General features: G+C 49.7%; 2 protein-coding genes across 9 annotated transcripts; one reads left to right on the top strand and one right to left on the bottom strand.

Annotated features, from left to right (window-relative positions):
• The first annotated feature begins 6,121 nt into the window (after positions 1–6,121).
• On the top strand, positions 6,122–8,368 carry TMEM271 (transmembrane protein 271). Its single transcript, XM_087434674.1, has one exon. The coding sequence runs from the start codon at positions 6,300–6,302 to the stop codon at positions 7,428–7,430; it is 1,131 nt and encodes a 376-aa protein (XP_087290800.1). The 5' UTR covers positions 6,122–6,299; the 3' UTR covers positions 7,431–8,368.
• Positions 8,369–25,159: 16,791 nt separating this feature from the next.
• PIGG (phosphatidylinositol glycan anchor biosynthesis class G (EMM blood group)) lies at positions 25,160–65,349 on the bottom strand. Of its 8 annotated transcripts, none has more exons than XM_087434745.1 (13): positions 65,113–65,349; positions 64,026–64,231; positions 57,172–57,381; positions 55,631–55,819; positions 54,574–54,715; positions 45,777–45,989; positions 40,964–41,070; positions 40,221–40,502; positions 38,331–38,788; positions 35,507–35,698; positions 31,897–32,206; positions 27,752–27,915; positions 25,160–25,568 (listed from the first exon to the last, which is right to left on the bottom strand). In XM_087434745.1, exons 1-13 carry the CDS (start codon positions 65,264–65,266, stop codon positions 25,355–25,357), a joined length of 2,841 nt encoding a protein of 946 aa, XP_087290871.1. In that variant the 5' UTR covers positions 65,267–65,349; the 3' UTR covers positions 25,160–25,354. The 8 variants fall into 8 exon arrangements, with proteins under 8 accessions (XP_087290871.1, XP_004432253.2, XP_087290872.1 ...); XM_004432196.3 differs by having other exon boundaries at positions 40,853–41,070; positions 65,113–65,348; XM_087434746.1 differs by lacking the exons at positions 64,026–64,231; positions 65,113–65,349 and adding an exon at positions 57,921–58,005 and having other exon boundaries at positions 40,853–41,070.
• Positions 65,350–70,820: the final 5,471 nt, after the last annotated feature.

The following is a 70,820-nucleotide window of genomic DNA, read 5'->3' as shown; positions in this document are numbered from 1 at the left end:
GAAATAATGTTTAGCCAAATATCTAGGCACCCCACGGTCCAGTCAAGTTGACACATAAAATTAACCATTGCAGTTATTTAGAGGTCAGCTTACACCCTACAAGGCCAGCTCTGATCACCAGGCCCCTCCCAGTGGGACCAGGCCCAGGAAAAGGCAGTGCCTCCCCCTCTGAGACCAAATACAGTCTCCCCAGTTCTCAGCTGCACCAGACACCTGAAAGCCAAAGCCTGCCCCCGAAGACGGCGCTGGGGCTGAGCAGTGCCCAATCTTAGATGCGCATTCTCATGCCTTTTGCTTCTGTCCAACGAGCTTATGCTCAGCTGTCCACGTGGAATCTGTGTGCATGCCCAGTGCATCCGTGCACATGCATGGGAAAGTTCACAACGGCTTTATTCATAATATCCCAAACTAGAAACAAGCAAATGCTTGTCATGAGTAAAATGGATAAAGAAACTGTAGCATATTCATACAACGGCTGAGTGTCCAGCAACAGAAGTGAATGAACTACGGACACAACAACAGGGATGAATTTCACAGACACAAAGTTGAATGAAGGAAGCCAGGCACAGAATAACCACACCCTATGATTCTATTTATATAAAGTTCAAAAACAGGCAAAGCAAAACTAAAACGTTTAGGGGTGCATGTCTGTGTGATGGAAAGACAAATAAACCCAAGGAGGTGATTTAAAGTGAGGTCAGCAGAACCTTTGTCGGGAGAGAGCAGGTGCTGCGTACTCAGTGCTGCCATATTCTGCTTCTTGATTGGTGGCAAGTATACACATGCTCGTTTATAAGCCATTAAGCTGTTACACGTGTATTTTATGGATTTTTCTGAGGATCTATTATATTTCACAAGACAGAAGATTTTAGAATACTAATTAAAGTGCATTCTTGTGTCTGCAAGAGCTTACTGGCTCTGGTTTCATGAGACTGAGTTTTTCAGATTTGTCATCACCATGCAGAGTTGGCACAGAGATGCCCACACCACATCTGTAAATGAAGATCAATAGCGATCGTTCCTGGGAAAAAAGGGGTGAGAATTAAAAATAAAAGAAAATTTTGAGTATTTAGCCACTTAAAAGGATAAAAATACTGAAAAGTTAAATGATAAATTAGAAAAAATAATTAGAATCAGCCAAATTAAGTGGAGTCAATACTCTAGGAGACTGGATTTTAAATGCTAATAAATATTAAAATGTAAAGGCAATAAGGAAAATATTCTTCCCTTGATACATGATTACTGTTGTAATCAGAAAAAACACATGATGGTTTAAAAACGTCATCATCTCTGGGCTCTGGCTCCCTGTCTTTAGAACAAGGCAGTGACGTGTTCCACGTGGAGGTGCCACAAGGGTCCCTGTGAAGGTGCTTGGCACGTGGTGGGCTCTGTGATTTTTAAAATAACTCCTCTTTCGCTGACAACCTGTACAAAGGTGTATGGTGGTGCTTCTTTCCAGAGTGGGCCCCCTGCCTGACCCCTGAGCCCCACCAAATCACCCGACTATGGACCACAGCTGCTCTGTGGCCCCTCTGACCACGCTGAGGAAAGGCAGGAAGAATGTTGCAGGTGGTCAGGAGGGAAGGGGCTTCACAGGGGACCCGGGCAGGAGCTGGGAGGAAGGATTCTGCCAGAAAGCAATGGAATCTGCTTTCAAAACGTGCACGGGTCGTTTCAATTTACACCCCTGGTTATAGGTGTCAGAAACCAGCTCAGTGCAGAGGTCCTCACTGCGAGAGAGAGGGGCAGTTACAGGGTCCCTGGGAGCCCGACAGACACCCTAAAAGGCAGCTTCGTATGACAGGGACCACAGACTGCTGCTCCCTCCCCCTGCAGACACAGAGGCATTTACTGGGGAAGACAGCTGACCACCTGCTGAGCGCCAGTCAGTGACGGGGAGGGGGAGGGGGCAAGCCTGAGAGCGAAGAGCACAGGAGCACCACGATGGGGGCAGGCCCCTCTACCTGCGCTCAAACCACCCCCATGCCCCCACCTCCCTGACCCCATCTTCATGCAGCAGTGTTCCTGCTAAAACTCAAGCCACAGCAGCCTGCTGCCTGCCAGGCTCTCCCACCCTCAGGATGAGGTCCACACCAGCACAGCACAAGGCACTTCAGGACAGGGCACCTGCTGGTCACTCTCTGCCCCAGCCTTTCTCCAGTTCCACGCTCTCTCCTCAGGGCCCTGCCCTCCCTCCTTCCGGCTCCCTCCCCAAGAGCCTTCCCTCACCCCAACTTGGGGGCTCTCCTGCCTCTGCCCTGGCCTGTGTCACCTGGCCAGGTTCCCCTGTGAGCAGAACCGGACTGACATTTAGACTCTGTCACAGGACAGAGCCACCCAAGTTTGGCTGCTGGCCACTCATTCATTCATTTGCTCCTTCATTCATTCCACATAGCCAGGGCAGGGCCCAGTCCTGGGGAGGGGGGCAAGTCAGACCTGGACCTGGATTGCACTGAGCTCCCAGTCTGGTGGGTAAGAAAAAATAACCTCTGAGTGATTAAAATCTAGACTAACTAGACAAAATACCACATCACTTACTGATCCAGATATTTAGACTACTGAGGATCCTGCCTGCTACGGGGGACCCTCGGCCAGGGGCAGGGGAGCAGGGAATTGGGATGACAGGGAGGTGGGGGTGCAGGGAAGTGAGGGGTCAGGGATGTGGGGTGCAGGGAAGTGGGGGAGCAGGGAGGTTGGGGTACAGGGAGGTGGGGGCAGGGGGGGGGGGGTGCATGGGGGTAGGGCTGCAGGGAGAGGAGGGGGCAGGGAGGTGGGGGTGCAGGGGGTGGGGCTGCAGGAAGATGAGGGTGCAGAGAGGTGAGGGTGCAGGGAGGTGGGGGTTCAGGGAGGTGAGAGGGCAGTGAGGTGGGGTGTAGGGAGGTGGGGATGCAGGGAGGTGAGAGGGCAGGGAGTTGAGTGGGCCGGGAGGTGGGGGTGCAGCGAGGTGAGGTGGCAGGGAGGAGAGAGGGCTGGGAGGTGGGGGTGCAGGGAGGTGAAAGGGCAGGGAGGTGAGTGGGCCGGGAGGTGGGGGTGCAGCGAGGTGAGGTGGCAGGGAGGAGAGAAGGCTGGGAGGTGGGGGTGCAGGAAGGTGAGGGGGCCGAGAGGTGGGGATGTAGGGAGGTGGGGGGCAGGGAGGTGAGGGGGCAGGGAGGTGGAGATGCAGGGAGGTGGGGATGCAGGGGGCGAGGGGGCAGGGAGGTGGGGGTGCAGGGAGGTGAGGGGTCAGGGAGGTGAGTGGGCGGGAGGTGGGGGTGCAGGGCAGTGAGGGTGCTGGGAGGTAGGGGTGCAGGGAGGTGGGGGCAGGGAGGTGAGTGGGCCAGGATGTGGGGCTGCAGGGAGATGAGGGGGCAGGGAGGTTGGGGGCAGGGATGTGGTGGTGCAGGGAGGTGGGGGTGCAGGGCGGTGAGGGGGCAGGGAGGTGGGGGTGCAGGGCGATGAGGGGGCCGGGAGGTGGGGATGCACAGAGGTGAGGGTGCTGGGAGATGGGGGTGCCGGGAGGTAGGGTGGCAGGGAGGTGAGGGGGCAGGGAGGTGGAGGTGCAGGGAGGTGAGTGGGCCGGGAGGTGGGGGCACAGAGGTGGGGTGCAGGGAGGTGGGGGTGCAGGGAGGTGGGGGGCAGGGAGGTGAGGAGCAGGGAGGTAGGGGGCAGGGAGGCAGTGCACAGAGTCTGGGTTTGAATCCTGGCTCTGCAAGTCTCTGAGAATCATGGAAAGCCTCCATGGATAATCGGGCCTCCTGCCTCAGGGTTTATTGCATGGACTCAATGAGAAAGCCATGCAAAGCACTCATTAGTGTCTGGAGAACAGCAGGCAGCCAGCAAAAGTTAGTTACTGTTAAGTGAGGTGAAGCTAAGATCTAAGAAATAAGAAAGCAGAAGTAGGGTGAGGATGTGGCAAGGGGGACCTACAACATAAAGAGGGAACAGCATATGCAAAGGCCATGTGGCAGGAAGAGGCAGGGTGAGTTTAAGGAACAGGGAAGTGTTCAGGAGGATGAAAGTGTCTGGTGAAGGGTCGGGGGAGGGGCGCTGGAGCTAGAGTAGGCCAGATCTCGAAGTACTACACCCCTGACCTGCCTGGTGTGGGCCTTTGATGGCAGAAGCTGCCACACAGCCCCTCCCAGCAAGGCCCCGCCCACGTGGACTCAGGCCCTTCCCAGGGCGGGCGAGGGTGACCCCCGGCAGTTCACTTCCTCCCCCAAAGCCTAATCAATCTGGCTTCGGCGTTGGGAATGAAGAGGCTGTTCCATCCTTCTCCACAGAGGTGGCTGCAAACCTCGTCTCCCTGGAAACCGAAATAGTCATTGGAGGGCAGCTCATGACAACTCCGCTCACGCGCGTGGGTGCCACGATTATTATACAAGCTGATTTACACACTGTCCTTTCAAAACCTATACAGCATAAACGTGAAAGAAGGCTCACTATTCCTACTTTTCTGGCAAGTCATCATGCATGAGGAGGACGGAACGAGGAGGTTCAGCTGATGTTCTAAAATCTGCGCTCCCTGCTAAAAATACAGCGAAACCTGCCCCTTCTCCGCGCAGCCGTTGCGGTTCAAGTGAATCCCACGCAAACGTCCAGAGAGCCGCAGGAAGCGCCTTAGCATATATTCACTGGGCAGATGGTTTCCGTGAAATGTGGGCGAGGGCCCCCTGCGCGCTGGCTGCCTGGCGAATGTGGGTGCGGCTTTCTCCAGAGCAAGGGGCCTCCGGGGGCTTGTGCCCCTGCCCACCGGACGCCAACAGACACTCCGTGCATGAAGGGACATGAAGCTGTGAGCTCTGGCTCCTGTGTCCACGTGCTAGAACTTGCTAAGGGGGTGGCAGGGACTGGGGTGCGTTCTCAAATCTCCCCTGCACCACCCCCATCCCCTCCTCCCCCAGCGCGGTCCCTAGTGCAGCCGCGCCTGCCTGCCTCTCCTGGATCCGGCGCAAAGTTATTTAACGCTGCAATTAGCCAGCAGGGTGAGTCATCGGCTCCCGGGCCTGACTGCTGCGGCGGCAGAGACCCTGTGGAAGGAACTACGCGGGCAGGCCCAGCCGCTCGGCCTGATGGGACCTCACAGGGCCTTCCAGAGACGCCCCCCTCCCCAGGTCTCCTATCAAGAAGAGGACGAGGGCCCAGAGAGGCCTGGGGGAAGGCCATCTCCCCCGCCCTATCCATCCCCATTCCTTCCTCTCACCCACCTTGAGTTATCACGGTCGGGAATAGGGCGATTTGCTGCCGCCCTCCCCCCCACCATTGCACTCAGGCCGTGAACCGCCTTCTGATGAATTAACTCACATGCACCTGCGTATGGGGAAATTCCTGCATGATCCCGGAGAAGGGCTTTTTAGACTAAAGCCCAAACCAGACTCATCCAGCTTGGCAGCACCAATACTCACCGGCCACCCCCCGCCCCCACCCCGCACACGAGCCGGCGCTTCTCAGGCTGCGCTGGAGGCCCCAGCACCCGAGCTCCTCCTCCTCCCCGCCCGGCCCCCTCCCACCGCATCCAGACTCCCGCCCCACTCCCCGAGCAACCTGGTTCCCCTCCCCCGGCTCCCCAACCCCAACCCCGCACCCAAACCTCCTCCCTCCCCTCTCCTGCAGACTCGCCTCTCCCCCTTCTCCCGCTCCCAGGATCTCCCCCATACCCCCTCCCCCCACTCGGACTCCCCTCTTCCCCCTCTCCCTGCACCCCGAGCTAACTTCCTCAGGCTTCCTGGCCGCTGGCAGGCCGGTGGGCATGGAGTGCGGCCCTGGCCCTGTCGCCAGGGAGGCGCAGACGTAGGGGCAAAGAAGTGGAGGTGCTGGGGGTGGGGCTGGGGGGGGTCCCAGGAAGAGTCCTGGGGTGGGGGGTTGCTTTCCCAAAGCGGCCAGGGGCTCAGTCAAGGGGAGGAAGGCGGAGAGACGCGGTGGGGGCGGGGGCCACCTCTCCTTGGGGAGGCGGCGGAGGGGCGTCCTAGGGCCTGCGGGTGCTGGGGGGGGCGAGGGAGGGCGGCGCCTGGGCCAGGCGCGCAGGGCCGCGGGCGGGGTGGGGGGGGCCGAGCGTCCTGGGAGGGGCGCCGCGGGCTGGGGAGGGGGCGCGCGCGCCTTGCGGTTCTCGGCGCCGCAGCGGTTCCCGGCGCGGGGCCGCGGCGGCAGCGGGAGACGGAGGATGTGGGCTCCGGCGGCGGCGGCGGCGCAGGCCCGGGAGGACGCGGGAGGATGAGGAGGAGGCCGGCGGTCCGGCCGCGCGGCGCCGGGAGGAGGCGCAGGCGGCGGGGGCGGCGGCGGGCGGCGGCGGGCGCGCGGGGTGCGGGCCGGCTCGGGCGCGGAGGATGAAGTGGAGCGTCCGCGGGGCCTGCGCCGCGCTCTCCTCCTGCCTCCTGCTCGCCTGTGCGCTCAGCGCCGCCGCCGTCGGCCTCAAGTGCTTCTCGCTGGGCTCGGAGCTGCGCGGGGAGCCGTTCCGGCTGGGGGCGGCCGCCGGCGCCTTCTACTCGGGGCTGCTGCTGGCCGCCGGCCTCTCGCTGCTCGGCGCCGCCCTGCTCTGTTGCGGGCCCCGGGAAGCGCCGCTCGCGGGGCCGGGGCCGGGCCCGGGGCTCGGGGTCCCCGCGGCCCCGGCAGGGGCTCCAGAGGCCGCGCCGGGCGAGCCGGGGGCCGCAGCCGGGCCCTCAGGGCCGGTGAACAGCCAGAACCTGCTCCTGCTCGGCGTCCTCGTCTTCATGCTCGGGGTCCTCAGCGCATTTGCGGGCGCCGTGATCGACGGCGACACCGTGTCCCTAGTGGAACGCAAGTACTCCCACTACTGCCTGCCCCCGCGCGCGCCGGCCGCGGCCCCCGGCCCGGCCCCCGGCCCCGCGGCCGCCGCTCCGGGCCCGGCCCCCGGCGCGCCGCGCGCGCGCAGCACCCTGGACAGCGCCACGTCCGCCAAGTGCCGCCAGCTGAAGGACTACCAGCGTGGCCTGGTGCTTTCCACCGTCTTCAACTCGCTCGAGTGCCTCCTGGGCCTGCTCAGCCTCCTCCTGGTCAAGAACTACAAGTCGTCGCAGGCCCGGCGCGGCCGGCGCGGCCGGCGGAGGGGAGGCCGGGCCCTGGCGCGGCCTCGCAGCGGCCCCGGGCTCCGCGCGCAGCCGCTAGCCTCCCGGGCACGGCGCGGCCGGCGGGGCCGGCGGGGGCGGCGGCTGCAGCAGCGGCCGAGCGAGGCTTCCATCCTGTCCCCCGAGGAATCGGACTTCGCCGCCCCGGGGGACTGCGCGGGCTTCTCGGCGCACCACGCCGTTTCCTACATCAACGTGGGCGGCTTCCACGCGTTCGACGAGGCGGGTGTGGAGGTGTGCTGCGGGGGGCACCCGTCGGTGGAGCTGCCGGGGTACGCCCCCTCGGACCCCGACCTCAACGCCTCCTACCCCTACTGCTGCCGGCCGCCCTGCGAGGCCGTGCGCCCCTGGGAGCCAAGCCGGGCCTGCTGAGGCCGCGGGGCGACCCCGGACGGACCGCGCCCGCGCGCGTCTCGCACCCAACCACCGCGGCGAGGAAGGACCCGGGCTGGCGGGGCGCAGAGCCAGGCCTCGCCGAGGCGTCGCATCTTCAGGGGCGGTCTGGCCCGCCGCCTCTGAGGGCTCCCCGCCAGAGACTGGTCCTCCAGTATTATCATTTCTGTGTCTGGGAGGTTTCTCTTCTTTTCTGTGTCTGTTCGTATCCGGATTCCATTTTAAAGTTTACAATAAATGTTTTGGGGTCGGCTCGCCCCCACCGCACTTCTCTTTGGCAAGTCCGTTCCCTGGGGTCTCGCTCCGAGGTCCCCCGTGAGAGCTCACCACGCGAGGGTGGTTTCGCGGGAGGAAGAGTCCTCGCGGAGGAAGGACAGAAAGACAAAGCAGCTAGTACTTCAGGAAGGAAAGAAGAGAAAAGCACCCACAGCAACACTTTGTACACGGATGTGCCTGCTTTTGTTGATACTTTCTTACTGTAAAGCTCTCCATAAACAGTGAAAATGTTTGGTAAATTTATTGCAATTTAAAATTGGTGAGTTCCTTTATTAAATTAATTGCTATGTTATTGGAGATACTCATCAAACTGGAGTTGGAGGGTGTCTGCACACATCAGTTTGGGGGAAATGGTTTGGTTTGGTCAGGCAGATGCTGAGTTTGAACAGTTGTATCCTGCTCGTTGGCTGACTTCATCCAGCCTCCTTCTGAAGCTAACCTTCTTGTGTACCAGGTTCCATACGTTTCTGTTCTTGGAAACTGGCCATGGGGTCTCTACTGCAACGCTCAGCTTATTTCCTGTTAATATATATGAACAATCCAATCCTATTTTGGAAAGTCATAGTTTTTCTGGCAAATTATTTTCCTGTTTAATTCATTAATCTGGTAATTTTGAATATTGTATCATTTCATTTAAAATATACCCCTTAAATAGCTTTAATTGATGTGAAGGTCATACTTTTAAATCATTAGGATATACATGTGAGTGCATATTTACACACACAATAGGAAATGCACTCCAAATGATGGTGAAGATGATGGTACAGTGTGTTTCCACCTGGTCAGTGGGCTGGCTGGGAGCCAGCAGGCTCAGGGTCTCAGGAAAAGGTGATCCAGTGCCTGTGTGCTGGAATTGTGGCACCAGGAAGGTATGCCACTGATTGTGAACATGCTTGGAGCAGAGCCCCACCCTGACCCAAATGGCGTGTGCCTCCTGCAAAAGGAGATGTGGGCACACCCCGTGCTCTGCCAGAGGTGAGCACAGCACAAACACTTTAGGTGAGAAAAGCTCAAGAAATATGTGTAATATCTTTACGATGTATGGGGATTCACTTCTAATCGTGGAATAGCAGCCAGATTTGGGGCTGGAGATAGTTTCCAGGTGCAGGCTCTGGAGTGACGTCTCTCCTCAGCTCCGAGGTGCCCTGCCCAAAGCCAGAGTCCCCCATGCCCCCGAGACTGAGGCCCCATCCCAGCTGAGACTTGGCCGGGCTGCCCACCTGCAGTAGAGGCTGCTAGAGAGAGAAGGCCCCATTTCCACACAGAGAAGTGGGGACCTGTCACCATTCAGCGGCTGACCTATGGAGCTGGCAAACCCATTGCACTGATGCCTGGACAACTACTAGGAAACCTGGAGATCTGATCAAAGAGGCCACGGGCCCATGTTCCCTCCTTGGCATGTTGATGCCACCTGAGGAGACAGAATCATTCAGGGCCACTTTACTAGCGTCTCATCCACTGGCCTCCTGAGATACTGGTCTCTGGCCTCTGAATTCAGCCAGGCTGAAGGCATGGCCCAACTAGTCCCACTGCTGGGCTTTACAGCCTGGCCCCTCTCCTGCCCCTGCACTACCAGCCCACTGGCCATCAGCATAAAGCAGAAAATGTGATAAGTGGCAGCAAAATGACTTTTAAAATACTTTCCCATCTACCTAAATCAAATCAATAAGGCATTGTCCTGAGCAGAGCTGCTCCCCACTCCTGGAGCAGAGACCTCAGAGGCAGCTGCGAGGCTGATTTCCCAGCCCTACAGCGGAGGTGGCCAGGCCAGTGTGTGCCCAATGGGTGGGCACACAGTGCACTCCTGCAGAAGGCTGCTGGGCAGGGACTGCCTGAACGGAACAAATCCACGGGCAGCGCGGACTTAAGACGTCAGAGCTACCATAGCCTCCTTATTTTATGAGGGTTACACAGTTTATACAGCTTAAAATGTTAGATGCCTTATGTGTCTTTCAAATGTCAATTTGCGATCAAAATCAGTGACCTGTCTAGTTTCAGACTTTTCTTGGGATAGAACAGAAGGCAGAACCGGGAGGGGCAGGGAGCATCTGGGGGTGCGCAGACAGCTGCTCTTCACCAGCGAACTTCTATGTGACCGACAAACTAGATGAGATTTTTTTAAGATGCGAGTGTTTCCAACTCCATGAATATTATTAACTTCACTTTACAAAGGCTGATATCATGATGTGGGATACCAGGGTTTTATCTTTTGAAGTTTACTAGAGGAAATAAAATCACAAATATCCCTAAACTCTAACTGTTCCAAAGATCGGTACTCAGGGAAGTGAGTGGAGAGTCACGAAGCTGCAACTCTTTCCGATTAGCTCTGACTCTCGGGGCCTCTCCAAGGCCCTCAAGGTCCCCCGACTCTCGGCAGCACTTTTATTCACGCTCATTCTACTGTTTGAAAGTTTAAGTTAGTTGTTTAGAATTGGCTTTTTATGCTCCTTGGAAAATAATGCCAGTTCTTGGACCTTTCTTAAAATGGGTTTATTCTGCTTCTCAGAATAACTAACTCTTGGCCTGGTAGAGGCCAGACTGAGAGTTTATGACGATGATGAAATACCAAAATTAAACTAAACACATTTTAGCGTTTTTACATGGCTTAATGCTGAGTTTGTAAGTTATTGTTTTAAACATAAAAGTTGTTTACTTTTAAGGGAATAATTTAAGATAACACAGGATATAGTCACCATACCAGCCATGTTTTCTGATGATGGATGAACAGGTGCTCCCAGGGTCTCAGATGTGTAGGTTTACACACCTTCCTTAATCAGAGGGGGTGTTCTGCCCTTTGCAACACAATCTGAACCACCCAACTGAATTTTTGACTGAAATTCAATTAAATAATCATTTAATTTAAAAAATCAGTCAGATGGTGTTTGTGTGAAGATCAAACTGCTGGTGATTGAAGTTTTTACTCCTGGCTGGTGTCATGACACAGTGCAGGCGAAGGCACACAGGCACATACACACACGAGTGTACACGTGAGCGCACATGCATGCACACACAAGATGCACTGGTGCGCACACACATGCGAGCACATGCACACATTTGCGCATACATGCATGTAGGTGAGCACATGTACGCAGCACACACTCACATACACATGCGTGCACGCACAGACATATGCACACACACGTTACACACGTGCATGCAAACACACATACAAACACACACGGCCTCCTGGGTGGTGTCTGAGGGCCAGGCCAGCAGCCCTGCTTGGGGCACCCAGGACCCCAGGTGGAAGCTGTTGGGGTGGGGTGACCTGGATGTGGACTGGTGTGTCCCCTTGCTGCAGCGGTGTAGGATCTGCTCATGGGCAGCACGCCTCAGAGAGCACCTACTGGGGGCTGAGCTGCAGGTAGGCTCTCACTGCCACATCCAGGTGGGCAGGCTGGTGCGCAGCCCCTCTCCCGGGTGCCAGAACAGCATGGCCTCATCAGAGTTGTGTTGGGGTCAGGGTGAGTTTCCAGGCTTCCAGGTGGGTCTGTGTTGCACAGACACTGCAGAGGCCTGGCTGGTGCTGATTTCTTGAGTCATCTTCGGGTCTAGCTCCCCCTCTGAACAACAGCTGCACACATACATATTGTCCGTGGTGGCCTGAAAGTTGTTATTGCCCCAAAGCACTGTTTTCTCACCAAGATATCAAAGAAAATGAATAAATGACAGAGACCTTAAGAAAAATGAATTCTGGCATATAAATAAGTATAAAGTTTATATACCTATCTCTTTTTTTTAAAGATTTTATTTATTTTATTTTTTTCCCCCCAAAGCCCCAGTGGATAGTTGTATGTCGTAGCTGCACATCCTTCTAGTTGCTGTATGCGGGACTCGGCCTCAGGATGAACGGAAAAGTGGTGCCTCAATGCGCACCCGGGATCCGAACCCGGGCCACCAGCATCGCAGCGCACGCACTTAACCACCAAGCCACAGGGCCGGCCCTATACCTATCTCTTTTTATATGAGACTCAGGCAGCAGCCTAATGTCAACTCGTTTACTTTCCAGGTGATCTCATATCTTTGCTTTATTTGATACTTTTCAGCATAGTAATCGACAGGAACAAAACACCAACAAAATGGAAAAAGAAAATTTAACTTAGGAAAATAGTACGCATATATCGTAATGTCCCCAATTTGAATTCTCCCAAGCACTCTCGGGGTGGCAGGAGAAAGCCTGCCTGGTGGTTCCTGTCACAGATCTGTGTTTATAACAGTTTTCTTAAAATCTTCCTGTTTAGAGGGGAATCTGCTCACACATGTGAGTTTCATCCAGAGAAGCCCCGATCTCTGTTTTGCCTTTTTATCTGCCATTGATCCTCAACAGAATGTCAATAAAAATCTTGTCACTTTAGGATCAACGATATCTGCGTTAAAGCACAATACACTCCACAAAACAACCCTTTATTCCCCGTCTCTGTGTGGCTCTCGTCCCAGTCCTGCAGCCCGTGTGGCAGAGTGTGGCCAGATCTACTTGGGATGTGCCCAGGGCAGGGGGGCAGAGCAGGTAAGTGGTGGAGGAGGCTGCTCTGGCCCTGTGCTGCCCCTGCCCTGCTCTGCCCACAGCTCCTGGAGGGGTGCCCCAGCTCACTTGCCTTTCTCCCTGTCATCCAGGCCCCAAATTTGCCCTTACGCACTGGCAGTGGTCCTTACACTATTCCTAAACCACTAGCCTCTTCCCTTTCTTCATCTCCACTCCTGAGGCAACATTTTCCTAAAACATGGGTCAGATATGTTATCCTCTTAGAAACTTTCAAGAACTGCCCTTTTCCTGAAGGAAAGTAAAATGTTGAGGACCTGGACCAGCCTGACCCTTCCGCCTTCTCTGTGGGCCACCAGGGGCTGAGGACAAACTGATGAGGGGCTGCCATCTGGTGGGGCCCTGTGAATAAACAGGTGTGATGACTGAGGCTGGCGCTCCCTGGACAAACATCGGGGACCGTGGGGTGTGCAGTGGTATTGACTGGACGAGGGAGGGAAATGGACGTCAGGAGCAACACAATGGGGGGTGGGCCTGAACATTTTAGGAGTTTGTATTAGCTTCCTGCAGCTGCTGTCATGAAGCACGACAAACCGGGTGGCTTAAAACAGCAAATGTTTATTCTCTCACAGTTCTGGAGGCCCAGAGTCCGAGATCCAGGTGTCGTCCGGGTTGGTTCCTTCTGGAAGCTCTGAGGAAGAATCCATTCCGCGCCTTTCTCCCAGCTTCTGGGGGCTGCCAGCAATCCTTGGCGTTTCTTGGCTTGTAGACTCATCATTCCATTTCTGCCTTCACATGGCCTTCTTCTCCGTCTCTGTGTCCTTCTCTGTCTCTTACAAGGACATTCTCATTGGATTTAGATCCCACTGTAATCCAGTATGATCTGCAAAGACCCTATTTCCCACTAAGGCCATGTTCTGGGTGGACAAGAATTTTTGGGGGACAATATTGAACCCAGTACAGAACTCAACCAAGGTTCGTGGTTTGCTCATTCTTTTCTGCAGGAAGCATTCATTCCTTCCTGCGTGGGGCTGTCTCCTGAGGACCTGGGGACGGGTGCTCCATCCCTGGGCCAGGGCCGGGTGGGAATGAAGCCATTGGAGCCCTCGTCAGACCACGAGTGTTCATGGACCTGAACAGATCTGAATAGATGAATATTCTAAAAGAGCTTAAACATTAAAATTAATTGTCCAAGGGAAGAACTTTCTGAAAATAAGTTGCATTTGTCTTATTGGCAAACATTTTCAGATAAAGCCACACTAACTGAATTATTTTGCAAACCCAGGCTGGCACAAGTCACGCTCCTCTCCACGGGGGGTTGAGGCAGGAGTGGCCTCAGTGCGGGGGTCAGGGGGGTGCTCCAGGTCCAGCCAGGAGACTCAACACACAGGCGGACAAAGGCCGCGGGACCGTGAGCTCACGGCCCCAAGCTGCTCTGAAAGGGACCTTCTCCCTCTGACACGGATTCCTCCTGGCGTCTGCCTCGGGCCTTGAGTCCTCGGTTCACATAGCTCCTTGTGCGAATGTGCCCATCCCCCACCCGACCCCATCCCTTTGTCCCGGCCCAGCTGGGGCGCCTCTGCTGGGAGCCTCCCTCACATTCACCGGCAGGACACTGGCCCCTTCACTGCAGCGCTTTGCACACCTGTCCCAGGGGGCCTGGCCGTGAGAGTCCCTCTTGCCTTTCAAGTGTAACTCAGGTTATTTTTTCTTTACATTCATGACTTCAGTTCTCCCACGTTGAAGCCCACATCCGTGAGCTCTGCCTGCCTCTCTCCCGCCGCCCTGGGCTCCTGCCCAGGCACTCCCACCCTCCTTCACCTCTTGTCCATCCCCATCCATTCCTCAAGACTGGGGAAAGAAGGCTCCTGGAGCTGCCAGAGGCCATGCCCTCGCCTGCCCAACTGCACACCAGCCCTGGGATCTGCAGGGAACCTGAGCGCACCCCAGTGTCTTTGTCAGCGTGGGCATCACCTAACCGATGGCTGATTTGTCTTGAGGCCTCAAGAAGGGCCAGGCCTTGTGTGCCAAGCACTTCAGGTTCACTGCCTCCTTCAATCCTGAAAGCGATCCCTTTATAGGCAGGAAAACTGAGGCTTGGGGAATGCGCTTCTGTGGCAAAGATGGAGCAGGTATGAGCTCAGTCTCTCCTGGTGCCTGAGACCCTGTCTTGTTCCAGCCGCAAAGCAGGACCAAGCTGCTGTTCCTAAGTGGCATTTGTGGGAGTTCTGCAAGCCCAGGTACAGGGTGGGCAGGTGACAGTCTCCATCTCCCTCCAGACTGCCAGGAGCTTACAGCCCCTCAGGGTCCCTCAGGACCCCAAACTTGACACCTCCCTCTTCTTGGCTGAGTGGCTCCATCCCTGCCCCATCACCCACCCTGAGTCCTGTCCTGCATGCCCTGCACACACCTGTCACCAAGCCCTTCAGCTCAGCACTCTGCTAATCCATCTCATTCGCTGTTTCACTCAACAACTATCAACGGGCCAGAGCTGGGAGCTCCAGAGTGTGCCCCACGCTCTGCCCCTGCCAGGTGCCCTGACTCGAATGCCTGTGCTTGCTCTTGGCAGAATCGTGGGATAAAGAGATTTTACATTCTTTTTTTCATACTAAGTCCAGAAATCTGGTTGTATTTTACACGTAGAGCTCCAGCCACATTCCCAATTCTCAATAGCTTCGTGTGGCGAGTGGCTGCCAACGGCCTGACTCAAAGCCTCCTCTTTCCCTGCACACGTCTGTATTTAGATTAGGAAAACGCTGAACACGAAGTGCTGCATGTGGTCCTACACACAGGAATCCCCCATGGAGACTCAGTGTGCATTGCTATCAAAACTAAAACACAGGGGCCAGTCCCGGTGGCCCAGTGGTTAAGTTCTGTGTGCTCTGCTTCGTGGGCTGGGTTCGGTTCCTGGGTGCGAACCTACACCATTCATCTGTCAGTGGCCATGTTGTGATGGTGGCTCACATACAAAATAGAGGAAGATTGGCAGCAGACGTTAGCTCAGGGTGAATCTTTCTCAGCAAAAACAAAACAAAAAAAACTAAAACACAAAAATTTAAAATTTTGACAGTTTAAATACTCCCTGTACTTGGTCCACATTTCTCTTTTATTTTTAGTTAAACCAAGTGTTACAGGAGCAGCCAGAGATCCCCTTGTTCTTCCGGCCACCACTCACCTTGCTATGGGTCACTCCCAGGGATGTTTTTATGCTTCTGCCACAAAAGCATGTGTCTGTGCACGTTATATTGTTTTGCACATTTTTAAACTTTACATAATGGTGTCACACTGTATAACCTTTATGTGATATGCTTTCTTGCATTCAACATGACGTTTCCCCCGGGGCCTCTGGCTCACGTATTCTGACTGAGGTATTGTATTCTGTTGCGTAGATAAACCACGGCTGATTCAGCATTCCCGTACGGAGGTCCTCCTAGATTATGTCCTTTTTCACTTACAATCGGGGCTGCAATGAAAATCCTTACCCATCTTCTTGTTCACGGGTAAGACTTTCTCTAGACACCCCCACCAGGTGTGATTGTGGGGCACGTGCATTTCAGTTCCGCTGGGAGCTCAGGACGCTCTGCACCATGATGGTACACACAAGTTACCGGACCAGCAGCGAACTTCCCCACCCTGCTCAGCACCCCTCACTTTGTCCTTGTGTTGGCTGCTGTGAAATGGTGTCTCCTTGTTTTCGCTTGCATTCCCACAGTTACTAGGGAGGTATCTGTATCTGTTCAGTGTCTTCTGCATTCTTATCCTCTAGTTTACTCAGTGATTTCTAGGAGTTTGTGACACACACTCTGGATAACCTCCTCTGGAGTTTGCAAATATCGTTCTCAGAGTGCAGCTGTCTTTTCCTTTGTTTGTGGTGTCACTTGTCAAAAAGTAAATCACATCTATTAATCTTTTCCTTTATGATTTGTCTTCCTTTTTGTTGCTTAAGAAATCCTCCCTATCCCGATGTTTTGAAGATATTTTTCCTTTTCTCGTATAAGTTTTACAGTTTTGCTTTTATATTTAGGTCTTTAATCCATCTGGGAATTTATCTTTGTTTATAATGTGAGGTAGAGATCTCATTTTATCTCTTAGTATTAGATATGTATGTATTTATGTCTGTACATATCTCTATCAATTTACCTATCTGTCCATCCATCTATCTATCATCTACCCATCTATCTCCTTTATCATTTTATCCTTTGTTGTGTGGATAGCTAATTTTTCTAGCACCTTTTCTCTTTTATCATGTTAAGACAATTATTTCAGTGCCTTTATTAAATCTATTATTTTAAGCTGTTTTTAACATCATCTCACATACACCAGTATTCCATATTTACACAATTTTTCTTCTGTGTTCTTAATTTTTTTCTATTGATCTACATGTCCCACATCTTTCTTCATCAAAATGTTGCTCCTGGCACGTTCCATGTGCTTTTTAGACTGTCACATGCTGTTCAGAATCTTGCCAGGATGCAGACTGGAATTGCAATGCATTTGCACATTAATTTGGGTAGAATACCATCTTGACAATTTTGAGTCCTTTCATCTTTGAATAGGTCTTCTCTCTACTTATTTAGGTCTTCTGTTATGTTTTTTCAATAGAGTTTAATGCTTTTCTCTGTAGATGCCTTGCATGACTGTTGTTAGATTTTTCTTGAGATGCATTTTCGTTTTCGTGGTTATTGTAAATGTTGTCCTTGTAAAAACGACATTTTTTATGTGTTTGTTGCTGGTTTAAAGCCTATGACTGAGCTGGTACACTGATTTTGTACCTGGCAACATTGTAAAAATTTCTTTTCAGTTCTAATAATTTGTCTAATTTCCAATATCATCTGTAACTAATGACAATTTTGCTTCTTGCTTTCCGAACCCTCTGAATATTTTCTAGTCTGAGTGTTCTTGCTCAGATCCAACAAAGACTTGAGTAGAGTGGGAATGACAGGACTCCTCTTCTCGTTTCTGACTTAAGTCATTAATACAGGGGTTGCCCAGGATCTTGCCAGATACCTTTTAACACATTAAGGACGTTTCCTTGAATCTTTAATTTGCTAAGAGGGTTCATTTTTCCTTAGGCATAAATGGGTATTGAATTCTATTCAGGTCTTTTTTTCATCAATCATTATAATCATTTGTTTTCTTTCTGGATTAATCTGTTATTATGGTAAATTACACTAATATATATTTTGATTTTTTAACTTTTATTTATTTTTCCCCCCAAAGCCCCAATAGACAGTTGTATGTCATAGTTGCACGTTCTTCCAGTTGCTGTATGTGGGACTCGGCCTCAGCATGGCCGGAGAAGCGGTGCATCAGTGCAAGCCTGGGATCCGAACCTGGGCCGCCAGCAGCGGAGCGCGCGCACTTAACCGCCAAGCCACGGGGCCGGCCCTATATTTTGATTTTAAATCAAGCTAATAATGCATCTAGTTTAAAAGTCGGTGGTACCATTGTTTTGTCCTCCTACTCTGTATTTCTGCCCCATAAGCAACTACTTTCTTTGGTAATATGCCTTTGTATTTATGGAAAAAATAACTACACTGCTGTTCTGGTTATTTCCATTTTGTGTATGATTACTGATTTCTTACTACTGCATTTTGGGATTAGTTTTCTTACACCCTCAACTCGACACACAATCTTCTCACCCTCCCAGGAGAGTTTTTGGGTCAAATCATGTTCTACTTTATTAAGATCCTACACATTGTCCACAGGTGAGGATTATAGCGTTTCATGACTCTTTCTTGTTTCCCTTGAAATTCAAACTGATGTTTCCCACGAAATTGTGAGGGCCAAGTCATCCCCAACTTTTGACAGAAGTGAAAACATTCTCTCTGTGTGTTTAAACGTGCCGAGTAATCCAGGATTTCTTCTTGTACAGACCTCCCTTCCTGAGCCCCCTGCCCCTCCTGACACGGGCTCTGAGGGTCTCTGTACAGTCGACATCGCAGAGCTCTGTCTGCTCCTCGCAGGTCCCTGCGTGTAGCTGCATGCAGCTATGTCCCAGTATCTCAGGGGGTGGCAAGTGGGGCTGAATTCCTGCTGAGCAACACTGTCCATTATGGATGCTTGTAGCAGGTTTATTCATAATTGCCAAAACTTGGAAGCAACCAAGATGTCCTTCAGTAGGTGAATGGATAAACTGTGGTACCTCCAGACAATGGAATATTATTCAGCACTAAAAAGAAATGAGCTATCCAGCCATGAAAAGACATGGAAGAATCTTAAACTCATATTACTAAGGGAAAGAAGCCAATCTGAAAAGGCTACATACTGTATGATTCTAACTACATAACATTTTGGAAAAGGCAAAACTATGGAGACAGTAAAAAGATCAGTGGTTGCCAGGGGTTCAGGGGAGGGAGGAATGAATCTGTGGAGCACAAATTTTTAGGGCAGTGAAATTATTCTATATGATACTGTAATGGTGAATACATGTCATTACACATTTCTCAGAACCAGTAAATTACACAAGAGTGAACCCTAATGTAAACTATGGACTTTAGCTAATAATAATGTGTCAATATTGGCTCGTCAATTGTAACAAGTGCACCACACTAATGCAAGATGTTAATAATAGAGGAAACTATGTGTGTGTGGGGGAGTGTAATATGAGAGCTCTCTGTACTTGCCATTGAATTTTTCTGTACACCTAAAACTATTCTAAAAGATTAAGTATGTCAACTAAAATAAAGAAAATGGTGAAGATAAAATGGAATACTGTTAACTCAAAGAAGGCAGGAAAGGAGAAACAGAAGAATGACAAAAAATGAAAGAAATAGAAAAATGTCAGCTGTAAATCTAACACTATCAATAATTACAGTAAATGTAAATGGACTAAATATTCCAATTAAAAGGTAGAGATTGTCAGACTGGATAAAAAAAGCAGGACCCAAGCTGTGAGTTTACAAGAGCCACACTTTAAATACAGACACAGTAAGTTGAAATTAAAAGGATGGGAAAAGATATATGTAAACTCTAGTCATAAGAAAGTTAGAGTGGCAGTATTAATATCAGACAAAATAGACTTTAAGACAGGAGCATTACCAGAGATAAAAAGGGATATTTTATAATGATATAAAATAAATATATCAGGAAGATATAACAAATATCAACGTATATGTGTCTAATAGAGTTTTAAAATACATGAGGCAAAAACTAAGATCTGAGAGAAACACATAAACCCACAATCACAGATGGAAATTTTAGTAATCCTCTCTCAGTAATTGATAGACTAAGTAGACAAAGAAATCAGTAAGGACACAGAAAGCCTGGTTGACAACTGCTTTGACCTAATTGACATTTATAGAACGTCACACCAAACAACTGTTGAATCTACATTCCTTTTCTGTTGCACATGGAGTGTTCATCAAGACAGACCAAACACTAGGCCATAAAAGTAGAGCAAGAAATATTTCAAACTGAATGATAATAAATATGTAGCATATGAAAATTTGTAAATGCAGTGAAAACAAAGCTTACAGGGAAATGTATAGCTTGAAATGCTTATATTGGAACGAAAAAAAGACTGAAAATGATTCTAAGTTTCTAATTTAAGAAGCTAGAAAGAAAGAAAGAGCAACTGTTGTTCACAACCATACAAACTATTGGGTGGCCGGGAAGCCATGGTTTCAGCATCCTGCCTCCTAACATGGCCACATGTTACTCACATGCCGGCATCTCACTGTGTGTGGCTACATGTTAGGAAACTGGCCGGGTGCCTGTGTATAACATGTGACGCATTCTCATAATTTTCTATTTAAAATAATGGAAAATAGATCTCCAGTTAGTGTTTCAGCATGAAACAATGGATTTTCAGAATCGATTATTGATGTTAAGTGGGAGAGGTCCTATAACTAGAAAAAACAATTTTAGAAAGTGATAAAAAACCTTAAATATTTGTAAATTAAATATTAAATATTTGTACATTAAGAAACACTCTCCCATCAAAAAGATAAAAAATAACAAGTGTTGGTGAGGATGTGGAGAAAGGGAATGTAAATTGGTGCAGCCACTAGGGAAAACAGTATGGAGGTTCCTCAAGAAACTAAAAATAGAGCTACCACATGATCTGAAGGAAATAATAACACTAATTTGAAAAGACATCTGCACCCCTATGTTCACTGTAGCATTATTTATAATAGCCAAGACAAGGAAGCAACCTAAGTGTTCATCGATGGATGAATGGATAAAGAAAACATGGTATATATATACATACACACACATACACAATGGAATATTATTCAGCCATAAAAAGAAGGAAATCTTGCCATTTGCGACCACATGGATGGACTGTGAGGGCATTATGCTAACTGAAATAAGTCAGACAGAGAAAGACACATACCATATGCTCTCACTGATATGTGGAATCTAAAAACACAAAAACAAAAACAAAGCAAAAAATAAAAAAATGAGCTCATAGATACAGAGAATAGATTGGTGGTTACCAGAGGTGAGTGATGGGGGGGGGGACACGAAATGAGTGAAGGGATCAAAAGGTACAAACTTCCAGCTATAAGATAAATAAGTCCTGGGGATGTCATGTACAGCCTGGTAACTAGAGTTAATAATATTGTATTGTATATTTAAAAGTTGCTAAAAGAGTAGATAGTAAAAGTTCTCAGCACCAGAAAAAACACTGACGCTATGTGAGGTGACGGATGTTAACAAATTTATTGTGGTGATCATTTCATAATATATACAAATATTGAATCATGATGTTGTACACCTGAAAATAATATATGTCAATCATATTTCAATTAAAAAAAGAGAGAAAAAACTCCGCTTTCCTAGAAAACCTTTGGAATGGATGGAAAACCAGTAACTATGTAGAAGCCAATGAAAACGAAAGGAAAAAATCCAGAAAGACAAGGAGAAAAACAGAAGAAAAGAAGAAAGGAAAGAAGGAAGAAAAAGAAAGAAAAAAAGGAAAGAACGAAGCAATAGAAGCAAGTGATGAGTAAGGGGAGAAAGTGAGTTTGGTTCAGACGACCCACGACCACAGACAACAGCAGAGACAGACGTCCACGCGTCCCGAGGGAGGCACCACGCACGAGAATCCTACTCCAGACGACACCACACAGACGCAAAGACTAGGAAGTCCACGTCCCCGAATCTTTTTTTTTTTTTTTTAAAGAAAATTCAATGTTCAGTGTTTTATTTTTTCCAAAATGAAATATATGGGATAATTATTGTTCCTTCCACCAGCATGGAAACAAAATAGGCTATTTAAGATGAGGAAATTCTCAGGGCATGTTGCCATTTTCAGTTCAGTCCCAGAGAGGTTTTTAAAAATATTCTCAGTTCCAACCCCTCACCCTTCCAGTCAACCCTGGGCAACCTAAAAAAATCGTAACACATTTTTTCTCCAAGACAAGTCGCCTCATGCAGGTAATATCAATACCAGCAGCAAGAGGTACCACAGGTGTGCACCTGCCACCACTTACAAGTCCCTCTTACAAGTTTCCCACACAGGTGGCAGAAACAGTGGTGAAGCGTGGTTTTAACTTTGGTGATACTGATCAGTTATTCCATGAACCTTTTTTGAAAAAAAGTAATAGATAATAAAATCCACCCTGCAAATAGAAGAAAGAAAATAACGAACAAGCAGTGGGGAAAGGACTGGGGGTGAGCATGAGTCATTTATCAGAGTCAAAACCGATCAGTTATGTAAATTACAGAACAAGTATGTCTGTTACAGATCGCGATGATAATTCTACAGGAATGTTTGGTAAGTGGGGGAAGGAAGGAAGAATGTGTGATAATCTTATGTTTTATAGCAGGAGTCCATAGATATGGACTAAAATAGGAAAGAGTAGTTAATTTTTAAAAAACCACCTTACTCCTTCTCAGCATTTTTATAATCTTTTTTCTTAATTTTATAGGAATATTTATGATCTAATACTTCTTGTAACGAAAAACATCTTTCCCAAGTTCAGCACTTTATTTGGTTTCACTTTAATTTCTTTTTCTACTGTTAAATTCAGAAAAATTACATGAAATCCTTTGGATTAAAAATAGCAGTGTATAGTAGATCCTCACATATGCATCCTCCCTCCCCCTTCAGAGATGTCATGAATTGTGTTTAGCAAATGTTAATAATTGTTGCTTCTGGGTGGTGAGATTTAAAAACATTTTCTCTTTTCAAAATTTGGTCTTTTTCTTTATTGTTTGAAGTATTTACAATTTAAAAAATTACTGGGGCCGGCCTGGTGGCATAGTGGTTAAGTTCTCACACTCTGCTTTGGCAGCCCAGGGTTCGCAGATGCGGATCCCGGGCGTGGACCGATGCACCGCTTATCAAGCCATAGTGTGGCAGCATCCCATATAAATAGAGGAAGATGGGCAAGGATGTTAGCCCAGGACCAATCTTCCTCACAAAAAAAAAGAAAAATTACAAACGACATCAAGTCATTACTCCTTAAAAAGGAGGGGGCAGACTCTAGGGCGGTGCGGAGGAGGGGAAGGGGAGAGTGACAGGAGAAATAAGAAGGCTCTAGGTCAAGAAGGCAGCGCAGCAAGGCACGGCTGAATAAGCAGCACTGCACACTGCTGGGCACAGCCCTCTGAGGCAGAGGGAGCTGGTGCAGCTGCAGACGGGGGCTGGGGGTGGGGGGTGTGTCTGTGGAGGTGAGGGCAGGGTGGAGGGCCATCATGGGCCATGACCAGGAGCTTGGGTTTTATTCTAAGTGAATGAGATAAGCCCTGGAAGGGTTTTGAGCAGGGCGCTGTTGACTGGTTTTCAGTTTCCAAGATCCCTGTGGCTGTTCTATGCGGAACCTGGGCAAGAGATGCTGGTGACCTAGGCAAGGCGATGGAGTGTGTTGATGGATTGTCTTCTGGCTGAGAGAGGTAGTGTGAGGGGCGTTGGGGGGGAGTGCTGCCATTTCCAAGATGGGGACAGGAGGCAAGGTCTGGAGGCTCCTCTTTTCACACTTGGTCTGAGGTGCCCCTGAGTCTTCCCACATACTGTCATATCCCCAGATGGCTCCTCCTCCCACTGGGCCCACTGGGAGGCTCCAGGCGGGCCCAGGCACCCCACTAAGCTATGTGCTGGCAGGGGCGGGCAGCACTCCTCTGTGCCCTGCTGTGTGGTTGCTCTGCCCTCCGCCCGCCACTGAGCCCAGACCAGCCACTAACCCTGGACCAGCCACTGAGCCTGGACTGGCTCCTGACCCCTGGACCAGCCACTGAGCCTGGACCAGCTCTCTAGCACTTAAGTCTTCATCCCATGTCCTTCGCCACGAGGATGGTTTTACAGCAGAGCCTGATACTGTCTGACCAGACTGTCCACAACATTCACTGGCCATGTGGCCTCAGGCAGGATTTTTCTGTTTTTCATCTGCAATTAGTTCTGATAACAATAGTACAAGACTGGTGGGACAGTCAGATGCAAAGGGCCTTGCAGATGGGGTCTTCCCTGCCTCACCTCGGCTGCTCTCTCTGGAACACTGCAATCTGCCCCTCCAGCATCTTGATCAATCCCCCATTCTCTGGCTCTGTGGTGCTCCTGCATCGACACGGGGGGACAGCTATATTTTCCGGCTCTGTTTTTGGAAAACTTGCATGTGCCACTGTGAGCTTCCACTATTTAAAGACTTTTCTGATGAGACTGTTGGAGATATAACAAGTGATTTTTGGCATTGAATAATGAACTGTGTCAACATCTGGAAGATCTATGTAACCCAGAGAATCGTTATTTTCCAAATGATAATGTAGATATTACAGAATCACACCAGGGTCCATTCAGGTGCAAGACAGATCAATGGATTTTAATGAAGCCGAGCACAAAAGTTCATTGATATGGTTTCAGCTTCCACATTGCAACTAATCTTTTCTTTTTAAAAATAACTTCTATTTTGAAATAGTTTAAATTGCACAAGAAGTTGCAGAGAGTTCCATGGACCGTTCACCCAGCTCCCCCAATCATGATCTCGTGCACGGTCCCAGGACTTGTTGGCCAGGCCCACAGCGTTGGTACAGTTTGTTAGCTCAGGGGCAGACCTCAACGGGGTTTCACTGTTGTACATGCACTCGTTTCTTTTTTCTGCAACTAACCTTTAAGAAACTATCATTTGTCGAGTTTTAGTGCAGTATCAAAAAAGAACACCCACAACGATCAGAAAAAGGATACTAAAATACTTCTTCCTTTCCAACTGCATATCTGTGTGACTACTTCCACCAAACACACGTCACCAGACTGAATGCAGTCCAACTGTCTTCAACTAAACCAGACATTAAAGATCTATAAAAATGTAAAGCAATGCCACTGTCCTCGCTGAATATTTTTGTTTTAGAAAATATAGTTATTTTTCTTAAAAATATGTTATGTTAGGGGCGGGCCCCATGGCGTAGTGGTTAAATGCGCGCGCTCCGCTGCTGGTGGCCCGGGGTTCGCCGGTTCAGATCCCGGGCGCACACTGACACACCGCTTGTCAGGCCATGCTGTGGCGGCATCCCACATAAAGTGGAGAAAGATCGGCACGGATGTTAGCTCAGGGCCAGTCTTCCTCAGCAAAAAGAGGAGGATTGGCATGGATGTTAGCTCAGGGCTGATCTTCCTCACCAAAAAAAAAAAAAAAGTTATATTAACATGCAGTGGGTTTATATCTTTATTTTCAAATGAATAAATTTTTTTGAAATGTTTTAGTTTTGCTTTCAAATGCCATAAATGCTGACAGATGTAACCCACATAAACCAAAGCTCCTTGGGGCCCCCAGGGGTTTCTAGGATCCTAAAGGGGTTGAGCTCGTGAGGTAAACCTTGGCAGCAGACGAGCCTCCTCCCTCGAGCTCCTGGGCTCTCTGAGTTCACATACACAACAAACCTGGAGCCTTTTTATTCACCAATTTAAATGCACATATTTGGGTCATATCGTAACTTATCTAGAGGAAATTAAAAGTTCAGAAGTTTCTGGAGTGATTGCCAACAGAATAATACAATGCATATTCAAACTAAGTATTTTAAAGTGATCTTTTATTAAACTACTTACTATTTAATCTAAATTCAAGTACAGTAGTCAAAGAAATTGAAGCTATTCATCAACCTGGTAGAATTCACATCTTTTTTTGTAGAATGATCTTGCATTTAAATCTTTGAAGTAAACAGTAGACTTTAAAAATACATTATTTTTCCAGTGTCTTAATAGCATAGCTTAAGACTTTGTGTTGGTCTGATCCATGGCTGTGAAGAACACGCAGACAGCAGCTGTGATGAGCAGATGCATTCCCTCATAGAGAAGTTTTGGAGAAAACACACTCCATATAAATAAATGATACCGCAGGGATGTCACCAAAATGATATATGCGGAGACTGGAAAAGAACGAATCAGTGCGTAGCAGAAGCAAGCGTGACTCAGTGCTGAACCGCTGTTAATAAAAAAGGAAATCTGTATGAGCATGGCCACTGAGGTGTCAGGTAAGGCACGAACACACACGTAGTCAATACTTGCACTCTGAAAATGGCTAAGGTAATTCTTGCTCCTGGGAGCCCCCTGCCCCCAGAAATCAGGATCTGGTCAGTCTGGTGGTAGGAGTCTCCATTTCTAATGGGCACTGAGGTGCCCAAGGAGACAACAGCGGGCGCCTCCAGTCATTCTCCAGCGCCACCACAATCACAAAATGTTGAAAAATGCACCCCAAATTTTGCAGTAATTTATTTTAAAATTATACGTGTGTACTACTAAACACATGTATATGTTATAAAATATAAACAAAGAAAAGAAAACCACACAGGATGAGACACACGTGCTGAACTCTTCTTCAGGCTGCTGTCCAGTGGAGCATCGGGTTTGTCTGGTCTGGGGATGCTGGCCCAAGAGTGTTTGCTGAGCAAATGAATAGTGAGGAAGAGCATTCTTGAAAAGCAAACAACCCTTCCAAGTCATGAATGTCCTCCCTCTGTCTTCAAACTACCCACACAATCGATATGTAAATCTAACCTGCTCTTTAAGGCAACTTCCTGAGATTGGGATTAATCCAAATCAGCTCCATCGCCCACACATCTTTCACTCAGCCACCCTGCAAATCCTCGGAGATCAGGCTTGCCAGGTTCTGGTTAAGCCAAATTCCAGTTCTGACGCCCCCCTCAAACACTGTGATGAGTCTTGAGGTGGCCTCTCTGCGGTCAGTCCACATCACCCGTCACCGCTGCCTGCTCTTTCTGGAGCATGGGCTCTGTCACACTCACAGCTCTCTTCACTGACTGTGTGCTCATGTCAGCACTGCTGTGTATGAGGACATGGCGCTGGGATTATTGGAGTTCCTGGTGGGAAGCAGCGCACCTGCTGGAGTGGACGACTTGTGTGCTCAGGAGAGTCTTGGGGGTGCCAGGCTCACGCTGGGAAGGGTCTGGATGTGAAAGGTGAGCGGCGAGGAGCTCTGTGTAGGGGCAGCAAAGGCAGAGCTTCGTGTGTGCATGTGCATGCCAGAGGCAGAGCAGTGCGTGTGTGCATGTGCAGAGGTGCGTGCACATGTGCAAGGGTGCGCACACACGTGTGAGTGGGTGCGTGCCTGTGTACATGCACATGTGTGTATGGGTTTGCGTGTGCGTGGGTATGTGTGCGTGCACGTACACACGTGTGCCTGTGTGCATTCGTGTGTGTGTACCTGCACGCATGTGCTCTACAAAGGGACTCCCTTAGGCCCATCAACCAGGTCCTATCACCCGGTGCCACTCTAAGATGCCCCCCGACGTGCTCACTGTCCAGTGAAGGGTGCTGACAGCCATTCAGGAGCCAAAGGACACCTGGCCCCTCATGCTCACAGCTCTTGCCCCCATCGTGGCCTCACTTTGCCCTAAGTGGCCCCCACCTTGGGCCTTGGGGCCTGTCCTTCTAGCTGGGTTCTCCAACTGCCCTATCACCCTTGGCGGGCAATGCGCTCTGCTTCCTTTTCGCACGTGCTCTTCCCCCTGCTCCCTCGACTGGCCCTCCTCTGGGATGCTGTTCCGACCCCGATGCCAGCAGACTCAGGTGCTCAGCCACTCTGGGATCAGGTCTGCGATGGCACTCAGCGTGTAACCAGTTCATTTTGGGGGTAGGGAGGGCACCCCAACCTTGTTCTCCAACTCGAATGCCGGCCTCCATGGGGGACAGGACAGGGCACGGTCACACAGTGCACCCTCAAGCAGCCCCTCAGGACTATCCAGGCTCCTGTCCAGCACAGATCCTGGAGGCGAGAGCCAGCATCTCGTCTTCATGTCTCAAAGGGAAGACTCCCCACTCCCCACTCCCCACTCCCCAACCAGGCTACCAGCAAGCAGAGAAACCAAGAAGGGATTTTTCCTTCTTGTGCTTCTGGAAACCACATCCTGTTATGAGCTGGAAGAGGTCAGTGGAGACTGGGCTGCCCCTGTAGGTCCCCAGCCATCCCCACACAGACCCGCACTCGCACCCACCTCTGGCCCACGTGTTGTGGATGTTCATTCTTATTCCAGGAAAAGAAAACAGATGAAGAAGAACTTTGGCCCCTGGCGTTCGGACACCCTGTGTCTGGAACGGGGCGTTACTCGCCATCAGATACTGTGCTGCGAGACAAAGGAGGAGCCTCACCTGCTGGCTTCTGAGCTCAGGAAGCTCACTAAGTGGCTGGCCCAGAGCACGGGCTCTGCATACGTCGCAAATGCCGTCAGGAACATGGCTGGGATCTCCACGTAGGCGTCCAGGCCCACAAAGCCCGCCGAGATGTCCACCGTGGCGATATTGTTGGAGTTCCCCTGGGACACAGGGAGAAACAGCACTGACACGGCCAGACTCACAACACAGTCACTAGCAACCATGAAAAGCCACCGATGGTCATGGCCACGGCGACATGCACACATAGGAGTCCCAGCCACCCGTCCACTCCTTCCAATCCTCGGGCTGACCTTGGACAAGCCGCCCCACCACCTGCCCACCTCACTCCTGGGCAGGGAGGAGCAAGCGAAATGTCTTCTACTTTTGAGAAACTGTAGTCAGGCACTGCACAATGATGTCTCGGTCAACAGCAGACAACATGTATGACCGCAGTCCCATAAAATGAGCACCGCATAGCCTAGGTGTGGCCATACCATCTAGGTTTGTGTAAGGACACTGTATGATATTCACACAACGAAGAAATCCCCTAACAATGCCTTCTCAGAACGTGTCCCCGTCATTAAGTGATGCATGACTGTGTACAAATGTAAGCCCACTGATGAACTACAGCAATTTCCACTTTCCCCAGATCTAGCTACTTAAGACGGACACACCAACCTCCCTCCTCAGGGACCCTGTCCAAGGGATGCATGTGGCCCTGGGAGGCAAAGCGGCCGAGGCAGCATGTGTTGGAGGTGGAAGGCAGTGCTGCTGCACACCTTGTTGGGGGACAATGCTGCTGTTAGGCGGCAGATGGCAGGCTGGCCCTGGGAGGGGAGGGCTGCTCGGTGTCCAGTTTACACGTCAGACCCGAGATTCTGGTCATTATCTGCGCAGCCCAACTCGCTGTGGGCCCACTCTGCTCCCCTGTCCACACTGCTGCCTGTTGCCCCCACTCCCCGTGGGCCCGCTCTGCTCCCTTGTCCACACTGCTGCCTGTTGCCCCAACTTGCTGTTGGGCCACTCTGCTCCCATCCTTGCACTACTGCTTGTCGCCGTGAGACTTGCTGTGGGGCCTGCTGAGCAAGGACAGGATCTGTGCTGAGTTCGCTCGCTGGCAGACTCCCCGCACACACAACGGGGCCCGCTGCAGGAACACCAGTGTCTGTCAGACATGTGTGCTCTGGCTGCCCTCAGATGTGCCAGCATCATGAGCTATCACCGAAGCTTGTCCCTCACTTCCCCATGGAATGTGGTCACATGCTGCAGAGGAGCAAACTGAAAGTCAGAGGCTGTCTCCTTGCTCGGGCTCTCTAACTGTGGCTCTGTCAGTCTTCCTGACACTGAGGCCTTGGCGCTGGGCCAGGCTGCCTGACCAGCACCTGCCTTCTCCATCTCGGCTCAGAGGGAGCCTGCGGAATCCTCCCTGACAGTGCCAGCAGGGTCTGCCATACCATCAGTCCACAAACACCAGGACACATCCGTGGATTGTGGCCCTGCCAGGATTGCTCCCACACGGAGCCGTGGCTGTGTCCGTGCCCCTGGGCAGGAGTGCTCTGTGCTCATCAGACATGCTCACCATCTAGCATGGTGCCTGGGGAACCTGGAGAAGGGAGGGGGGCATGGTGATTTTCCTTGGGGACTCCATTCCCATTGCCCACAGAGCCACTTATGGTCAGAGACTGAGTGACCATCATTAACAGACCTCCAGATGGGAGGTAACCCCCAGGAACAGGCCTGCCCACAACTTCCGGATAAAGAGAGGGAACTGAGACACAGGCTATGTGGAAATTTCTGAAATGCTCAACAAACCTTAAAATCTTTCTGTAGCAACACGTAAGTTATACCAATGGGCAAACGTTACAGAATCCTGACAGGATTGAATTGTACCAATTCAAACGAAGCAGCAAATCACGCCGAAAGGAACACAGCATCCGCAGCTATCTGCAAGTTCGCCTCAAGCCGTTTTGCTTTTATGAAAGACCTACATTAGTACCTGTTTTGGCTAACTGAAAGAAACGCCAATGAGTTTTCATTTTTAGAAGAAAACGTGAAAAGCAAAATAGCGTTCAGTGTTTGTTTTGCGGGAGCCGTTACAGAGGCTGCTGCATTCCAAGCAGCTCCAGTGATGACACCAGGCTCCTTCCCCAGAACTACTCTCCTCACCTCAGCCTCAAGCCGCCATAGCCTTGCACTGTGTTTGAGCATCTGTGCTTTATGACTATTTATTTTGGTAGGTTATTTTTCGGGTCTGGGAATGCTGAAAACTTTTTTCCATATAAATTAATAGTAATTGCTTCTTCGCTTCACGCCGTTTCGGCCTACAAAAGGTTTCATAGGAATGCTCTACCCTCGGAGAGTGGGGGAACCTGCACTTCAGACCTGTCCCTTGTCCCCTCTCACTGGGCCTCTCTCCGGCAGTGTGTTTACAGCTGCTTCCCTCGTTTTCTTCCCGTTTCCATGGGCACTCTGGAATTCTTGGGCAAACTCTGCATTTCCCCACATCCACAATGCTTGTGACCTTCTAAGTGTCTTCTGACAGGATGAAAAAGCTGTGGCCTTTGAAATACGGATGCTCGACACCATGGAGATATACGAAGAAGTGAAATATCACGAGGCCACCAGAGGTCAGCCTGTGCCGGGCTGCGCCAACTGGCACATCTCCAGGCCTCAGTGTCCTGGTCATCAGGGTGGGTCCTCAATCATCCAGCACCTTCCTATGACCGGTGGCAACTGCTCGTCTGGCTCAGACTCCAGGGAGGTGCAGTCCACTCTGCAGGTCCAGCTACGACTTCTCTACCGGGGCCTGACCAACATGGGCCAGCACTGAGAACTTACTGCGCACAGGCCACCGCCTGTTTCTCATGCTGGTTAACTTAATCCTCACAACAACCGAGGAGGAGGCAAACTATTACCCCACTTGACAGATGAGGAGACAGGCGCAGTAGGTGCCCTCCAGAGGCCACCTAGCTCAGGAGTGCTGGACACCAGTGTCGGGGCTGCAGCCGCCTGTAGTTCTGCTGGGGACCGCCACTCTAGAAGCCACTTGAGTACAGGGCTGAGAAAAGTGCAGAGTCCTTGAGGGGAAAGCCATGGCTGGAGTGAAGGTAAGTAGGCTCCGAGAACCAGGGGCTAAGGGCTGGTCCTAGTCAGGTCACATCCCTGTAGGACTCACGAATTTCTAGAATTTCACCCCCACCCACTTCTGGGCTTCGCACAGAAAAGCTGTGCGACTGTGGGCTGCTCTGTGAGTGAGGCTGGGAGTACCAGGAAACCAGGAAAGAAGGAGGGGATGGGGAGGAAGCCCCAGGATACACAGAACGAGACAAGTCTCTGGGCTTTGGATGGAGGAGGAGGGGGGAGCCGGTGCACATGGAGAAAACACAGATCCTCACTGTAAAGATGGGAAAACATGACCGAGACGTTCTGTAGCTTGTGCAAATCACTCAGCCAGGGAGTGCTGGAGCAGGGAGGGGAACTCTGGTGAGCTGTGCCCCATCCTTGTGGGTACCAACAGCAGTGACCAGGTCAAGGGTGGGGCCACTTGACCCAGGGCAGTGATGCGGGAGGGCTGGGATGGAACTGGTACCTCCAAGGCCAGGAGCTGGACCCTCTCTCCACCTGTCCGGGTGCTGTTCCAAGCACGCAGGTGCATACTAAAGTCTATCCTAGAGGCAGCTTGCACTTGCCTCTGATGGGCCCTTCAACACTGGAGAGAAGACGTGACAACCACTGGGCCCCAGGGGACGAATAACCAGGTGGGGACACCCCATAGTGCCCAGTGCTGACAGCCAGGGGAAAGGGCACAAGACAGCAGTTACCATTCTTGTCAGATGAAGCAACGGAAACGTGATGTGCTTCCTGACAGCCTGCGGTAGACAGATCCAGCACAGCCACCTCTCACTGTCTCAGGCATTCATGGATCCACAGCGAAGAGGTCTGTCTTAAATAACTACTTGTATTTTATCTTATAAAATACACACGAGATTTAAGCATAATTCACCATGCCATACTAAGATTTCTTTCACTGAACAAACATTATAGCTTTCCAAATTATGGTAAAATTTTCTCCAAGAAAAACGAAAAGATAAATGACATAAAAAGTTAATAGTCTTCTACCCACGATAACAACAAAAACCTACCTGAAAATAGAAGAACGCTTGACCGAACCAATAATGCATTACAGTGATCTCGGCTGCGTCATGCCTCAGGGGTTTCCAGACGAACTTAGCCATTAGAGTCTGAATCAAGAGGCTCAGCACTAAGACGGGAAGATTATGTGGTCTCGAGAGCAACGCTGCCAGAAGAACTAGTCCACTATATATCTCCCACAAACCCACAGTCTTGACTGTGAAGTCTGCAGCAATGACTTGAGATTTAAGCAAGTCTTTGGTGCCCGTGAACAGAATGCCAAGGACAAAGACATAAACAAAACGAGCTTCAATAATACCCCTAAAAAAAAGCAAAATAGGTTAGATTCGTTAGCACCAGCTAGAGAAATGCAAACACACATTTTCCCATGAAAAGCATGTGTCTGCTTGGCTGACTAAACAAGCCACAGCACCCGCCTGCCTGGGGAACTCCATGGAAGTGGGGGTATCTGCCTCTGCGCATCAGCCCCCAGGACGCCCTACCCAGAGGTCTGTTCTCTCTGTGTGCACTTGTCTGATTGCGCCGGCTCATGGGAAATCTTGCCCATTCGGCCCAAGGATCACCTGGGTGCAAGACCAGAGCCATCACTTGTGGCATGCCAGAAAAACTGTCCCCCTCCTTTGCACACCTAATTTGAAAAACCACCGCAGGAGGTTAAGGCCCGGCCATGTCGGGGACTTCTGTAAGTCTATAAATGCTGAGATACAATTGAGCATGTTCACAACCATGCAGATTCAAGCAAGTGCTTGTATCTGATGTGCATACACATCCACAATGGTGCATCCAGACTCTGGGGTCTGGAGAAAGGCAGGGGCAGGTCAGCCTGGGTTCTGCCACTTACTAGCTCTGTTGTTGGGGGCAAGTTAATTAAGACCTCTGATGCTCAGCTTTGTTAGTTGTAAAATGAAGAGAAATGGTAGCTAGACCTCACAAGGCTGTCCCGGGAATGAAACAAGAGAACACACGTAAAGTGTCTGGCACACAGTAAACATTAAGTACTATTGTGAATGAAGTATTTTAGCACTTCACTTACAGTCATCTGTAAAGTATACAATTTATGACACTATACCAAAGAATTTCATCTTATAAAACACATATATTCCTAAAACATATTTCAAATAAATTTCATAAGTCAAATATTTTATATATACTAGAAAAACTGATCTTTAAAGTAATGCTAAGTAAATAAAATTTTAAAGGAAATAATCACTCTAATAATGTATCTCTTTTCAAAAACTGAATTTTTCTATTTCAGATTTTCTTAGGAAGGTTTATGCATTAAAAAAAAAATTCCTTGTTTTTAGTTTGATCAGTTTAATTCAAACAGTCAGAGCACTGTCTACCATGTGCCTGGCAGTGTGGAGACAACCAAGACTGGCGTGACGCCTGCCATGGGGCCATGCGTCGGCCGAGAAGCTGGGGTCAAGTGCTATCCCACAGCCAAGGTGTGTGCTAAGCTGAGCACTAACGATGGACCCACAAGGGTTAAAGAAGGAGAAATCAGCAAAGGCTGATTCAGAGAATCAGAAAAGTTCCAAGGAAGAAGGGGGCTGAACTGAGCACGCCAGGGTAGGCTGGAGGGTGAACATGAGGGAGACTGCCACCGGGGGCCTTCAGTGGGTCCATCTCCTAGCCCTAATGAGTCAGGGCCGTTTCTGCACATCTAGGACCACTGCAACCTGGCCTTCCACTCCAGCCAAACCTGGGCTTCAGAGTGCAGAATAAAGTCAGGAGTTATATGTAACGGAAGATTTTAGAATATCGATGGATAGCAGCACCAGGGGGGACTGAAAGGAGAGAAGCAGCGATTAGGGTGATCTAGAATTAGGATGGCTCTAGAATTGGGGTAGATGCTGGAACCAGGACAGATCTAGAATCAGGATGGCTTTAGAATCAGAATGGACTCGGAACCAGGATGGATCTAGAATCAGGATTGCTCCAGAATCAGAATGGACTTGGAACCAGGATGGATCTAGAACCAGGGTGGCTCTAGAATCAGAATGGACTTGGAACCAGGATGGATCTAGAATCAGGGTGGGTCTAGAACAAGGACAGATCTGGAACCAGGATGGTTCGAGAATCAGGATAGATGGGGGTGGGGAACGAAAGCATTTTACAGGAAGAATGTGAACCAAGCAGCGCAGGTCAAACAAAAGGGTGCACCAGCCTATTTTTTGGACACCAACAAGGTACATGCTGTTGTATCCATGAAAAGTAAGGTAAGTCATCCAAGACTACCAGTGAGTGATGCTGAAATTAGGTGCGTCAATCTGAGATCTGAGAGGAAATGAGGAACCGAATCCTGTATCACACTTTGAGATTTAATCAGACACCCCCATGTTGAACACCCTCAAATGTGACATCCAGCCTTGACATCTGCCCAGAGTCTCACACAGAACAGCCTTCAAGATATCTCCAGACCACATGCTCCCCACCTGACCTCCCTGTGTCAGGTGAAGGCGCACCACCCTGCTGTCACCTCAGCCAGGCCCTTGGCATCACCTTGACTCCCCAACCTGGTTGGCAGGTCCTGTTTCCAGGTGTGCCCCTTGCACCCCTTGGCCACCCACACAGCCTGGCTGCAGCCCTCAGCTTTCACTTTGACCTTTTCAGGGGAGACGACATTTGCTTTTCTTTCTATGATTAGAAAAGCAATACAAAACTGAGTGAAAAGGAGATCACAGTACACCTACCATCCACGTCCTAATGTGATCACAGCCAATTACATGTTCTAGTGTTTCATATAAATATGAAAAAATACGTACATACTTCATAAGATGGGGTCATACTACAGTTTTACAGCCTACTGCTCCACATCTTTATATGTTCTATGACAACACACTACTTAGTCAACTACTTAACGGCTGCAAGATTCCAGCAGAGCTGTAATGTAGCTCAGGGGCTCATCCCACTACTGTTGGCCAGTTACCTTGTTTTTCACTCTGTGCAACTGTAAATAATGCTTCAGAGGCATGCCCGCATCCCACTCTCAGGCCTCATATCTGGATTTATTCTTGAGATCAACTCTACAAGAGGACGCCGGCGTCAGAGGGTTGGACACATTCAAGGTTCTTAACGCGTTTCACAAACAGCTCTCCAGAGTGGCCCCTGCTCACCCCACCCCACGTCACCATTAAAAACAGAGAAGCTGCCACTTTGAGATGCAAAAGGTGGCCTTCATGATGCACTCTGCTTGCGGCACCCCCTTACAGGAATTCACTGTAAATTATGGGAAAGTTTGTTTTCCTGGAATGCCTCATTCCCCAACTGCTGGGAAGATCCATTTGTTATCCTCATTACTAGTTACTTCCTGAGTGAGCAAAACTGAATTCTTTAGATTCTTTACTTCTAAAGAATCCCTTATTTAAAAAAATAAACCTCAGTGATCTTACTCCCAAGTTACTTGTCTCCTTCCTACTAAACAAAGATGCCAACGAATCGGTTCATTGAGGCGTTCTTAGTGAGTTCTACTAACTGCAGGTGAAATCACAATTCTCAAAAACCAAACTCCAATGCTCTCATGATTGCATGGCATTTGTTAGTACATAAAACATTAAAATAGATCTAAAAGCAAATCCTCGTGTCTGCCAGCACACTTACTTTGAAATGTCTTTGTTGTCTTGTTGCCAGGGAAACAGCACATTTCCAATGGCCGCCCTGTAGCAATAGACGCCCAGCAGGCCGAGCGCCATGGCGACTTTCGATGCCAGGGAGCACCTCCTCTGAACCAATGTGAAAATCACGACAAGGGAGAGGGCAGCCAGAACAGAGAGTGCAGTTTTATGATCAGAGCTGAAATGAAATGGAAAATGCCAAAAATTACTAATAAGTATAACCAGTGATGTTATGGACCTATACCAAGGGACTTTCTAAAACGTGTACTAAAAATAGCTGATTTTCCTGAAAAAGCAAAAAAGAAAATTGCTGGTTATTTAAATTCAAACAAAGGTTCTTAAAAGGGAACAAATAAAGGACTGTTAACCTGAACTCTCATTTCTCACTCACAAGTGGTCCCACCAGCAGCTCTGCACCGGCCAGGGCAGCTATATGCATATAAAACACTTTCACTGGCTCCCCTGGTGCCCCTTTTCTGGGGCAGCCCCACTTTCCCAACTACAGGTAAAGAGGTTCTGGGTAAACCATACATTTATCAGTGTACACTGCACTCACAGGAGACACGCAAGTCCTGGTGGGACCCCCTTCCCTTCACTCAATAAGACAGATTGACTCAGTCAGAGCATCTGCCCCATTCCCAGCTGTCACAGGACAGAGCCCGGGCCCCTCTCTCACCTGGCCCTTGCCCACTACCCTGCTACCTTGGGGAGTGCTCAGCAGGGAAGGCAGGGTTCTTTTCTGCTTTATTCACCCTAGCTCACACTCAAGAAACCTGGACACTCCACAGTTGCATGGGTGACTATTGTGCCAAGGTGTACATATACAAATGGAAAAAAGTGACTTGGAAAGATGTGGCCCATGTCAGGATATGGGTCCCAGGGATGGCAGGTGGTGCAAGGGACACACTGGGGCCTGGTACTGCCCTCGTCCTTGCTCTGGGAGGTGGTCACGCGGGTGTCCATTCATTGTTGCTCATTAAACTGTGTGCTTTACGCACTCTCCTGGATTGTTAACTGTCACAACTGCAAAATGGAGCAATAGAGAAGGTGAGTTTAGGTGCCTCCGGAGGAGCTCTCCTGTGAGGAAGGAATGGGGTGACATTGCAGCCTCTTTACAAACTGTCAGGAATGACCCGTCAGTTACTCCTCACAGCGCGCAGGGAAAACTGCAATGCAGGAGGTGAGCGCCTCGGGCGGGAAGGGGCTGGGGTCCTGTGTGCTGGAGAAGGGTCCAGACTGAGCAGTGGGCACAGCTGCACCCTGGAGAGGGGGGCAGGGCCCGTGGGGGTGCCCCTGCATGCACAGTAGTGCATCTGGGGGTGGCAGTCAGCAAATTCTCCGGCTGTGCTTCAATTTTCCAGAAAAGTAAGAAGTGAGGTCATGGTGCTGTCCCAGCACTCTTGTCCTCACATGCTCGGGCTCTGGCCACGACGCCAGCCAGGCTCTCTCAACTCCCCTCTGCTTCCTCAGCCCAAGGGGGACAGGCCAGTGTCTTCTCTCAGGTTGCTGTGAAAATGAAACGAGTGGACATACAGCAGGCACCCAGAAAATGCTGCCTGTGGTTACTGTGGCTGCCAAGGGTTGGCTAATATGGTTAATATTCAGGAGAAATTTCCCACAAGAATTATTGGGCAGAGGAATAAATAATTTTACAGACTTTGATGTGCAATTCCAGGTGTCTTCCAAAAGGACTGTGCCAACGCGTGGTTCTGGGGTCCTCCCGTGCCCCCATCCTGGGTTTCATCTTTCCTTTGGTGTTTCCACCTCGCTAGGCATACAATCACCCAGTGCTCTGTAACCGGAAGTTGCCCAATTCCTAGAGGGAGTAAGCACTTCCCTTTTCCTTCTTTTGGCATTTCCTCCTTCAGAATGTGTCTGCCACTGTCCTAAGCCCCTGCCTGTAGGCAGTTCTTAGAGAAGCTCCTCACAGCACCCAGGCAGGGACCTCTGTGTCACACTCGCGGGAAAAATTTTTTCCTCTTACTGTTCTCCTTTTACTTCAGTTTTCTAAATCTTCACTGACAGACAATTAAGACCTATAATATAGCCAAATCTTGATCTTTTCTGTCTGGTTTTTTTCACTCTACTCCAATCCTCCCTGTCTGCTACACTTTCTACTAGTTTTCTAGCCACTGTGAGAGGCTTCGGAGCTGGCTGAAGATTCACCCCTTTCTAGGGAGGGAGAGAGGAAAGGGAGGACAGAGGAGGAGTGCGCACAAATGGCAGAGCTCACCCAGCCTTGCCCCATCTCCCCAGCCCCGCCTCACCTCCCCCCCGCCCAGCCCCATCTCCCCGAGCCCTGCCCCGTCTCCCCCAACCCACCCCATCTCCCCAGCTCCCCTAGCCCTGCCCCGTCTCCCCCAGCCCCGCCTCATCTCCCCCAGCCCAGCCCCATCTCATCTCCCCCAGCCCAGCCCCGTCTCCCCGAGCCCTGCCCCGTCTCCCCCAGCCCTGCCCTGTCTCCTCCAACCTGCCCCGTCTCCCCATCTCCCCCAGCCCTGCCCCTTCTGGGAGGAGGCACCGAGTGACAAAACTACATCCTTGCTACAATTATCATGTTAAAACTCAGGTTTTCAAACATGAACAATTACAGTGATTCAGCAATAAAAAACCAAACATATTACGCTAGCCTCAAATTCACCCTTCAACATCAATTCATGGGTTATGGTATATTTTTCCATTTCTTCAGATCTCAAATACCAACTGTATCCTGAATATGAAAAGTAGGCCTCAATTTTGAACAAGAAGACTCTGCGAGTGGACAGTCAGCCGTGGAAGGTATGGCCTAAGACCACAGCTCATGCTCTCACCTGGCAAGCCAGAGCCCCAGGTCAGGCCGGTGGGCCCACTGCACACCCGTCTGGTTTAGAGACCGCAGCAGCCGGCAGCAGATGAGTATCACCCACGGGCTTGCCAGCACCATCCACTTCTCAAAGCCTCTGAGCGCGTCCAGGGAAGGGGGGCCCTTGCACCCTCTGTTGAGCTCCAGCACGGCAGAGCCGGCGTTCTTGTCCTGCAAAGCTGGTGTGGCACTGCCAAAGCATTCCTCCATGTGGAGGCTGCGCTGAAGCTCACAGTCGTCTCCCAGAAGGCAGTTTCTGTAGATGTCGTGACACAGAGCCAGACACAGGGTGCTGACGAGGAAGTACCAGGTCTGGTGCTCCTCCTCAATGAAGCTGCTCGCACCCAGACTCAGGACGTGGCCCACGGTCCCCAACAAGATAAGAAGATCTAACTCCGACCACTGTGCATTGGAATGAGCTGCATTCTGTAAAAAGGAACAAGTCTTTTGAAAGGGAAAACTCTGAAAATGACACAGATCTTGCTGCACGTACTTGGAGTCCTTGCTCACAGACGTGGTCTGCTGTGACAGACACCTGCTGCTCCTCACGCCAGCACCGCTGCCCCTGCTTTCGTGGCATAGCCAGGGGGACACAGAAACAGCATGGGCAGTCCTCACCTTGGACTGCCAGTCCTAAGCTGAGTGACAAGACAGAAGATGTTTCGACTCAAACCATCCGGGCAGTGCCAGAGCTCAGAGAGCTCGCCTGCCAACCCCTGGACCCAACTCTCCATGCACCATTCTTGCCTTCTTGGAGCCAGTTCCTGCTAGCTGAAACCGAAGAACCCCAAGGATATATTCCACCAAACCAGACATCTAATTTCTCCATGAATTTTCCAGAAATTCAGAAAGTTTCCACTAAAACGGTTAATTCTATTGAAATGGCATCACAGTACTATCTCTTAAATACACCAACCTAAAGCATTTAAAATGAAAGATGAGGACTCAATGATTGTCATTTGATAACTACTCGATATTTATTCTATTTATCATGTGCCGCTAGTATACAACACATAGAGATCCCCTGAACCTAGTTAGGCCCCGGAGAACAAATCAAACGGCTCTAGGGAACCTCTGCTCTAACGGGGGGGAACACCGTGTCATCAACAACACGGACATGTGGGAACAGGCATCTGGCGGCCCCTGTCACAAGCGGGCTGCACTGGGGGCCTGGAGTCACTGCACCGGGTCCCTCGGGCCCTGGGCACCGTGGACCAACTGTGATTGCCATCTCTTCCTCGCCGCCCTGCCACCACAACCAGCCAATGAATGAAGGTGTCAGAGGTCTAGGAATTCTAAAGGAAAACATCAGTCTTGAAAAGAAAACTGTACTTTACAAGGCAGAACGATTCCTAAGGAGGGCAGGACGAGGACAGGGTCCAAGCCCCCTTCTGACCTTCCTGGGGTGTCTAAGGAGTTGACTGAAATGGTCTTCCCTCGGCTGCAGCACAAACACCTCTTCTGAGAGATGCTCTGATTCACGCAATCCCCCGTCAGCCAGTTGCCTATGCATCTGTGACCAGCAGCTCTGTACCGTCCCCTGTGTTACAGTCACAGGGACCTTGTCTGTCCAACTAAGAAGTAAAGCTTGTGATCTGACAGCCAGATCTGAGTGTCTGAAGCTGGGATGCTCAGGGCCCCGGAGACGGGCTGCTCTAAGCACTTCCTCGTCGGCCCACTCTAAGCAATTCCTCGTCGGCCCCTCTGAAATGTGGGCTCCTTTCCTCGGCTCCCGCCAGCACTGTGCCTGGTACACACCAGGGGTTTAACCAATGTCTGATGAACGAAAGATCGTCTGAAATAACAAAAAATGGCCCATCCAGAAAGACAGTGGCATAGTCACAGGAACCAGACTCACCTTACTCAGAAGCTTTCCATCAACAAACACCTTGGTAAGAGCAGATACGACCGCGCAGAGCAGTGCAGAAATCAGCATCATCACTCCACCTGCCGTCAGCCACGAGAGGCTACAGAAATAGCACGAACTCTCGGCTGAGGTGCACACGATGACATGAATGGCCGAAAGAACCAGGAATGTCAAATAGAAGAGCAGAGAAAACACAGGTGACAACAGGGAAACCTCCAGCTCAGCCTTGTTGCTCAGTGCTTGCGGGATGCTGAGCAGGAGCAGGGTGAGAACCTGGAACAGGAAAACAACAGCAGTGACCACGACTGCTGGGCTTGGGGAAACCTACTTAGAAAAAGCCCATCTCCTGAACTTGTGTCAGCTGCTCAAACAGTGGAAACAGAAGAAGAAAGCCCCATAAACACTATTTCTATTGAACTGCCCAGAACACACGTCTGCAGCAACGTGGAGCGGAGCTACCTGACACCTGACAATACTTGTGGACACAAAAGGAAAGAGTTCAACAAACAAGAAAGCTCCTATTTTTCCCTTTTTAGAAACATTGCTTCATATATCTTTAAACTATAATATTCTGGCTGAGTTATCTAATCAGTTTAACAGCTGAGCCACACAAGCGCCCGCACCTCCAAAACCACGATGGTCCCCACCACCATCGAGTAGACATCATACTGGGCCACTTGTCTGCTCAGGGACAGGCTCAGGGTCTTCAGGGCATCCAAGTACTGCTTGCGAACCTTGGTTCCCAGGTTGAAAAGGACTTCTGAGTTATTTTCCTCCAAGTACAGTCTGATCCAGTTCCCATGCAACCTCTCTGAGATTTTAAACTGCTCAAATCCAGGCTCTAACAAGAAGAGAAAAAGGTCACACGCATCTCATGGACACACACACACACACGTATAATTTCAAAGTATTCAGTTATTCATGGTATGCGGTGAAGACTGATACCTAAGGAAGATGAACTATTCCTTGGGAGGGTGGTCAGCAACACTTTCAGGAAACTAACAGCTGATGATACTTTGCATCCTCTGACATCCTTGCTGCCCGCCAGCCTGCCATGGCCCTTGGCACGTTGCAGCACAACGTGGACAGAAGTGTCTACTCGCCACTCTGTCCCTCTCTGGACCTGGCCTTACCTCCTCCTCCCCTTCTCTCTCTGTCTCTCTCCACTCTTTTCTTCCTCAATGCGCAATATGAACACAACCCAGAAATGCATTACATTAACAGGACCTATTTTACAGAATCTTTCCGGCACTCATGCACTGTGTGAGGACTGGGCGGGCAGTGGCCTGACGCCTTCTCCGCCGTGTCCACTTCCCCAGTGTAGGCTGACCCTTCTGGCCTTCCACTAACGGCTCCTATCTTTGACCAGCTTCCCTTTTCCACATGTCCTCCTTGGAAAGGAATGCAGTCTCCTTGCCCTTCCTGCCATGACATTGAGCTATGTTTCCAATGCCAATGCCCAGCTAGACGATCCACCCCCGATGCAAAGCCAGTACTGGCGGAACAGCTCCTGGATGCAGCCCAGCCCCAGCTGCTGCTGGGTCCCCTTTTGGGATGGGAATGTGTGCTGCCCAAGGTCAGGGGGCTAACCTCCTTCCTTTCAGAGCTGGACCAGCCTTACTTTTGACTTGACTGGTCTGCAAAGCAAGAACTTCCTTTCCGAGATTCCTTGGTATTTAACATGCCCTTCCTTGGGGCCGGCCTGGTGGCACAAGCAGTTAAGTGCTCACGCTCCATTTCAGTGGCCCGGGGTTCGCAGGTTTGGATCCCGGGTGCACACCAACACACCGCTTGTTGAGCCATGCTGTGGCAGCATCCCATATAAAGTGGAGGAAGAGGGGCACGGATGTGAGCTCAGGGCCAACCTTCCTCAGCAAAAAAGAAAAAAAGAGGAGGATGGGCATTGCATGTTAGCTCAGGGCTGATGTTCCTCACCAAAAAAAAAAAAAAAAAAACATGCCCTTCCGACGCCCAGCAAAGCCATTCGAGGGGCCTTGCCCCTACCCACTGGCAGTGTGCCCACCTCAGCTTTTCCCCATCATGACCAGGACAGAACCGGTGCGACCTGTCGCACGCTGCCCAGCATCCTCGATGCACGACTCCTGAGCACAGGCCCAAATGGCTACAGCCTGGCCATTGCTGCTGGCACCAACTGACTTGTCCCAAGCACTGGTGGCCAGCACAACACTAAGCCCCTCATTCTTGTCCTCTCCTCGTGACCTAGAGACAGGGACGATTACTATGCTCACGCCAGAGAGGAGGCAACTCAAGACACCAGCTCACAGACTAGTGGGTGAGCTAGGATCTACCTCAGGTAGTCTGGATCCATGCAGGCATGCTTATTGCTACACTCGACACCCAGAGTCACAGACACCAGGGGCACCTGTGTCTACACCCCACCACCCAGAGTCACAGAGACATGGAGCACCTGTGTCTACACTCGACCACCCAGAGTCACAGAGACATGGGGCACATGTGTCTACACTTGACCACCCAGAGTCACAGAGACATGGAGCACCTGTGTCTACACTCGACCACCCAGAGTCACAGAGACATGGGGCACATGTGTCTACACTCGACCACCCAGAGTCACAGAGACATGGAGCACCTGTGTCTACACTCGACCACCCAGAGTCACAGAGACATGGAGCACCTGTGTCTACACTCGACCACCCAGAGTCACAGAGACATGGGGCACATGTGTCTACACTTGACCACCCAGAGTCACAGAGACATGGGGCACCAGTGTCTATACCCCACCACCCAGAGTCACAGAGACATGGGGCACATGTGTCACCCCATTACCCAGAGTCACACACATGGGGATGCCTGTGTCTACACCCCACCACCCAGAGTCACAGACACATGGTGGCACCTGTGTCTATACCCCACCACCCAGACTCAATACACATGGGGCACCTGTGTCTACACCCCATTAGCTAGAGTCACAGAGACATGGGGGACCTGTGTTTACACCCCATTACCCAGTGTCACAGACACATGGGGGCACCTGTGTCTACTCCTCTCTACCCAGAGTTATGGAGACATGGGGCCCCTGTGCATGCATCCCAACAAACACCCACTGAGCACTGACTACATGCTGTGTGCAAAGGGGTACAGTCCCTGCCTGCTTGGGCTTGTGATCCAGTAGGGTTCCCACCCATATGTATAATGACAAGTTGTGGAAAATGCTATGGAGGAAAAGTAGAGGGACTAATGAGACACTTCTGGTAATGGAGAGGGAACTGACTAAGACGGGTTGAGGGTGGGGGACAAGGAAGTTGTGACATTTTAAGCTGAAACGTAAAGGATGCCCAGGAATTAAGCAGGTGAACCTTGGGGAAAAGCATCTAGTCAATGGGAATGGCACACGCAAAGGTCCTGAGGTGAGAAAGCCCATCCCACTGGAACTGAAGAGTCACATGAGCGATGGGCTAGGTTGCATCAGACTGGGCCGGAGATCACAGAAGCCTTAAAACCTATTTTATTGTCAGACGTGTACCCAGTTTTGTTTCAGGAAACACGATCACTGGGGTATAGACCAAGGGTGCCCCAGGGGTGTAGGCCCCATGAATGCTTTCTCCTTCCAGGGACTGGCCTACGTTCATTTCACAGGCTCACTTCTGGCCACATCCACTGCAGTGCTCAATTCTCCCCACCCTGCTCTTCCTGAAATAAGCCAACAATCCCATTGCTTTTTTGTTTTTGTTGTCTTTATCAGTTGTTAGTATAGGAAAATGACACAAATTACCAATAACAACAAATTTGTAAAAGCTACCAAGCTCATAAGTTATTTTGAAAAAAACAAAAATAAAGTAACAGTTATCTCTGGTCTGGACTGAAATGTGCACTGTGGCCAGGCGTCACCTTCGACAAAGTCCGGGCCATCTCACGGACTAAGAGCTGGTGCTCCCCAAGTTCTCCTGCCACTTAGGACATCTGGTTCCCAACCACTCCCTGCTGGCACCTCAAGGTCAGCCTCCACCTCAGCACAAACGCATGGGTATTCCCTGTACGTGGTAGTACCCCACTATTTCAAGTAGGAAAAGCTGCCAACATCACATGAATGCTGCCGCAAACCAGGAGTCGACTTCCTCTAGATTCCCAAACTTGCCCCAGTCCCAGTGTCAAGCACGTTATCCGTGATGTGCCTGGATGGGTCAGAGTAAACTGTTTGAAACTATGGTGCTGGGAAGTGCGCACTCCTGTTCCGGATCATTCCTACCAGCATATAAACACCTAGTTTCTCCCAGCTTAAAAACGAAAACAACATACCCCACCTTGGCCTCCCGTCCACTTCAGACAATAGCCCATTTCCATGCTCCCATGAGAGCTGCTGTGTCTGTCTCCAGTTCCTCATGGCACCCCCTCCAGCCAGGATTTCCCCACGTGAACTGCCCCTTTCAAAGTCACTGATAACCTCACTTGCCAGAGGAATAGTCAATTCTCAATTCCTCATTTTATTTTACCTTGAGCAGCATTCAACACAGCTGCTCACTTCCTCCTTCTTGAAATTCTTTCTTTTCTTGGCTTCTTTGACACCAATCCCCTCGCCCTGTGAGCACCCTGCCTTGCAAACTTGCTCCTCCTACAACCTTCCCCACCTCGGTAATGGTCACCCCATTCTTTCACTGTTCAGCTGAAAACCTCAGTCATTCCTTATGCCCCTGGTTTGCTTGTACCTTACATCCATTGCATCAACAAATCCTGCTTGCTCTACCTTCAAAACAAACCCAGCGTGCAACGCTTGTCCTGGGTTCCACTGCCACAGCCTGGGCTCTCACACCCTCACCAAAGTGCCGGAGCAGCCTCCTGACTCGCCCACAGCACAAGGCTGAGCCCTCCACGCAGCACCCGAGAGCCTTTGAAAATGGAAGCCAAAGATTTCAGGCTCTGCACGAAACCCTGCAGTAACTCCCCACCTGACTCAGAATGAAAGCAAGAGCCCCTCTTATGCCTAAAAGGCCCTCATATCACTCTGACCTCATCTCCTTCGTCTTTCCCCCAGTTCACTCTGCTCCAGCCACTCCGGCCCCTGGTTGTTCCTTGAATGTGCAGGCATGTCCCCACTGCAGGATCCCGCGTCTGCCACCACGCTCTGTCCCAGGCTCAAAGGCCAGGCCAGCACGGCCCTCACACACCTGCACTCCCTGCCCCTTCCCCGGTTCATCCTTTTCCTAAGGCGCTCATCACCACCTGAAATCTATCGCTTCTTCGTTTCCTCTCTCTCCCCGCCTGCAAGGTCACCTCCATGAGGGCAGAGCCCTTGTACTGCTGTATCTCCAGGGCTCTGAACAGTCCCCAGCCAAACACGGACTTAGTGGAAAAAATTCAACATTTGTTGAATGAGTGAATTTATGACAGAACTTGATTTAGATAATTGTATCTGCGGGTGTTGCTAATGGTGGTAGTCAGGGTTCTAAGAAAACAGGAACGCATCTGTATAGTCAGAGACCGATGAAGTGCACCCCACTAAACACCAGGAAAACGCCAGGCACAATGGAAACACACAGTCTAACAGACGTCAGCAACTGCTAACTGACTTACCTTTTTTATATGATGGTACAGTCTCTTGCAACAATTTGGCAAGCTGTACTGTATTTAAATGTAAAAACCTCAGTTGTTCTCGCATTGGTTTCCCTTCTATGGCTGGGAATAAGAGACTGCCTACACTGTTTTTTGGAATTGGCAGACCAAGCCCTATTGCCAGTGTTGCAGCCAAGTCAGTCTGCTGGACGTGCTCTGGACGTCTGACATCACCTGGAAAAAAGAAAACAGTTTAAATGACAGGCTCTGGGAGGTGTGTGACGTAGTCATTCTCCAAACTGACCTTCTGCAACTACTGTAAGTCAAATTACCCTTCTCTTCAAACCATTCCCCATAGATTTATACAGACAGCACCTCATTGTTTTTTACGTCCATAAATTTACTGAACACCCACCCTGTGCGGAGCACGGTGCCTTCCCTGAAGTAGTGTACAATACACAGGAGAGATACTAATGCAAGAAAGTCAATGCCGTGTGATTTCGGAGTGTGGGGTGGGCACGCAGGTAGCAGGGAGCTCAGCAGACGCTGAGAGACAGTCACTTCGGCGAGGTCAACAGTTAACCCCCTGAACAAGGGTGAGGGCGGGATCCCTGGTGGCCCTGTTCCTCTGGATTCAGAGTGGTCCACGCAGCCCCACAAGAGAGGTGGATGCAGATGTCTCTGCAGCTCCTGAGCAGCAGCAGGCGCCTCTACTGGGGAAAGCGGGATGCGGCTGGGTTCAGCTGGGCTGAGTTCCATAACCATCTATGACAAGCAAGACATCTGCCTACTGACGGCCTGAGCAACCAGAGTGCTTCAAGCCCCAGCAGTGGTCGGCCATACTACTAACTCCTGCCAGAATGGGCACGACATCAGGATGCTGGGCTCCGGCCCCTGCTCTGCTACCGTCCAGTGGGAGGCCCTGGACAAGAAACTCAGTTTTCTCTCCTGTAAAGAGAGCACTCAGCCCCCACACCCCAGAAGCCACAATGCAGGCCCGCAGGGAAGCCTACCTAGGAGAGGCGGCGCTCAGTGCGAGTCTCTTAGACACGCTGGGGTGAGTCTGTACAGGTTTTACTTTGATTGTGGTAATTTTGGGTTGCCTAGAATTTTTCTTTTAATTAAAAATTTGTTAATCTCTTCTTGACCAACCCCCTACTGATGGCTTCTGGGTTATATTTAGAAAGAACTTTTACACTCCAATATTATTACTTGTTTTCTCCTAGTATTTTCTTACATTAAGTGCTCTGATCTGAAACAAAACAAAAAGCCCACCTTAAACTGCTTTGGGTACTGATGTGGTGGTGCTGGTGCTGTCACTCTGAGACCACTGAGGTCATTATGCGATACTCTAATTCTATCATAACCGGGACTGTCGACAACCAGGATTCTAAACTTGGGAGGAAGACAGTACAGATGTAAGGTTACTTTTACAGCAGTGAATGTGAATTGCAAGTATCCATACAAGCTCAAGATCAATTTTATCTTAAAAAGATTTCCTTGCTTTGTCCAGAAATGATGACTAAGCCAGTATCCATGAGCACTGCTAGCTCTGACAGTGGTTCTCAAAAACTCCTTTCCACTGAAAGGAACCAGGGCATCTTGGAGAAGCAGCCGGTTCCAGGTCCAGGGAAGGAACTGTGCGTGAGAGGCTGGAATACCTTCTCAGACCAGACAGCAATAGAGCACTCAGAGATGCTGAGGTCTTTGAGACCTTAAGGCTGGAAGGACTCAGGAGCTAATCTGAAGATAATCCCACTGGCTAAAGATGGAACAATTTGAATATTAAAAAGAATAATATCTACAGTGAATTGAAACAAATAAAATATGCTTAAATCCATAAATACACAATGTTACTTAAAAAAACTAATTGGTCATAGCTGAAGCATGTCAGTGAACTCATTCACTGATTTGAAACTGGTAATTAAGTGGAAAGAATAAGCCATCATTTATCCAATCTCTTTTATGTAAATGGTACTGCTGGGTAACTAAAAAGTAGATGGGGATGAATTCTCTGTATAGAATTATTCTGGCTAGTTAACGAAAAAAAGAATTATAGAATTAAAATATCACTATTTGCATCCTCTAGTGAATCACTGGCCCTAGCTGGTCACCAACGGCTCCCAATATCACAATATAGCAGACAGTCAGACACCATGTACTTTCTGTTAGAAAGGAAGGTGCTTCCTTTTGCCCAAACCCACCAAACCAACGGGATATGAATCTGCTCGCACCTGCAGGCCAGACAGCATTTACAGGATGGACAGAGGACATGTCAGCAGACAGTGCAGAGAGATTTCACAGACTCCACAAACAACCAGGTCTCTTCAATAAACAACAGTAAAATAAAAGAGGATTGGTGGAGACCTACAGATTAAAAGAGACTTAAAGAGACATATCAACAAATTGTAGTGCACAGATCTTATTTGGATCCTAATCCAAACAAACTAAAACAACTAGAGAGAGAGAGACAGACATTGAAATTTGAACACTGTCTATTTGATGGTATTAAGGAATTAATGCTATTTTTTAAATGTGATAATGGTATCAAGATTATGTAAAAAAATAAAAAGAGCACATATCTTTTAGAGCCCTGCTTCCAAGTAACAAAGGAGAAGGCAGATGAGTGAGGCTACAGATGACATAAGATTGGCTATAACTGGCTGACAACCGTAGAAGCTGGGTGGTGGGCTTGGGGGCTTATTATACTATTTTGACTACTTGTATACGTCTGAAAATTTCCGTAATAAAGAGTCTTTAAAAAAGATTACAATGCTTTGATCCGGGATTTATATTGGTTTAAAAAACGAGGTAGAGCCTCAGCATTATTTTTGTCCAGAAGGTTAGCCAGACATCCTAACATCACGTGTGGAATGCCGTGTCTTTTCTCAACTAATCTGAAATGCCACCTATGTCACCAAAGGCCCATACATACTGGGGTCTATTTTTGGCCTCTTGATTTTGCTCCATTGATTAGTGTGACTCGTTCTGGCCAGCACTAACTATTTTAATAATTGTTATTCTGTAATCCTAACACAGGCAGGCCACATTACAGAGGAAGTTTTATCCTGCAGCAACAGGAAGCCATTAAAGAATTAAAAGCATTTCAGAAAGCCATTCTTGCAGTCCAGCAGCCAGTCCTTCCCCCACCTGTCACCACCTCTGCTGGCCCCCACTACGTGCTCTGCACAGCTGAGCCATCTTTTAAACATTCAATCAACAAATACTGACGAGACGTCCACTAGGTGCTGGGCACTAGTCCAGGCTGGAGGGATAGAACAGTAAGACAAAACAGGCAAAGTGCCTCCCTTCATGGAGCTTCCATCGTGGGAGCAGGAAGTGGACAATAAAACAGACCTGCTCTGCCCTGTGTGGAGCTCCAGGAAGAGGCATGCTCTCCTTCCCAGACCCCCTGGCCCTGGACTGACCCAGATCTGAGCTTCTCTTACTGGGAGGTAAGGACTCTGGGGTGGGCAGTAGCAGGCTGGGCGTATATAAAATCACATGGTACACAATCCAAAATTGCTTATTCTCAAAATAATAAACACCTTAATATTTATTTTTATTAAAATATGCAATAAGAAATTTGCATGAATTGTAGGGTAAAAAGCCTTCACAGAACTATCAGGAATGGTGGTGTGAGGAGCTCTCTGGAGCTGCTCATCAGCAAAACAACATAACTAGTCAAAATCATAAAAATCACAACCACCACCACCACCACTTACAGCCTCTGGAAACCATCCACGGGCATACAGCAAATGAAAAAATCTTTATTCAAGAAAATCTACTAAAACTTGGTAAGAGCAGGGGAGGCTGAGGCACTTGAGGAACCATGACTCACCCCCTCCCTCCCTTCCCAGCTCTGTGGGACAGAAACTCCACTCTGAGTGGGTGCAGCCAAGAACACAGGGCTCCCTCTCCCCCAAGCCTCCGGAGGGGCTCTGTGCTCCCCCGGGAGGGGCGGGCTTCCAGCATTGCTCATCCTCTGCGGCCACATGGTGCAAAGGCTCAATCCCAGGGAGTTGCTGGGAGCCCCCTTTTTCCAACCAGCACCACCCAGAGTCTCTACCCCAGGTACAACAGCCCTAAAATATTGGGGCCCACTCACCCTTACCCCAGTTTGCTTGCAGGGTGGAGGCAGCCCCCTGGGAGAAGCTATCAGAGAAGACCAGAGGATACTCCACAGAGCCCTGCGTGTAAAGCAGGGTGTCACTCCAAGAGAAGGGGACTGCTGTCTCCACCCACCACTAGGAACTGTGGCTCAGAGATTTTGCCTAGGGAGACAGACAGGCCAGAGAACAGAGCAAAGCTCCCCCAGAAGAACTGACATTCTTTGAAACAGAATGTGGGGAGTTCCAGCCTAAGGCTGCTCTTGAAAACAATGGAGATTCTGGAGGTAAGCAACTAAGAGGAGGCTGGAGGCTTCATGAGAGGAACAAGCTAAAACCACAGGCCAGCTAGAGGTTGATCAGAGAGAGCCAGGGAAAAAGACAGCTGAGCAGGGCTCTCCTGGGGTCAGAACAACTTCAAAGACTGGCCTCGAAAATGACCCCTGCAAAGGAGTCCAAATATAATGAGATTGGACCATGGAGCACATTTATTATAAGTTGTTGAAAATAAGAGAGCAGTCAGCTGGCAAGGAGTGGAGCCTAACAGCTGGCATTACAGCAACAGAGGCAGCAGCTTAGCAGAGCTACCCCAGAGAGAGACAGTCACAGGGCACCACAAAGACGCTGTCATCCCAGTGAGGTTGTGCCCCCACAGGAGCGACAGCAGAGACTGCACACTGTGGGGGAAGACGTCACTGAAATGGTCCAGCAAAGTCACCCAACAAATAAACCAGCAAACAACAATGACAACAGGCCCTGGAGGGGAGGGATCAGTGTCCAGAGTTGCTACAATATGTTATTTAAAATGATCAGTTTTCATCAAAAACTATGAGCAATTATACAAAGAAACAGTAAAATCTGACTCAAACAGAAAAAAAAGTGGGCAACAGAACCTTCTGTGAAGGGCCCAGATGTGAGAGTTAATAGACAAAATCACCATACATACATTCAAAGAACTAAGGGAAACTAAAGAAGTAAAGGAAGGTGAGCCAATAATGTCTCATCAAATAGAGAGTATCAGTAAAGAGATAGAAACTATAAAAAAGAACCAAATGGAAACTCTGGAGTTGAAAAATACAGTAACTGAATATATAAAATATAATAAATGAAATGAAAAATTCACTATAGTCACTCAATGACAGATTTTGAACAGGCAGGAGAATCAGCGAATTTAAAGACAAATTGCCAAAAATTACACAATCTAAAAAACAGAAAATTTCCCAAATTTGATGAAAAACATTAATCTACACATCCAAGAAGCTCAATGAACTACAAGTTGGATAAACAGAAAATACACAGACACATTGTAATACAAATGCTGAAAGACAAAGATAAAGAGAAGGGAACCCATCAGATTAAGTTGATTTCTCATCAGAAACCACGGAGGCCAGAAGGCAGCAGGGTAGCATACTCAAAGTGCTGGAAGAAAAAAGAACAGTCAACCAAGAATCTCACATCCAGCTAAACTATCTTTCAAAAATAAAGGTAAGATAAAGACATCCCCAGATTGAAAAAAAAAGACAGTTCATTGCTAGCAGACTTGCCTTACAAGAAATACTAAGGGCAGTTCTTCAGGCCGAAAGCAAGTGACTCCAGACGGTTATCTGGATCCACATAAAAAAAATAAAGGTAACTAAACAATTATAAAAGACAGCACAAAAACATATTTCTTCTCCTGATTTAAAAAGCAATTATAGAAAACCATATACATATAATTATATTGTTAGTCTATAACATATAGAAATGTAATGTATTTGACAATAACAGCACAGAGGAGGTAGGTGGGGGCAAAGCCATACTGGAGAGAGAAAGTGACACCATATGAAAACATATTTCAGCACAAGAACTTGTTCACAAAAGTTCACAGCAGCATTATTCATAGTAGCCACAAAGTGGAAACAACCCAAATATCCATCAACTGATGAATGGATAAATCAGTGGGGTCATCCACACAACGGCATATTATTTTGCAGCAGAAAGGAATGAAGTCCTGATATGTGATACAGTGGGGATGAACCTTGAAAACACGATCCTGAGTGGAAGAAGATAATCACAAAAGACCACACATTATAGGGTTCCTTGTATAGGAAATATCCAGAAGAGGCACATCTCTAGAGACCGAAGGATGAATGGTTACCCGCAGCTGAGGGTGGGGTGGGCAGATTACCGGTTGGGGGAAGTGAGAGTGCTGACTGTGGAGGCGACGAAATGCCCTAAAGTTGATATTGATGATGGCTGCCCAACTCTGAATGAACTAAAAGCCGTGCAGTCCTGGCTCATAAAATGAGCACAATGAGAATACAGAATATAACTATTCTTAAAACAAACAAAACCAGGGGGCCACCCTGGTGGCACAAGTGGTGAGGTGCATGTGCTCCATTGCGGCGGCCCAGGGTTCGCAGGTTCGGGTCCCTGGAGTGCACCGATGCACCGCTTGTCAAGCCATGCTGTGGTGGCGTTCCATATAAAGTAGAGGAAGATGGGCATGGATGTTAGCCCAGGGCCAATCTTCCTCAGCCAAAAAAAGAGGAGGATTGGCATCAGATGTTAGCTCAGGGCTGATCTTCCACACACACAAAACCAAACAAAACCAAAAATTCAGAGCCAACTGTTCACTGAGGTCAGCTGTCTGAGCAGCCCTTGCCGGCAGTCTACCTGCAGCCGCCCGGCCCTTCCTGGCTTTGAAGATGCAGTCAGGCCTCCCAGGGAGGAGATTCTTACATACTCATCTTAAAGATGAAACATCAGCACTTAAAACAATAACCCTAACATTCCTATAATATGAAAATGTCAGTTTAGTTGTCTCTTTTCCTCCCCAGACTACAGGCTCCCTGAGGGTGAATGTGTCCATGATGCCCAGCAAGGTGCCTGACTTACCACAGGTGCTCAGTACACCTATGCTGGACAGATGGTTGGATGGACGGATGGATGGATGGAAAGGGTGTTTCTGGTGTGGGGTTCTCACTCAGGTAGGTGAGCCACATGGGATCTTGCTTTGGGTATGCAGTGTGGGAAAGCTGGGTGTAAAAGGCTGGTGCTCTGGTGGGTACTGCCCACATTCACTGGAAGACAGGCTCCAGCTGGTCACCTTGAAAGGCTCAAGTTACAAGAGCCAATAACTTATATCTTAAGAGACGTCCAAGAGGAGGAAGTGCGGTAGAAAGACAGAAGGAAACAGGTGGAGGTTCTTCTCCGACCAGTCCTCGCTCAAGTGGAAAATTCATTCATTTGACAAGTATTTCTCGGCACCCGTTGCATGCCAGGTAGTCTAGGCCCGAGGCATATAGTGATGAACCCAACAGACTTGGTCCTGCCCAGCTCCAGCTTAAAGTGCAGTGAGGGGGCAGGTATTACAGGAATCACACAAGCAGGCCTGTAATTACAAACCATACTAGAATGATGGTAGAAAGCATCAGGTGCCATGAGAGACTAACAGAGGGAATGTAATTTAGCTTCGTGGGTGAATGAGTGACATTAGCTGAGACCAAGGATGAGTGGACGAGCAGGCTGAGGAGCTGAGGAGGCCAAAGTGGGGGCACGTGAGAAAGAGCTTGTCACTCGGAGGATCTGTCACATAGGATTTTTACTTTATCTTAAGTTCAGCTACTGAAAGGTTTTGTGTATGGGAGATTGGGGCTGGTCTGGAATGTGGGGAGCAAGGGAGAAGGAAGATCAAGGGGGATACCCAAGTTTCCAACTTGAAGAACCACCGAATGGTGTCGTTTGCTGACAGGGAAATAAGGGAGGGCAGATGGGATGTGAAGTTGTCACGTCTGCTCTGTCTGTGGGAGATCCAAGTGGAGGCATCACAGAGGCAGCTGAGTAGACAGTCTGGTGGCTGGAAAAGAGGAGACAGCTAGAGGGATAAATGTGACCGGTGTGAGCCTATTCATGGCAGTGAAAACCTGGAAGTGGATGAGATCATCTCAGGAGTGAATGTAGAATGAAACAAAGAGGCAGTCCAGAACAAAGGGCCAGGGCACGGAAACTAAGCCAGCAAAGAGGACCAGACAGCAAAGTGAGACAGAGGAGGAAAACCAGACAAACGGTGGGTTCCAGAACCATGGGCTGGCCGTGATGAACGGGCCTGAAGGATCACGTGAGAGGAACCCAGAGTGTACACACTGCAAATAACCAGCCAGCTGACAGCAAGCATGCTGTAAAGCACGTTGAGGAGGCAGAGGCCAGGCTCAAGTGGATGGCGAGGGAGAAAGGGCGGGCGGCCGTAAGGGAGGCTGGTGCGGGTCCGAGGGGCCCGTGTGTATTTGGGGTGGAGAGCTGGGGTGTCTTAATGCAGACAGATGGGCCCTCTCTGACTGGTCCTATGACTCTTGTTGACATTGCTATGCAATATAGTTTCAAATAATGGATACTTTTTAAAAAGTTTAGTTATTAGTGTTTCAGTTCATATATGCAGTTCAGATGTCTCTAAGCTACTGGCAATTTTTATTAACAGTTTCAGATATCCAGGCAGTGGCATTCACACAACAAAATTCCCACAAACAATATCTGTATTTTAAGAATCAGGGCAAGAAATGTGAACTCCAAACCCTGACCACCCTTCGCCCCATTCATTTTCATTCTCTCGGTGCTCAGGAAACTGCAGACTTACACAGCTTCCAAAAAATGGTTTTAAAATTAAAATCAGACTATCGAAAATAGAGAAATAAAACATAGTTTCAAAATGTTAAACATTCCTAAATTCTCACCAGGTTTCCTTTCAAATGCAGAACTGATTAAGATCAGAGGGGTGTTCACCTCCTCCATGGAAGAGGCCCCATGACTTCCTGTTTCAGACATGCCGTGATCCCCACAAAGAACCAGCAAATTGGGTAAAAGAGTCTCTCTCTCCTATAAGGCAAAGGAGAAACTTCAGTAGCATTCAGACTGAGGAGAACACATGACCTTGTTAAGAAAACAACTTTAGATTTTAGCTTTACTTTATAAATAGCAGCTCTTTCTAAATGAGTTAGATTTTTTACCTATGAATTTATAGCCAGATGAAAGTTCAAGGTCAAATACCGTCATAAAGAAAACAAAAAGAATCGTATGGAGGTCAGAGAGCACAGGAGGGTCGTGTTCATGGCCTCTCAGGTCCCTTTGCCACTTCCAAGCTGTGAGAGCCAGAGCACATTACTCGCCGTGCCTCAGTCTCCTCATTTGTCACACAGAGCCGCCCCTCTGCCCCTGGGACTCTGCCTTGCCTTTGCTGCTTCTTCACCTGCAATGTACCCTCAGAGATGGTGCATCTGCCCCTCCCTCCCTTCAAGTATCTGCTCACATCTCACATGTCCTCAAGGACGACTGCCCTGACCATGCTGTTTAAAACTATGGCCTCTCAGATGCTGTTCCCTCCTCCTGCCTGACGTTTTCCTGTGGCACCAATCACTCTCTAGAATACCTATGGACTCATTTATTATGCTTCTTGTTTGTCCCTCCTGACTAGAAACCCCACAAATGCCCGGACAGGAACAGTGATAGAGAAGGAACAATGATCTAGAAGGAATTCAAGAGACATTACTGGATGGACAGTGGACAGGTAGAGATAAGAGCCGCTCCCCTACAAGGCTGCTGGGAGACTGAGGCAGCGCAGGTGAATGTCCAAATGATGGCAAAACGGTGCCCAGCACGTGGCGTGTGCTCTGTTTGAGAAGGCTGAGTGATGGCGGATGTGACTTCACATAAGGCAACCTGAGTTCACTTTAGGAGCTTTATTCCTTCTAGGAAACAGGCACCGTGACATTCTAGCACCACAGCGCGCCTCACCTCTGACAGCAGCGAGGTGTGGATCTTCATCAGGATGCTGTCCATCTCGCTGAGCTTGCGCCCGATCAGGGGGCTGCTGGGCCCGGAAACGTGGCCGATGTGGTCCAGCCCGAGGTAGTGGAGGATTAGCACATCCCAATCCCCTCTTTTTAATGCTTTATCCAAATGCCTTGTAACATTCTCATCCACCTTCAATGGGGGAAAAGAACATATGAATAATTCCCCTAACTTCCCTTGATCCTGACTCTCCAGGAAAAAGTGACATGCTCATTTTAAAATGTAGGGGTTTATTTTAGGTAACAGGACTTAATGAGAGTTCGAAAAAAGCAAAAAAAAAAAAACAACAAAAAAAAACTGTCATAAAAAAATTAAAGAAACATTAGCATTAGATTAAGTTTCACTAATATCGTTTTAACGTCTCTAGGTTACAGATAGAACATACTATACAGCTAATTTAAATGAGCAAGGGTTGTCCTGACAAAAAAATTCTGTGGGATCACTACTGGGGCTTAATTAAAGCTGAGCAGATGACCAAGTTACTTAGTGTCAAGTTGTTATGAGGTAACTAAGGGCTAAAGGCAGTTAGCTAAGACAAGACAGTACCCAGAGTTCAAGTAACGAGCAGGGTGAAGCTGAGGGCATCTATGTGTGTCCCAGGAGAAGGCTGTTCTGGGAGGAAAGAGACACAGCCCTCAGTGATTAGCCACCAGCCTGGTCAGCCCTGGCCCTCAGCTGGCCCACCTCCCTCCCACTGAAAAATCTACCACAAAGAGAAGTGTTTCTGAGTGATTGTACACAGGACAGGAAAACTCAGTCACTGCTGCACAGTAACTGCTGTGTCTGCACAGGTCACCTTCAGCCAAGGGTCTCAACGTAAGCAGGACAGCAGACGTTCCACCAGGCCCAGCAAACCGAGAGGTGTGGGTGATGCAAGGCCATCCTCCCCAATGCCAAGCTCATACATATGAGTGTGTCTCTGCCCTATGGGGCCTCCCTTTGCCCCAGGGTCAACTTCTAACTATGGGTCTAATCATGCTCTTTTCCTTGTTGGACACCACACTCCCAGCATGGGGCCGATGCCCCTCAGGACTGGGCTCTGCCTAGCTCACCGTCTGCCCTCACACCGCCCCACTTGGGGCGCCACCCCACTCGCAGGAGAACCAACAGCCTTGAGAATTCCAGGCAGGCTGTGGAATCCTTGGGCTCTGCCTCATACAGATGCTGCCACCCCATTCTGTCCACTTGGGAAGTCCCCACTCACCTGTCAAAACTCAGCTTAAACGGCTCCTTGCTGAGAAGCCCTTCCTGATCCTCTGGACCCCGTCACTGGGCGCTCAGCTGTTCTAGGCTTTGGTCTCCAGAGTACTCTGCTCACACCTGCACCAGGGTTTATGTCCCTGGGTTGCAACCAATCATGTAAATGAACAATTTTTACAACCTCTCCATACTACTCCCAACACAGAACAACGTTGTCTGTCACTAAGTAAGAGGGTACCGGGCTCTACCTAGTAGGACATATTTTTCTTATTTAAAAAACTGACCTCTGTATAATCCGACACAAAATATGAGGTTGTTCCATCATACTCCACAAAATGCTTAGGAAATAACTTCATCCATGTTTCATCTCCATAAAAGATGATTCTTTTCCCAGCTGCTTTTGCCTGTGCGATCACGTTGTCTTCCAGCAGTGCAGGAGAATTGAGGTTCCTAACGACATCGATGAAGCCGGGGAGGCTCCCTGTCATCAACGCCTGCAGGAGGAAACACTCAAGAATTGGACCACGGAGGGCTGGCCCCGTGGCCTAGCGGTTAAGTTTGGCACACTCAGCTTCGGTGGCCCAGTTCAGTTCCCGGGCGCAGACCTACACCACTTGTCGGTGGCCATGCTGTGGCGGTGACCCACATAGAAAATAGAGGAAGATCGGCACAGATGTTAGCTCAGGGCTAATCTTCCTCAGCAAAAAAGAAAAAAAAAAAGAATTGGACCATGGAATCCAAAGCATGGCATGGGAAGGGGTGCCAAAGATCACTTTACAGATGAAAGAGGCAAGCATAAAACTAGGGCACTCCCAATACTGGAGGCCAGATCAGTGTTAGCACAAAGTGGGAAAAGCTACAGAAAGATCCTGGGCAAAACCAGCAAAGTCAACGGTGAAGACTTGACCACGTCTCAGCCAATGAGAAGACAGAAGAGGCTGTCCGTAGCTGGACGGCGGTGGCCAGGAAAGAAGCTATGGGTTATGAGAACAGAAGCCAAGGGCAAAGTGTGGTATGCAATGAAAACACGAACCTGCGCATTCAGATCCACAGTCAGGTCTTCCCCCAGGCTTCAGATCTGCTCCGTGTGACAAGCAAACTCCACGTATGGACCTTACAACCCAGCGATTCTAAGGGCCACCCCTGAGGGAAAGAACAGCCTCTCACACACCTAGGGAGGAAAGAGGTCTCTAGGCACGAACTCGCAGGAAGTCTCACAGGAAACCGGCCCAGGGATGCTGGTGGGACACCCCTCATGCGGCACCATAATTTCTGGGAGGAGAGGGTGGGTGTGACATGTACTCACACCCTTCTGATATAGAATTAAGTCAACAACCTCCCTCACTTTAGCACAGAGTCTAAGAGACCATTGCAAAGTCACGGGTCTCCATGATCTGGAGTTATCTGACAACCCACGACATCCAGGGACCTGTGCAATGAAAATGAACAGGGATCTGGATAATGCCAACAGGCGTAATACTTTTGCCAAGACTTCTTTAACAGAAAATAAATGCAAATATGAATTAACTGGACTTCTGGAATGCCAGAGTGAGGAGCTTGGCAGACCCTCTCCCCCAAAAGCAATAAAACTGGATAGAACTGTCAAAAACAACCATTTTAGCACTTCGAAAACTGTTGTATATCCCCAAGGACATACAACAAATGATTATTAAATCTCAGTAAGAGTGTGAGTACCTGTGGTGTTTTAACATGGGCTGCTCCCCTGCCCCACCCCCAGCTCTGTGATGCAGGAGCCATGAGAACCAGGAGGGGCCCACGTGGTTTGGGGCTCCAAGGAAAAGTCCCACACCAGGGTGTGATGAAAACAACAGGGAAGGCCAACATCACAGCTGCCTGAAGCTTCAATGTTGATTGTACTAAGAGACCAGCCCAAAATTTAAAAAGGGGATCTGGGGAATGAGAACTGTAGTAGACATCTGTAAGCTCCCATATATTCCTGGAATCTGGAAGCCTGCGTGCACATGTGGGGCTGAGTGTACACTCAGGAGAGACCAGAGAGGGCCAAGTTACCTGTTCCTTCCAGCTGAACAGGAGGCCCTGCTCAAACAGAAAGTGAGAATCAAGCCAGACTCATAAACTGCCTGGACAGTGAGCATGTGGGCCAACCCACACATCAATCCCCCGCAAAGGGTGGAAGCTTTACCACATGGTGTGTTTAAGCACAACCTCTGACCAATCGTTGGCTAACCACTAAGCTATGCTGACCCAGGGGTGACCCTTAGGAAGACCAGCTTAAAAATAAAAAGAATTGAAAACAGAAAAACAACAAGGAGAGACATCACTTACTGCACACTTGGGGGGAGACAGACTCTACAAACTAGTTCAGGCGAGTCACTACACAAACAAACAAAAAAGCAGTGACAACACCCACCACTCTTGGGTGGAGGATCAGAATCCAGAGTTGAGGTAGGGGTTGCATGGATATATACATTTGTTAAATGTCATCCACCGGACACATAAAGACACGTGTGCCGCACTGTATGAAAATTCTACCTCAATAAAGCTATTTTTCAAAATGTAAGCCTCTCTTACCCCAAAATTCTACTCCCTAAAGGTAACCAGTTACTTTTGGTGAGTATCCTCTCATACTTTTTTTGTGTATGTATACAATCAAAAATATACAAAGATACACATTTTTTATCAAAATGGTAACAAACTATATAAATAATTCTACAACTTGCTTTTTCCAACTAACAACATATCATGAACCTCCTTCCCCAGAAAACATACAGCTACTCCATCTTCTTTTTAACAGCTACAAAGTACTCCAGTGTTTGGATGCACAATATATTTAACCAAGACTGTTTTAAAGGACACTTATTTTAAAAAGCTTCCAATGGAGGGCTGGCCCTGTGGCTTGGTGGTTAAGTGCGTGCGCTGCGATGCTGGTGGCCCGGGTTCGGATCCCGGGTGCTCATCGAGGCACCACTTCTCCATTCATCCTGAGGCCGAGTCCCACATACAGCAACTAGAAGGATGTGCAGCTACGACACACAACTATCCACTGGGGCTTTGGGGGGAAAAATAAAATAAATAAAATCTTTAAAAAAAAAAAAAAAAAAAGCTTCCAATGGAAGCACCATTTGAGCTGTGAAGCGAGTGAGAAACCCCAACCAGACCGGACTGGGAAGGCCGCAACGCGCAGCTCCTGCCCCATCACACACGTCAGTTACTTCAAACAGGAAGTACAACCCTTCACTACTGAGGGAAGATTTCTCTTCCGGCCCAGCAACAGCCTGGCCAATGAGAAATGCCACAGCTCAGCCAATGAGAAACACTGCAGCTCAGCCAATGGGAAACGCCACAGCTCAGCCAATGGGAAACGCCACAGCTCAGCCAATGGGAAATGCCACAGCTCAGCCAATGGGAAACGCCGCAGCTCAGCCAATGAGAAACACTGCAGCTCAGCCAATGGGAACCACCACTGCTCAGCCAATGAGGAACTGTTGCCGCCCTGAACTGTCACTCTCCCTCAATGCTCTTTCCTTTAGAACAGCCCCTCCCTCTCTCCCTTTTCTCTATAAAAGCAGCTCCTTCCGTGTTCTCTGGGTTTGCCTGTGGTTCGCCAGAGCACGCACATCCTAAAGTACAATTCTTTTTGCTACTCCCGATTAACTCCTTCTGAGGATAAAATAACAGGTGAATTTGCTTTTTAAGTTGACAGAGCCAAGACCTGCAGGTCGAAGTGTTGTCCAGGTGAGGTGAGGTGGGGCTTTTGAGGGGGAAATACAGCAAACTGCAAAGACCCCAAGGCAGAGAGAGGGCAGCACGCTTGCAGAACTGAGCTATGTGTGATCTGTGTGGACGAAAGACATAGGAGGAGAGAAAGTAGCTCAGATGAGGCTGGAGGGGTAAGCAGGGGCAAGACCACACGGCCTCAAGGCCTGGGTTAGCAGGAAGAGTGTAAGCCTGGAGGGTTTTAAGAAGTAGAGGAGCACAACCTGGTTTGTGTCTGTATGGGATCTGGGCAAGAAGAGGTGCTGGGAGACTTTTACAGTCCAGGCTGGAGACCACAGAAGACTGGACTAGGGTGGTGGCAGTGGAGGTGCTGGCTCGGTCCAGTTACATTCACACCCACAGTATTAAGAGCACCTGTTTACCTCATTTCTTGTGAAGAGTGGGTTATCATCAATCTTTAAATGTTTACAAAGTGATAGACAACAACTGGACTTACAGACTGTTTAGTTAGCCTTGCTCTGATTCCTTGTAAAGTTAAAATTCTTTTCTTATGTTACTGGCCATTTCGATTTCTCCTTTCTGGATTTCTTTATATCCTTTGTCCAGTTGCCACTGGATGGTTGTCCTTGATCAGATTCTCTTTACATATCATGGGCTTAACATCTTGTTTGTTATGTCAACTGTAAATAATTTTTCCAGTTTATCATTTGTCAGTTGTCTTCGTGTATAACGTCCTTTGCCACAGAAAGGTTTTCTGTTTTCGTGTAGTTGAATCTGTCCATCCTTTCCTCTGGGGCTTTTACAAGGCACTTCCCTTCTTCTCACACTAGCTTGGGTTCCCACTGACATTTTCACAGAGGGCAGGGACTACTTGGTAAACCCTTCACTCCAGGAAGCATGCAGGCAGCAACTGAGTTGCAGCAGGGAGTCCTAGGAAGTCTAAGTGAGAGCTCGAGTCTGTCACCTCCTTGGAGGTTTTCCCGTGGTTGCTGTGGCCTTGGGAACAGTAGTCTCTTGCCTTCTGAAAATTAAGGAGGGCTCTGCAGAGGCTACTGAAAGAGGATTTGACCTGGGCACCCTATTCTGCAGTACTGCTGTATAACACAGTGTGACCGGCAGAGGCTTTGGAACCAGGCAACATAGGCTTATGCTCGGTTTCTGAGGCCACTTGGGTGATTTTACCAATTGAAACCTGTTTCCTCATCTGGAAAATGGAGAAGACAGAGTGCCGACCTCACAAAGCCTAGCTCACAGGGCTGTTGTGAAAGTGCGTGAGATAATGCCTGCGTTCTGTACTCACTGCAGCCAGTGATCAGTAACTGCTCCTTATTATGACTATAAAGTCCCTGATGAAAGGAAAGGCATTCAAAAATTAATTAACTAATTTTAGAAAGAAGCTACTGCAGGATCTTACCATGTGAAAGTGCTACCAGGGACATTAGTCTTGAGATGTTAAGACCAGTGTTTCACGACAATTGTATCAACACTTTGAGATTAACTAAGTCCCTGCCCTATCTGGTGGCAGGGAAGAGGACACACTCCTTAGCCAACACTACCCGATCCTACCAAATTCTAGAGCTGTGTGGACTTAACTCTAGTATGGACTTCCTGTTCTAGCTCCTCCCTGAGAGGGAATGAGGAGGAAGAACCTACAAAGGACTGAAAACAAAACAAAATGAAACAAAACAAAACACTGGTTTTGTGAAATGAAACAAACGGGCTGGAGACGAGAGGCCCTAAGAACGACACTGGTCAATGTGCAGGTCTGAATAGAACCTGGAGCCTGCACACTCAAACATTTTCTTACATGTCAGCCCAGATTCCTAATAACACTTTTCCTACCAGAATGAAGGAGGAATGGGTTCCTTCCACACTTCTAATAGAACAGATAAAGAAATTGGTGTTCCTGAGGGTCAGGAGCCTGGATACCTTTCCTCCAGCTTTCCCAGGAATGGTCTCAGCAGAATGACCACTCCTGAGAGGCCATCTTTGAGCATCTTGACTAAAGGTGCCCTCTCCTGCTCCCCACAACTCTCTATCATGTTCTCTTCCTTGATTTCTTCCACAGCATGTATTGCTTTCTGAAACTATCTTGATTATTTATTTGTATACTTACGTATTTTCTGTCCCCTCAATTAGAAAGTAAGCTCCATGAAGACAGGACAGTTACTGTCTTGTTCTTTACTGAATCCTTCTTATCTAGAACAGTGCATGGTACTGAACAGAGCATGGTAGATGCTCAATAAATATTACCGAATGAAGGATACACCACATTCAAAAGTGGCAGAGAGAGTGGGAAACTCAAGAAGGCAAAGTCAGTGAAAGATGTGACATTAATCCCTTCAATCCAAGACTGTTTTATTCATCCAGTAAACATTTACTGAGTATCTACTAAATGCTGCCCCCAAGCTTTAAATCAACAAGTGGCTCCTTCTCACCAAACAGTAAGGTGTCACATGATCAGCCACAGATGTAATGCTCAGCCAGAGACTTCTATACCATACTAGCATGCAATATATTCACAGACGAACATTTAAGCTCCTCTGTCTCTTTCTGTCCTCACCCTTCTAGTCCTCCTTCCAGTCTGAGTTTGAATGTAACTCTCAGACAGGCTTTTCTGACCCCTCAACCTACACTGAGCCCACCCCTAAGCAATGAGCATCATGTCCTGCTCTTCTTCATCATGCATTAATCACACTTTACAACTGCACGATTCAGTTGTATATGCATTTGTTTAATGGCTACGTCTCTCATTAGAGACTAAAAGCTCCATGAAGGCACAGATACTATCTTGCTCCAACTATATACCCATTACAATGTCAGCATATAGGAGTTGCTCAATAGATAGTTCTTGAGCCAATCAATAAAGCTTCACTCTTTTCTTTACCCATAGTTCGTGGGTAAAGCACTATACACTTCAAAGCGACTCTCACTAAGCTGAACACCTGAAGGGGGTTTCTATAGTAGAAATAGTGATAACTGTCAAGGCCAGATCATGCTGGCTTGATCATTGTGTATACTACAATTTTGGACGAGTCATTTAATTTATCTGAGGTTGCTTCCTCATCTATAAAGTCAAGAGATTGCACTAGACAACCCTAGAGGTTCCTTCCAGGATTGTAACTGACCCACTGACAATTAAAGAAGAGAGCAGGTGGGCAGAAGGATGGTAACTCTTGGATGATCTTGCTCTAAATCCTTTATGCTCCCCATGAAGCATGAGTTTTGAATACTTGACGAGGGACACAGATCCTGGGTCTCACCTCCATCCCATCTGTGAGGCTTCTTCAGCATTATATTGCCCCAGCCAGGTTGATAGCACCAAACTAATTTCCATTTAGTTAAAATTGGGACTCCAAGTAAAAGACTAGAGAAAGCCCCTCTAAACCTCCAAAGAAGTCAAACCATGATTTATAAAACATTAAGTCAAACTGTTTACCTTGATTCGAGGCATAGTAACAGTAGGTGGCTTTGCTTCAGCCACAAAACTGTGAGATGCTCCTTTTTCCACGAGATAAGTTGTGTAGGGCATAAATTTCACACCCTTTGAGCCAAATACAAAATCATCTCTCAAGGCGTCTATCAGCATAATAACAACTTTACTGAAGAGAGGTGGCGGGAGCTTGGTCCAGTTGGAAGTGGATCCTAAAAGTGTTTAAAAGAAAAAAGGAAACTGAATTTTAAACTTTATTTAGCACCCAAGCACCTTATACTCTAGTTTCTGCCTCCTTTTCCAGCACATATCCTGTCATATCTACATATCTCAACCCAAAGAAAGAGGCCTGTTCTTGATAGACAGCGCTGGGAGCGGGGGAGGGTGAGGGTGAGCAAGCTCAGGGAGTCCCAGTTTTAAGTCGTGAATTGCTCTTAGCATGGTGAGGAGTACTGGAACAGGGGAGTCCCTTTGTGAGGGTCCCAGAATGGGACATTTAGGGAGCTTGACCTAAAACAGTGCTGCAAGTGGCGACGGGCGAGCATTTGCAAACTGTGTTTACAAAGCCAGCAGCTGGTATTGTGTGGACCTGGTCCCAAACGGGCGAGCCTTTACCTGGTATGTACTACCGGGTAGGTGAAGGCTAAGAAGAAGTCTACGCAGGGAATTCTTAACTACTGGGAATAAAGGGGTTTTGGAGGACTGTCATAGAAGAAAATGCGAGAGGGCGGCACGAATCTTATCTGTTGTGTCCTATCGATGAAAAAGCGTCCCCAGAACAGAGAGTGACCCAAAGGCCTGCTCAGGGAAGGGGGTGTTACTGGATGAACAGAGCTGGGGAGAGGCGGGAGCCTTTGCGGTGGCCAGGGAGGAGGGTCGACGTAGGGCTGGTAGGTGGTTGCCATAAGGTTGTAGGATACATAAAAAGAGGCTGGAGCGGTAAGAAGGGGGCTCTTGGTGATGGGGACCAGAATGGAACAGGAGACCACTCGGGAGCCCCGGGAAGAAGTCCGAGAGGCGGGGCTCAGAGGAGGAGGGTCCCCCAGGAAAAGGGGGGCCCGGAGAGCGGAGACGCCCGGGGAGGGGTCCGTACCAGCCGAGGGTTCGGGCGCTGGGGGCTCTGCTTGGTGCTTCGTCCCGGAAAAGGACCGAACGGGAGCCGGGAAGAATCCCCGAAGGAAGAGCACGACCCCGAGCACCTCGACCACTACGCAGCAGGCAGCGAAGGTCCCAGAGCCCAGCCGCATTACGCCCACCACGATCACAGCTCCCCGACCGCAACGCGAGTCTCCTCCAGCTTCCGGCTCCAGGGAGCAACCTCTGAGCAAGCGCGAACTGGCGGCGCTGACAGGTGCCGCTCCCGGTGTCGTCACGCCCGCCGGCGCGCCGGAAATACGCACGAACGGGGCGGACGCTTCCGGGCGTTTGCTGGCCCTGAGCTCTGGGATCCTTTGCGCGTATTTCTGGAGTGCCGACGCCCGAATCCCCGCCCACCCGCGAGCCCCCGCCCCTGCCCACCTGTGAGGCTCTGCCCCAGCCCCGCGCCTACTCGAATCCCCGCCCGCCTGAGAGGCCCGCCCAGGCCCCGCCCGCCCCGCATTACAGGTTCAACTATGGCCTGTTCCGTGTGTAGCAATACGTATCACGTGCCATGCCTCCTCCTGGGAGCTTCCACACGTGTTGCCTCGTTTTTCCTCACATCAACCTCTGAGTACAGTCGTCATGTGTCTTGGGCAGGTCTGTGCAGAGGACGGTCTCTGACCTTGGCTTCAAGTTGGGCTGCCATAACAGTACATCGCTAAGTGACCCTGGGAAGGTCTGCTGACTTCTGGGACTAGGCGTCCCTGTGCGGGATTGGACTCTGGGACATTGTTGGGGCCCCATCCAGACCCTTTACTGGCCGGTGCCTCTGTCTCCAGCACCTGGGTGTGCTGGGGGCTAACGTCTCTGTTGACCTGAAAAAGCTCAAAACGAGTTTATCCCAGAATAGCGAAAAGAATTGCACTTCAGGACGTGCGTGCTCTGGCCAACCATAGTCAAATCCATAAAACAAAGCAGAGGAGCTGCTTTTATAGCGAAAAGGGGGAATAGGGAGGGGCTGTTCTAAAGGACAGTCCTTCGGGTGAAAGTGACAGTTCAGGGTGGCAACAGCTTCTCGTTGGCTGAGCTGTGGCATTTCTCATTGTTTGGGCCGCAGCATTTCCCATTGGCTGGGCTGCGGAGTTTCTGATTGGCTGGGCTGTTGCCTGCGGGGAGAGAAATCTTCCTTCAGTAGTGAAGCGGTTGTACTTCATGTTTGTTGTGCGTGATGGGGAGGGAGCTCCCCTGGGGGCCTTCCCTATCCAGTCTAGTTGAGGTTTCTTTATTAATTTCTACAGCTCACAGCCGCCCCCTTTTCTGGAGAACTGCCCTTGGCTGCTGGGAACCCCTGAGCCCCGGAGGTTACCAGCCCCTAAACACCTGGAGCGATGACTGACTGGTATTGTGTGGAATTAGCCTCAAATTCTCAGAGTTTAGCTTTCTCTGTTGTGAAAATTAATAAAGAGAAACCTCATTTAAAATGGAATTGGGAAGCCAGAAAGAGAACTCTCATGCACATGCCACTCAATGCACACTACAGACCCCAATAGGGAGAGAGGTACCTGCATCTCCGATGGGAAGTGATACCACTTACCACCCCAGCAGGAGGAAGGAGGAAATTCCTCCTTGCACAGCAACAGCTCATCCAGAGACAGGCTGCCATAATTCATCCAATGAAAAGCTACTATACATACTTCCAACTCGTAGTCTCCTCCAATGGACTCTTCCTTTATAACAGGCCCTCCCCACTTCATAAAAGAACACTCCTCTCCCTGTTTCTCCAGGCTGCATGTCCTGAATTGCAATTGTTTGCTGTTCCTAAATACACTCATTTTGCTGGTAAAATAACTGGCTGTTTATTTGTTTCAGGTCAACACTGTCCTACTTTAGATTCCAAAATTTTATTGACATCTCTCCTAGTTTTTGTTCTCTTTTTTGTCCATGTGGTTTTGTCCATGCCTCCCTCTTTCTGGTCATTTTGGTAGAATATTGGGGAACCAGGACCACACACTGTGTGCTGTCCACCATAGCCTTCATTCTTCAAGGCTCATCTTCCAGATTTCTCCCAGGTCATCAACAGCCTGGAACATTATAGTTTTCATTCATGAGAATGTCAAAGGTTCCAAGATCAAGGAGCTTTCTAAAAATTTGTTATGGGTGGTTTTAGTGACATGGAAAGAGCTGCCTATTCCCATAACTGGTTACCCCCAGAGTACTATGTGGTGGTGGGACAGAGTCTCATTTTTCTCATTTCGTTTTAAAATTTTATTTGAAATATAGGCATTCACAGATTTGCAAGGTCAAGTCATCTTCAGAGCAGCCCCTCCTGCCCTGGTTGTGGGGTCCTAGCTCCCGGCTTCCCTTCCTGAACTTAGCTAGCTCTGTGCATCACCCCTCCTGTCCAGCTGCCCCTCCCATCCAGCTGCCCCTCCCGTCCAGCTGCCCCTCCCTGAGTCCTTGGGTGTCATGTTTGTTTCTGGTTCTCAGAGGTGATGGCTCCACTGAGGTTTGTAGTCAGGTGCCAGCCTCTTGTTTGCAGCTTGGTGTGCCTCATGTAAACACTCTCCTGGTGAGTGTTCCTGGGAGTGTTTGGTTGCCTTTTCCCATTCCCCTCGCGGTGTGGCTACATAGAGCTTGGCTGGTTCTCCTGGATAACTCGTTTCTAACTGAAGTGAGCTTTTCCTGAACTAGGTTTTCCTGAACCAGTCACTGCGGGGCTGTTTGCCGCACAAGCCTCATGCTTTACTCAACAGACCATTTGCTGTGATATGGTTGCTAGGTGGCTTGCCTTGGCCCTGCTGCATTTTCTGCCCAGTGCGACAGTGTCACTGGTCCAGGGGAGCCCCTACTCAGCCCGTGCACCCCATTCCCAAGCTGCACAGCATAGGTTTCAGCGTCCTGCTCAGATGTGCCTTGTGTGTACTCTGAGAGCCTCACGCTCCATCTTCGCTTTCCCTCTCTCACAACTGTTTTCAATCAGCACTGCTTTGGTGCCTCTTTCCACTTATGTTTTAGTTTTGTGGTTTGGAATTTTCTCTTTCTTCAAGGTTATTTGAAGACTATTTGAAGATGGATTTTTGTAATTGTTTCTGACTTCTCGTTGCTGTTGGGTGATTTAGAGAGAAGACGGAGAAAATACCAAATTTAGGCCATCTTCTTGAAACAACCCAAATAGATAACTTTTAATGATAAAGAATATGGTTAAGAGAAAATATTTTCATGCAATAAAATTATTACTATTAAACATGGTATTGGCATACAAAAAAACATTAAGGCATTTGTCCTCCTTTTAGCCAGACCTTTAAAATGGTGCATAAGGGGCCATGAAATTACTGGGGAGGTTTTAAAATAAAGATTTCTTGGTGCAATTCCAAGCCTACTACGACAGCATTCCCGAAAGGTGATACCCAGGCTCCTATATATTTTTTATTCAACTTTTTTATTGTGGTAAAATACAAGTAACGTAAAACTTGCCATCTTAACCGTTTTAAGTACAGTCGAGTGGTATTAAACATTCATATTATTGTGCAACTAAATTACCTACCCTAAAAGTGAGGGTTAGGGTAGGGGTTAGGGTAGGGTGAGAGTTAGTGTTAGGGTTAAGGTTAGGGTTAGTGTTACGGTTAGGATTAGTGTTATGTTAGGCTTAGTGTTAAGGAGGGGTTGGGAGTTAGAGCTAGGGTTAGGGTTAGGGTTAGGGTTTAGGTTTAGGTTCAAGTTAGGTTAGGATTAGGATTTATGATTAGGCAAGGGTCAGGGCTAGGTTCAGGGTTAGGGATCAGGTTAGGTTTGGGTTAGGTTAGGGTTGGGTTCGGGTTATGGTTCAGGTTCAGGCTAGGGTCAGGTCAGGGTCAGGGTCAGGGTCGGGGTTAGTATCAGGTCAGGGTCAGAGTCAGATTTCAGGGTTAGAGTTAGGTTCAGGTTAGGGATCAGGGTTAGGGTTTGGGTTAGGTTAGGGTTCGGGTTATGGTTCAGGTTCAGGTTCGGTTCGGGTTCAGGTTCGGGTTCGGCCTGGGTTAGGTTTAGGTTCGCCTGGTTCTGGTTCGGTTCGGGTGCGGGTTCGGCTTAGGGTTTAGGTCTAGGGGTTCGGGTTCAGGTTCAGGTTCGGTTAGGGTCTGCCCGGGTTCGTTGGGGTCTGCCCGGTTAGGGTCAGGGGTTCGGCCCAGGGATCGGGTTAGGTTCGGCCCGGATTCGTGTTAGGTTCGGGGTTCGGGTTAGGGTTCGGGTTAGGTTAGTGTTAGGTTAGGCTTGGCTTAGGTTAGGTTAGGTTCGGCCCGGTTCGGCCCGGTTAGGGGTTCAAGTTAGGTTCGGGTTAGGTTTGGGGTGAGGGTTAGGTTCTGCCCGGGTTCGGTTCGGTCAGGTCAGGGATAGGGTTAGGTCAGGTCAGGATAGGTCAGGGATAGGGTTAGGTTAGGGTCAGGATAGGGTTAGGTTAGGTTAGGTTAGGTTCAGGGTTCAAGCAGGGTTCAGGTTCAGGGTCTGGCCCGGGTTCGGGCTGGGGTTCTGCCGGGTTCGGGTTCGGCTTAGGGTTCAGGTTCGGGGTTCGGGCTAGGTTTCGGGTTCGGGTCTGCCCGGGCTTAGGTTCGGTTCGGGTTTAGGGTTCGGCCTGGTTCGTTCAGGGTCTGGTTCCCGGCCTGGTTCTGCCCGGGTTCGGCCCGCCCAGGGTTCGGGCCCGGGTTCGGGTTCAGAGTTCGGCCTGGTTCGGCCCGGCCCGGGTTTAGGCCCGGTTCGGCCTGGCCCGGCTTAGGTCTGGCCCGGCCCGGCCCGGGTTCGGCCGGCCCGGCTTAGGCCAGGCCCGGCCCGGTTCGGCCCGGCCCGGCCAGGGACAGGCCAGGCCAGGGCCCGGCCAGGTTCGGCCAGGCCAGGCCAGGCCGGGTTCGGCCAGGCCAGGCCCGGTTCGGCCAGGCCAGGCCAGGCCAGGCCAGGCCAGGCCAGGCCAGGCCAGGCCAGGCCAGGCCAGGCCAGGCCAGGCCAGGCCAGGTTAGGCCAGGCCAGGCCAGGCCAGGCCAGGCCAGGCCAGGTTGCCAGGTTAGGCTAGGCCAGGTTAGGTAGCCAGGCCAGGCCAGGCCAGGCCAGGCCAGGTGTAGCTAGCCAGCCAGGCCAGGCCAGGCCAGGCCAGGCCAGGCCAGGCCAGGCCAGGCCAGGCCAGGCCAGGCCAGGCCAGGCCAGGCCAGGCCAGGCCAGGCCAGGCCAGGCCAGGCCAGGCCAGGCCAGGCCAGGCCAGGCCAGGCCAGGCCAGGCCAGGCCAGGCCAGGCCAGGCCAGGCCAGGCCAGGCCAGGCCAGGCCAGGCCAGGCCAGGCCAGGCCAGGCCAGGCCAGGCCAGGCAGGGCCAGGCCAGGCCAGGCCAGGCCAGGCCAGCCAGCCAGGCCAGGCCAGGCCAGGCTGTGCCAGCCAGGCCAGGCCAGGCCAGGCCAGGCCAGGCCAGGCCAGGCCAGGCCAGGCCAGGCCAGGCCAGGCCAGGCCAGGCCAGGGCCAGCCAGGCCAGGCCAGCCAGGCCAGGGCCAGGCCAGGCCAGGCCAGGCCAGGCCAGGCCAGGCCAGGCCAGGCCAGGCCAGGCCAGGCCAGGCCAGGCCAGGCCAGGCCAGGCCAGGCCAGGCCAGGCCAGGCCAGGCCAGGCCAGGCCAGGCCAGGCCAGGCCAGGGCTGTGCCAGGCCAGGCCAGGCCAGGCCAGGCCAGGCCAGGCCAGGCCAGCCAGGCCAGGCCAGGCCAGGCCAGGCCAG

The sequence above is a fragment of the Ceratotherium simum genome, chromosome 8, assembly GCF_057802395.1.
Source record: "Ceratotherium simum simum isolate JZ-2026a chromosome 8, ASM5780239v1, whole genome shotgun sequence".
Lineage (NCBI taxonomy): Eukaryota > Metazoa > Chordata > Mammalia > Perissodactyla > Rhinocerotidae > Ceratotherium > Ceratotherium simum.
The sequence above is the reverse complement of the archived record's forward strand: the minus strand, read 5'-3'. Positions and strand labels throughout refer to the sequence as shown.

What these genes read in the sequence shown, in the direction of transcription:
- TMEM271 (XM_087434674.1), top strand. Translation starts at nt 6,300, where the DNA reads ATGAAGTGGAGCGTCCGCGGGGCCTGCGCCGCGCTCTCCTCCTGCCTC.
- PIGG (XM_004432196.3), bottom strand. Translation starts at nt 65,266, where the DNA reads ATGCGGCTGGGCTCTGGGACCTTCGCTGCCTGCTGCGTAGTGGTCGAG. An exon ending in TTACTATGCCTCGAATCAAG is followed by an intron (nt 57,382 to 64,025) that starts GTAAACAGTTTG and finishes TTCCTCCTGCAG; the next exon opens with GCGTTGATGACAGGGAGCCT. An exon ending in TGTACCATCATATAAAAAAG is followed by an intron (nt 41,071 to 45,776) that starts GTAAGTCAGTTA and finishes TCTTCTTGTTAG; the next exon opens with AGCCTGGATTTGAGCAGTTT.